We start from the raw sequence: 72,089 nt of genomic DNA, 5'->3' as shown, positions 1-72,089 counted from the left end.
GAAAAAGAGCATAGCCAGAGCTTCTCTCGCTATTGTAATGGCCCTCTGAGGCCACTGGCAGTGGTGTAAATTAGAGCACCTTTGGACTGGCCTGACTCACAGCTGGACCAGGATGAGGGAAGCATAAAGGTGACAAGATTACCTTTGTATCCCCCTACTGCCCGCCTCACCAATCTGCTGCAGTTAAGGTCCCATCTACTTAAATGAGGGAACCTACCAGTCAAGACAAAACTAAGTGGTGGATTTGTAGTACACTAATGCAGTAAGGTGGAAGAACTAGTCAAATAATATTCAGTAAAACACTGAATAATCTTACAGATGGAGAACTGCTACAATTTATTGTATCTGATTTCACTGAGTTTTAATGAAACAATATTAAAGTGATAGATTGCTAGTCACTATTGTTCATAATACATTCAAAAAATCCCTTTTGTTAATCATGAAGAGTGAGAATCTAAGCACAGAAAAATAAAGAAAAGCATAAATAAAATGCTACTCTTGAAGTGACACTGTAAGAAGATGCTACTTTTAAATAACAGACCACCACCCAGTGTGTATTTAGAGTCAGATCTTCTTTTAAAAAAATGTATATATTTTTACTGCTTTCTACTCCTGTTAGTCCTGCAGAGCGATCACGACTATGGTGAGTTAGAATTCCTTTCTTCCTGAGCATCAACAAAACTCTTTGTGCAAACCTCCAAGTACTGCAGTATAAGACACAGTTTGTAAATGTAAATGACAGGGAATAGCCAATTGTACAAATCAATGAAGATATATTTCAGTTCAGGTCTTACAGAAATAAAAATGCAGTGCACTAAACTACCTGATCTTTGCATTCAAAAGTGCCTTCAGAAATCCTATCTTGAGCTGCCAGTTCTTTCAGGTATATTCATGTACATTGGTGTGACATCCTGTGGCAGGTTAGGTTAATCTCAAGTGCTTGCTTTTACCTATAATTATCCCAGGAAATGCTACAATTGACTGTTTTAATTATAAGAAAATTTGTCTCCCCCGAGAATTTGGACTAGGTTTTACCTATGTATGCACAGAAAAGCACTACATATTATAGTACTAATCCACACACCTCATAATTTACACAGAAATGAACAGCACTCTCCCATTTCCCAGCCAGAATTTATACTGAGATTTCCTATTGCTAAAACTTTATTAATTTCACACAATATGTTACAAAACATTACACACCTATACATGTAGGTATTTATTTACTATACTCTATACTGAGATACTTTTACACATACATACGGAATGTATAAACACATGCACCTATAGATGAGAGCAAACATTTATGGATACATTATATTTTAATGTACATAAAATTATTCTGGTGCCATCAACCATCTTTTGCTGTGTAGTTTAATTTCAAGATATTCTGTTGTACAGCTGATTGTTTACATCACATTATCTCAGTGGATTTAAAATTTAAATTCTTTTGAACACATCCCTAGAATCTCTTATGCATCCCACACTCCCTGGGAGATACACTGACTTGTCTATTTTCCTATCTGTCCCTTCAACTCTCCATCCACAAAGGTATTCTGTCTTTAGATTTATCCTATAATTCATCTAAAAAATTTCACATCTGTCTCCAGGTTCACTTAGTTGTCATAAAAAGAGGTTTACTTTTAAATTGGGAAGCAGTGACTCTGAAAAACATTTGAGGGGTTATGATACATAATCAGCTGAACATGAACTCCCAGTGTGATGCCTTGGCCAGAAAGGCTAATGTGCTTCTTGGCAGGAACAGAGAGGTTATTTTACCTCTGTACTTGGCACCGGTATGACTGCAGGTGGAATACTGTGCCCAGTTTTGGCCCTCAAAATTCAAGAAGGATGTTTAAAAATTGGAGAAGGTTCAGAGAAGAGCCAAACATTAAGGATTAGAAAACATGCCTTACAGTGATAGATTCAAAGAGTGCTATCTATTTAGTTTAACAAAGAGAAGATTAAGGGGTGATTTGATTACAGTCTGTAAGTACCTAGTTGGAACAAATATTTAATAATGGGCTCTTCAATCTATCAGAAAAAGGTTTAACACTCTCCAATGTCCGGAAGTTGAAGCGAGACAACTTCAGACTAGAAATAAGGTGTACATTTTTAACAGTGACAGTAATTAACTATTGGAACAATTTACAAAATGTTGTGGTGGATTCTCCATCACTGACCATTTTTAAATCCAAATTGGATGTTTTTTCTAAAAGCTCTGTCTAGGAATTATCGTGGGGAAGTTCTATGCCCCGTATTATACAGGAGCTCAGGTTAGATGATCACAGGGGTCCCTTGTGGCCTTAGAATCTATAAAATAAGAAAAAAATAGTATTTGAGGAATTCTTTGAGTCTGTCTGAGGCTTGTGATGGCTTAATAGGTGAAAACACACACACTTCAGATCAACAGAGTCATGAAGGGATCTGGTAAGTTTCCATTTCATGATGCAATAGTTGTGCTTTTAAGTACCCCACTGGCAATATCCCTGAGGCATACCTGCAGGGGCGGCTCCAGGCACCAGTAAGCCAAGCGCGTGCCTGGGGCCTCAAGCCATGGTGGGGGCACTCTGCTGATCACCACGAGGGCAGCAGGCAGGTTGCCTTTGGCGGCTTGCCTGCAGAGGGTCCACTGGTCCTGAGGCTTCGACGGACCTCCCACAGGTTGCTGCTGAATTCGCGGGACCGAGAACCTCCAGCAGGCAAGGCACCGAAGGCAGCCTGCCTGCCTTGCTTGGGGCTGCAAAACACCTAAAGCTGCCCCTGCATACATGCATAGGAAAAGAAAAATCTATTGGTTGTTAAACCTTTCCCCAAGATCACATTAGCCTCAGGAATCTCAGTGATCTTATTTGGTAGTTTCTGACTTTCAGGTTTTCTAACTACTCTCTAGTCTTTCATTCCTCCTCCCCTGGGAATGTTGTTTCTTTCATGGGTTCATGCATGTGTGGGGGCAGGGGGGGGCTTATAGCGAGCTGGCCAAAGGAGGACATGGAAGCTGCCGATGTGAAGACCCGGAAGCTCCTCACAATGCATGGAGGTTTCCACCCCAAGTCCAACACCCAGAGACTATATACCAGCCGGAAAGAAGGCGGGCGGGGCTTGGTGAGCATCAAAGCCAGTGTCCTGGATGAAACCCAGAACATCCAGGAAGTACATCAGTAAGATGGCCCCCAAAGATGAGCTGCTGGAGAATGCTCTGAGGCAGCACAGACATGGGAGGAAGACAAGCAGAAGAAGTGCCATGCAAGACATACCCTGCATGGGATGTACCATCGACAGATAGCTGAGGTGGCTGACACTGGGAAATCCTACCAGTGGCTGGAACGAGCTTGGACTAAAGAACAGCACTGAGGCACTGATCATAGCGGCACAGGAACAGGCACTGAGCACCAGATCCATTGAAGCAGGGGTCTACCACGCTAGAGAGGACCCAAGATGCAAGACTGGTGCAAGAGGCCTCAGAGACAGTCCAACACATAGTGGCAGGATGTAAGATGCAGGCAGACAGCATACACTGAATCGGCACAACCAAGTGGCTGGCATTGTGGTACAGAACATCTGCACAGCAATAGGCTAGACCCTCCAAGACCAGATTGGGAGCATTCCACAGAACAGGTTGTGGAGATAGCAGGGCTAAGATTCGTGTGGTGACTTCCAGTCCAGTCTTGGAACAGGCAGGGTGGGTACTGGCCCATCAACCAGACATCCCGTGGAGTAATAGACAAGAGGCGTAAACCAGAAGACAGCAGTGGGGTGATAGAGAAGCCAGGCCACTCACAGTGACAGCACTCAGAGAAGGAATATTGAGAAGGCTGGAGAGTTACCAGGGCCTGAAAGAGGAAACTGAGAGGATGTGAAGACTAGGGAAGGCCAAAGTGGTGTCTTATTTTAATTTTTTGTTTTTATAATATTTTAATATAATTATAATATTAATATATTATATATATATAAAATCCTCTCTCACCCTCATGGTGGTATGTGTTCTTCCTCAACCTCGGTCCTCTACATGAGGCCTGGGAGTCTTGAGAGTTCTGCGCAGTATCTTAGTGTTCCTATGTAGAACTGATAAATGAAATGTTTTTTTATTGTTCACTTATTAATGTAAGTTCTGTTCACCATTCACTACACTTGCCTGCATGTAATTCTGTTCACTGTTTGATTTGTATTTCATATGACTTGGCATTGTGCCTCTCTCATACAACTTTGTATTAGAAAATTGGTAGAAACTTTGTATCAAATGTTATAGCCCTAAGGATGTATAGTTAAAGTGAAAGAAACATGCCTTTGCTAAAAAGATAGAATAAAATCTCCCCCCCACACACCTCTGTAATCAATTGCCCCATTGACTGAATGAGGTGTGAATAGATGAGGCTGGAGACACCCCTCCAGACAGCTACAACAGTTGAAGAGGATGGGAGCCAAGCCAACAGGACAATACAACTTTCAATGGGCCCAATAAGAAAGGCAGACATATTGCGACCTCAGGTGGATTAGAAGCAAGCACCTTCTTTAGAAACGCCCTCTTGAGCAGCATTGGACAACACCCAAAAAAAGCCAGCACAAAGACCAACGGACACAGACCCAGATTTTTGAATCTGGTCTGGATTTGCATAAGAGGGAAGCTGCTATAAAACAAGGTGTCTGCAGAAGGACCCTGGGTCCTCGTCTTGTCACCATCGGCAGCATCGATCCGGATCGCAGACGCCCAGTCCACCCCTCCCCCACCTACTCACCTGGCCAGTGCAGTTAAGGGAGCAACTAGTTGGTAAAACAGCAAGACGGAGTGTGTTTGTGTGTGTGTGTGTGTGTGGTGTGTGTTGAACGCATGACTGTAATATATCATATGCATACAATTAGAGTATTAATTAATACCTGTATTACTAATAAATGTTGCATTTTGCCTTAATCCCCCTGAAAAGATCCGTATAGTACTTTGAGTACAACACCTAGCACTGCACTTTCTGGACAGAGCTCTGATGTTGTTCCTGGGATCTGTTGGAGCCACTCACCCAGCTTAGGAGTCACAGCCCCGAGTGCTCCTACCACCACTGGGACCACTTTGGCCTTCACTTTCCACATCCTCTCTAGTTTCCTCTTTCAGGCCCTGGTACTTCTCCAGCTTCTCATATTCCTTCTTCCTGATGTTGCTGTCACTTGGCACTGCTATATCTTCACCACCGCTCTTTCTGGTCCTGTCTGATTACCACGATGTCTGGTTGATTGGCCAGTACCTGCCTGTCCATCTGGATCTGGAAGTCCCACAGAATCTTAGCCCTGCTAATCTCCACAAACCTTCTGTGGAATCTCCCATCTGGTCTTGGGAGGGTCTAGCCCATATGCTGTGCAGATGTTCCTGTACACAATGCCAGCCACTTGGTTGTGCCGTCAGTGTTGCTGTTCCTGCCTGCATCTTACATCCTGCCCATATGTGTGGACTGTCTCTGAGGCCTCTCTGCACAGTCTGCACCTTGGGTCCTCTCTAGTGTGGTAGACCCCTGCTTCAATGATCTGGTGCTCAGTGCCTGTTCTGTGCTGCTATGATCAGTCCGTCTTTTAGTCCAGCCCTTTCCAGCCACTGGTAGGATTTCCCAATGTCAGCCACCTCAGCTATCTGTCGATGGTACATCCCATGCAGGGTCTTGTCTTGCCATGGCACTTCTTCTGCTTGGTCTTCCTCCCATGTCTGCTGCTGCCTCAGGCATTCTCTCAGCAGCTCATCTTTGGGGGCCATCTTACATTATGTAAAACACATACACACACACACACACACACACACACCCCTCAACCTCGTTATAGCTCTGTCCTTGGGAGCCGATCTTACCGCATTATAGGTGAAACCGTGTTATAGTGAACTTGCTTTGATCCACCAGAGTGTGCAGCCCTGCCCCCCCCCCGCCCCCGGAGCACTGCTTTACCACGTTATATCCAAATTTGTGTTATATCTGGTGATGTTATACCAAGGTAGCAGTGTGATATACACACACACACACACACACACATATATATCAACATATTTTCAGGACCTAATGTTAACTTCCCATAAGTACAAAGTTACTGAGAGTTGGGCAATGCACCCCAAAAACACTACCATGTAATGGAACAGTTGTTTCATGCGAGAGTCTGATATTGTTCCCCTCAAAAAGACTTTTTAAAATAGCAATTACTGTGGCTACCTGTAATTCCAACCATTCAACACACAACTGAAAAACCAGAAAAGAGTAGTGGTGGATTATTAAAACGCACTCAGCATTGGCTTAACTTGAAGTCAATGAGAATTTTATCATTGACTGCAGTGTGGCAGCACAGTTAGGCCCAGACTGAGTGCTTTTGAAAAATCCTCCCCATACAACTATGGAAATGAATGAAATAGCTAAGGTTAGACTTACAGAGCACAGTCCCAAAGGGAGACAACAGTAGGGCTTGGGAAGAGAGGGGGTAGTCGGAGGACTACAGTGAGAGTAGGTAAAGCTGTGGTTAGGGTAACAATGGCCTAGGGTGAGGTTAGGCACGTTGGGAAGAAAAGTAGTGTGGGATTTCAGTGATGGGGAGGGGAGGCAAGGCAGCAGGGTCTGAGGCAGAAAGTTGGCAGTAGAATAGAGGGATTTAGGAGGAACTAGTGATCCACTTGGGTTTAGCGGAAGCAGGGCCTACAGGAGATTTGAGGGCAGCCAAGGGGAGTTGAGTAAAGTAGGGACTAAGGGAAGCAAAGTATTAGTAGGAGCTAGCAAAGGCCAAGAGCGTATATGGCTCAGTGAGTGAAGTTCCACTTCTCAGCTCCTATGTGCCTCATGGAGCAGAGCTGTGGAGGAGACTGGTTGCTTGACCCAGGAACCAGTAAGAGCAGAGCATCGACTTTTCTAGTGCAGGGCCATTACAAGCTAACTCTTTACTCGGTCAGGATCCTCATAGAGAATCACAGATAGCTGCTTTTTTGGACGGCGAGGATCAAGTGTCTATTTCAAAATCACTGTGCTAGCCCTGTCCTTGAAAACAGCCTCTTGTAGGATCCAGCATCCCCGTTCACTTATGTTTACGGTGGTTTTGGTGATAGATAATTTGGCTGCACTGAGAGGAAACATTTCCAGAGCATGTCTAAAAGGGGTATTTAAGCTTTCGAAGCTCAATAGGCACAGATTCCAGTTTCCTTTGTTTTTCAGAACACAGGCTAATTGCCAATGAGCCTTAACCTTAAACACCTGAAAGCTTGACACAATTTAGTTTTTTGACTAGCAAGTATGGGTCAGAATCCACCTTATAATTACAATTAGGGCCCCATTATGTCTCTGGAGAAGTTATCACCCGTCCATTATTTTTTATACTCACGTCCTCTGCCATAAGCATCATCCTGGAAGTGAGTGTCTACATACTGACACTGCTCCAGTTCCAAGGGCTCGGTTATCACTGCTAACAGCAGTTGGTCACTGAAATATTGCTATGGTGGCCCCCCTCAGGGCTTGAAACTTGTTCAGGTTGTCCACCCTCACTTTAGAGTAGCAATTTCTTATGATAAGTTTTGTCAGGTCCTGTATAGGCCCACAATTTCCACTGAATACTTACTATTTTCCCATACACTATATACATGCTTTCACATGCAATATAATTGTGTCACTGGAAAAGAGATTACTACAGCATTTTCTATAAGCCAGCAGTGGCACTAAGTTGCTACCAGAAACAAGTGTCCTGATCGGGAATTGTCCTCTCACAGAATGGAGGTAAAAAGTTCACCAGGATGTTAGCATTACATGGGCTTCTGCCCTATCTCTACTAGAATAAAGAACATAAACTTACTTTTGTAGGCAGGCTTGGGAAGGTTGCCACTTCCAGGATCTTCAGTCTGAAATTCATAGCTGCTGTGGAGCCATAAAGCATCTGGGAAGGAGAGAAAGAGAAAACTAGAATGAGGTCAGTGGGTAAAATTCTTGAAAGAAGGATGTTGGGCCAGAGCCACAAAGGGACTTACCCATACAAAGTCCAGCTTTAGGAACCCTGCAATCCACAAAACATCTGCTCAGCTGCTGCCTAAGGCTATAGGCGCATATACCCACATTGCGCCAAAATGGTTGCTGTAAAAGTCCCCTATGTGCCCAACTTTCTGCCTCTAGATAAATGCACTGTTGCCTCAGGCAGGTGTCTGGATGCCTATCTCATGCCTAAGCCCCAGTGATCCTCACACCACGAGAAGATAGGTGTTCCTCTGCCTATCTTTCTCATCGAGCAGGATCCAGTAGGTGTGCACTAAGCATCTTCACACCTCACAAAATGGGTATGAGTGTGGGAAAGAATAAGGCCTCTCTTATCATCTTTAGTCCAACTGGTAGAGCAGTCAGCTGGGATGTGGGAGACTCAGGTTCAATTCTCCCATGTGTCTGAGGAGAAGACATTTGAAAAGGATTCTTTCACCTCTCAGCTACATGCCCTAACCCCTGGGCTATAAAGTCATTCTTGCTCTGTCTTTGGCTTAATTAATATGTAATTATTATTTAATTTAAGCAGAATGGCTCCAATAAGAGATTAAGAGATACTCACATCAGAATAGCCCATCATCTGGTGGTTAGGGTGTGTTCTTGAGAGCTGCACAATCCCTTTTCCTTATCAGACCAAGGGGGGAATTAAAGCAAGATCTCTCCCATCCCAAGTGAGTACTCTCCCAGTGGGCTAAAGGTTATGCCACCTCTTTCTTTTGACTCCCTACTATTTTGTATGGTGTTAGGCCTAAATATTCTCACAAGAAATGGCTAAGGCACCTAAGCTACCTGACTCCAGAAGTGGGGTTTCTGGTTGTGGATCACAAGCAGAGATAGGCACCAAAATCCCTGAGATGGGAAGGGCTTAGTGCACACCCCCTCTCATCAGTGTCTCCCCTTGGCTAGTTTAGGGCCATTTAGTGTGCTATAATTCTCAGGTGCCCCTCTTTCTTTCCATTCATTATATAGGAAGCCTAGGCAACCAACTCAGGCTTTGTAGAAGCCAGTAATTTTCAAGGGGTTGAACTGCGTAACTCCCTTTGTGGATCCAGGCTATTGTGTTTTTGATCTTAGGTTCAGTGTGTTGTTCTTGTGGCCCAATTGGGCCCATTTTCATAGAATCATAGAACTGGAAGGGACCTCAAGAGGTCATCTAGTCCAGTCCCCTGAACTCAAGGCAGGGTTAAATATTATCTAGACCATACCTGACAGGTGTTTGTCCAACCTGCTCTTAAAAATCCTCAATGATGGAGATTCCACAACCTCCCTAGGCAATTTATTCCAGTGCTTAACCACTCTGACAGTTAGGAAATTTTTTCTAATGTCCAGGCTAAACCATCCTTGCTGCCATTTAAGCCCATTGCTTCTTGTCCTATCCTCAGAGGCTAAGAACAACAATTTTTCTCCCTCGTCCTTATAACAACCTTTTATATACTTGAAAACTGTTATGTTCCCTCTCAGTCTTCTCTTCTCCAGACTAAACAAACCCATTTTTTTTCAATCTTCCCTCTCAGGTCATGTTTTCTAGACCTCTAATCATTTTTGTTGTTCTTCTCCGGACTTTCTCCAGTTTGTCTATATCTTTCTGAAAAGTGGTGCCAGGAACTGGACATATACTCCAGCTGAGCTAATCAACGCAGAGTAGAGTGTAGAATTACTTCTCGTGTCTTGCTTACAATACTCCTGCTAAACATCCCAGAATGATGTTTGCTTTTTTGCAACAGTGTTATACTGCTGACTCATATTTAGCTTGTGATCCACTATGACCCCCAGTTCCCTTTCTGCAGTACTCCTTCCAAGGCAGTCATTCCCATTTTGTATGTGTGCAACTGATTGTCCTTCCTAAGTGGAGTACTTTGCATTTGTCGGTAGTTAATTTCATCCTATTTACTTCAGACCATTTCTCCAGTTTGTCCAGAATTATAATCCTATCCTCCAAAGCACTTGTAACCCCTCCAGCTTGGTATTGTCCGCAGACTTTATAAGTGTACTCTCTATGCATTATCTAAATCATTGATGAAGATATGAACAGAACCAGACCCAGAACCGATCTCTGTGGGACCCTACTCATTATGCCCTTTCAGCATGCATGTGAACCACTGATAACTACCTCTGGAACAATTTTCCAACCAGTTTGCACTCACCTTATAGTAGCTCCATCTAGGCTGTATTTCCCTAGTTTATTTATGAGAAGGTCATGCGAGACAGTACCAAAAGCTCTACTACATCAAGATATACCACATCTACCGCTTCCTCCCTATCCACAAGACTTGTTACCTGTCAAAGAAAGTTATCAGGGTTGTTTGACACAATTTGTTCTTGATAAATCCATGCTGACTGTTACTTATCACTTCATTATCTTCTCGGTGTTTGGATGCAGATGATCATCCCTGGCAAATGCAATTCCTCTCCGATAGAGGTGCTGTATTCTAGGGTTGAATGGAGAAAGCCTGGTTTGTGAAGCAACAAGTAGTTGTAGTCTGGAAAAGTTCTGAGGGGTATGGCTTTGCTGCCTCTTGGGTAAAAGAGCAGGAGCTCTTTACTTCCCTCACAACTGTATGACATAGGGTTCACAGGGGGTCTCCAAAGTGAACATTCTCCGCTGTGTGAGAACAGTGAGTAAGATCTGCATCTCTAAGACAGATTGGTTTTTAATGTGGGAACCAATCTGGCTGGGCCACAAAGCAGGACCAGACACAGGCAAGTATCTATTAGACGGAGAGATTCTAGCATAAGTTACATCAGGGGCCAAATTGCCTTTTTTTTTTTTATAGCTTTATAGTGACTTCTAGATAAAGATGCTTACAGGGCATAATCAGCTTTCACAGCTTGGTCTGGCTCAAGCCAATAGATAAGGTTTTTCAAAGTCAACTAGTGATTTTGAAAGCCCAATTTGAGGCACTTTCAGAGGGTGGGTGCTTAGCACTTTCTGAAATTGGGCTCCTTTAAGGGATGTAAGACAGAGATACCCAACTCACTAGTCATTTTTGTACATCTTGGACAATGTGCTTATGTGAAATATCTGTAAGACAGCCAAAGTACTAGCTGTGGAGAACAGTACTAATTCTAACAGTTGCTGCCAGGTTTAATTAATTCTAGCTGTACTATAAATCACACTACATTTTTATAAGTTTTATTTGTGATATTTAATCTTATTACAACTAATTCAATAAAACTTGATTTGATGGTGACCTGGTAGTTTATGACAAACCATCAGACACTGGCTCCTTAGTTTTATTTGTAAAAGCAGCAGAGAATCCTGTGGCAGCTTATAGCCATTCCTAATATCTGATTTGTGTCCCTTTATCCTTTTCCGTAGAGACTGTCCATTTGCCGATGTACATAGCAGAGGGCATTGCTGGCACCATAGTAACTCTAGCTCAGGAACCAATCCATGCAACAGACCTCGATGCCAACTCTGCCCACATATCTGCACCAGCGACCCATCACAGGACCTAAACAGATCAGCCACACATCACAGGTTCATTCACCTGCAGGTCCGCCAATGTAATATACGCCATCATATGCCAGCAATGCCCTTGCTATGTACATTGGCCAAATTGGACAGTCTCTACGGAAAGGATAAATGGACACAAATCAGATATTAGGAATGGCAATATACAAAACCTGTAGGAGAGCACTTCAACCTCCCTGGCCACACTATAGCAGACCTTAAGGTGGCATCCTGCAGCAAAAAAACTTCAGGACTAGACTTCAAAGAGAAACTGCTGAGCTTCAGTTCATCTGCAAATTTGACATCATCAGCTCAGGTTGAACAAAGACTGTGAATGGCTTGCCAACTACAGAACCAGTTTCTCCTCTTTGGTTTTCACACCTCAACTGCTAGACATGCCTCCTCCCCCTGTTGAACTAACCTCGTTATCTCTAGCTTGCTTGCTAGAATGTATATACACCTGCCCCTGGAAATTGTCCATACAGGCATCTGACGAAGTGGGTATTCACCCACGAAAGCTCATGCTCCAAAATGTCTGTTAGTCTATAAGATGCCACAGGATTCTCTGCTGCTTTTACAGATCCAGACTAACACAGCTACCCCTCTGATACTTAGTTTTATTTGACATCTGGTATTTTATTAATATTAGTTCATGTTTAATTTTATTCAAAGTTCATGTCATGTTTGAATGTTTATCATGAACGGATGGATGTCAATACATACACAATACTGCTAAGCACTACCAGCTTGTAATGCTGACAGGCTGACAAACATGAATAAGACAGGAATTGCAGATCCATGTAAATAACTAAATCCCTCCTTGTCATATAGCTAGTGATGTATATGGGTGGATGAACATAAACCCCACTGTCCCTAATTTTTATCTATTGAAATTAGTCCTGGAAGTGGGCACGGCAGAAGCAGAAAGAAGAGATGACCCTGATGAGCTCAATTCCACTTTAGCATTGGGAAGAGTCTTGAGAAGTACAATAAAGAATGAGAGAGATAATGCTGGTGAGATACTAAAACTACTACTACACTATTATTTTAATCACTAACATTTTTCTTCCAAATAGGATTGACTGGAAAAGTCAAACTAAGAGGTGCTCACCTCTGTTGCAAAGTGTCCTTTGCATGCTGGACATAACTGGAAGAACTGAGCTATAACACAGCTGTTCTAAGAAACTTAGGGAACACAGAACCCTCAGTGCAAATACAGATCAGGAACCAGATAAGGGCCTCCTAATTCTTTGGACTATTTGGGTTTTAAATAAGGGTTGTCTAAAAAGTTACTATGGGGATATCAGATTACAATGGTCAAGCATCTATGGAGACAGTTGGTTTTTGTTAACCTTCAGTGTTGGCTCTTCCTGTTATTGTGAAACAAGATTTCACCAAGATGAGGCTTCTTTTTCTCCCCACTTCCTTCACTGTAAGTAACAATGGTATTAGCACATTGTTTTATGCAGTAGGAATTATTAGAGGTCTTAGGAACAAAAACCACCTCAGCCTATGCTTCAAGTTTCAATGACTAAGAAGCTTGACTTACTGATATGGAGCCAGGTATGGCGTGATATTGCCTAGAGACCCACTGCTTGTGACACTTGTTCCACTCAAAGTATCTTCCCTCACAGCCCTTTCCTCACAGATTTTAAACCACTATAAAACACTATGCAACTCTGAACAGAACAGGAATTTCTATTATATAAGGCAGTGCCAATGCCCACTGAAGTCAATGGAAAGACTTCCATAGAATTTGATTGGCATTGGATCAAATTTGTTTGTTTCTTTAACACTATTAAATAATTTATACAATAAATGGCCACAGAGAGACTGTAATCGAGCTGACGAAGCTTTTTCTCCAGTTTGACAGTGGCACTAAATTATTCTTAAAAGACAAAATGATAGCTCAGTCTCCATACCCATTCAATTCTGCTCCCTGATAGACTAGCAACAACTGAGTCATTGAATTAGAACTATGGAGCTTAATCAGTGGGAGTTAAGGTGTGAACGATCTAGTTGAAGGTAGTTTTTCCTTAAGTAGAAATTGTAAGATCAAGTCCATGGCAGTGTTTTATTGATATTGAAATCTAGCCCCAAAGAACTAAGGCACAAACTCATTTCACACAGGCCACTGAACAACTGTCAGATGTCACCAACATTTGGACACTGCTTATCTGGACTTGATTTGAACCAGTGACCTATGCAAGAGAGCTAGATTTATCATATTACCTTTTCACAGAGCCATCTAGTCACCAGAAGCCTCAGCGTTAATTTGCAATCTTGATAACCATATTAGTGCTTAAATAGAAATAACTAAAAGATTGTGTTGCCCATTAAAAAGAAGAGGTCACAAGAACATCTTGCTTCAGGAATTAACTTCAGGTCAAAGTGGCTTGGAGGCAAGGAACTAGATTTACGTCTTTTCGTCAGAGAAGTTAATGGAAATTTTCAATGAATAACTTCAAATACCTATGTTGGTACCAGGATTTTTATGTAGTAAATATATGAAATCTGGGTACAATTTATTAAGTGTATTAATAAAATAATTATACTGCATTATATGGTCCCTCTTTCTTACCTGGAATCAAGGACATTCACTTTAAAGAATTATTGGATGAGCTTGAAATAAAATTGGCCAACCAGCAAGCTGAGTAGCTAATGTCCTATTTAACAATATAAGTTATGAGCCACATTATTCAAAAATGGCCACAAATTTTGGGTGCCTCTGTTTTGGGGGTTTGTATAGAGACAAATTCATTTTGAACCGACTCATTTTTTTTCGGTTTGAGAGCCAGACTGGAATTTGAACATCTTTGGATTCACAGTCCACAGAGGGTAGCCTACTCGAGGAAAGTTAGACTTGTGGTTAAAGAGCCAGCCTAGGACTCAAAACATCTACCTCTACCACCAACTTTATCTGTGATCTGGAGCAAGTCAGGTAGGCTGTACTCACTTATGAACATGCTTAACTTTACAATGTATCTTCTAACTTTTATCATTACGTGATAACTACAATTTATTTGACAGATCTGGTCAGGCTTTTGGGCTGACTAGCTGGTATCCCCCCCAGGCACTCATTAATTCTGAGCCCGCATTGCTTATGGAAGGAAGGGTGATTTGTTGCCTGTTTCTATGTTATACATTTTAATAAGACTCCTTAACTAAAATAAAAGGAAGAAAATATGTCACTAAAGTTAAGCTATTAATAATATTAAATTAATTTAATAATAAAACAGTCTGACAATCAAATCAACTCTCAAGTTAGTCTCAATATTGGATTAGAGTTAATTCATCAAATTAATATAAATGTAATTAATCCTGATATAAATTCTAAGAAGGTGACCCTCCATTTCACTATAAATCTTTACTAAAATCAATCACATTTATAATTTGAATTTGGTTAAGTAACTTAATACTGAAACCAAAATTATCTAATGTCTGAACCACAATTTTATAAATCTCACTTCTTAGATTTCAATTCTTATCTAGTGGATAACCCATTTCCCCCCCTCCAACAGAGCTATTATAATACAAACGTTAAACAGAACTCTTAATAAGCAGAAGTTTAGTAATTTTTATTCACCAGAGATTTCTCTAGTGTCTCAAGAATTTTAAAGACTTTGAGTGTCATTAGGAGACACTCCTAAAACCTCTTGCTCAAACCTCAAGATTTTTTTTCTTTCTGGTGATTTCCCCATGTGGAGTTTATGAATGCTCTCCAACAGGTGCACACCATAGGTGGTGGGTGGCTTGGGCTCAGTGTAGCTCAATCCTCCTTCCTCCCAATCTGTCTGCATTTTCTGAGCTTTTCTGCTGGCCACAACCATGCCCTACTCAGCAGATGAAGCTCAGTAACCAGTGGCATCAAGGCCAAGGAAGGGGTTGGGTGTCACTGGGGGAGGGTTGTGCCTGCATGCAGTTGCACATATCATGTAATGCTGTTGTGGGCTTCTCTGAATTCATGAGTGGCAAGAGCCAGGTCCAGCCCCACGTGACAGGAACTGCCTCTGCAGGGTGACATGGGGGCAGGCTTACTCTCTGTCTCCTCCTCCAACCCCTGGACCTCCTCTCCACACTGAGCCAGGATAACGACAATCAAGATGCAAGACAGGAACTGCAACCAGAGGGTGAGTGCTGGGTGGGTTCGTCCTCTAGCCTCAGTCAGTTATCCTTTAAAGTGAGTAGTGACTGTGCTTGAGTCCATAGCCCAGCCCTTAGAATTATTTAGCATAATTAATAACTGATGTAAGTGTACCAATAAAATACCTTAGTTGTGTCTAGTTTTCATATTTTTACTACATTCTAATCCTGATGACAGAGGGGCTGGGAATTTCAATAAGAGTTCCTGTGGTAGTAAAATTAAGCATGCATGCAAGTGTTCCAGTTCCCCTTCTGTAAAGCAGGGCTAATCCTTTTTTTTTTCCCCCTACCCCTTGTCTGCCAGGTGTATTTAGATTAATAACTCTTCAGGCCGATAATTTTCTCTTATTGTGTGTTTGTACAGTTCCTAGCACAACAGGACCCCTGTCTCAGTGGAGTCTCCAGGTACTACTGTCATCAATTAATAATAATTTAGGAATAAAAGAGAAAAGCGAACAATCCAATTCAAAAATATGGTGAAAAATGGAGCAGAGAGCCAGGCAGGATGGAAATACAATACAGATAGGAGAATAGAAAAAAAAGTCTTGGAAATATCGGGTATGTGCTGTCTACTCCCACTGCTTTGCTTTCCCAGTAACTCTCTCCTCAGTTCCCTGTAATCTGATTTCTGCCACAATCCATGACCACACTTTTACTGAACAGGATTATACGGCCTCCTTTGTTGAGTTGTTTTCTGTCAAGAATTGAGGGATGCAAGTATTATAAAACCAGTTCTACAGTCTCATTTTACACTAAGCACTGTGCAAACAAAGTTCTTTCCCCGAGACAGGTAACTCCTTGCATTCCTGTGACCTAGCTTCATTCAGCTGTCCTTTTGCCACTACAATCTTAAAGCCAATTTGAATATATTCTAGTGTAGAACTGATCCAGGAATGATGAGTTTTTGTTATAAGTTATCACAAACACATATACAAGTCCATTAAATTTTGATCAGCTTCATTTTAAATGTTCCCTTTAAAAAAGAAGGATTAGATGGGAGGTTATTTTTAAATCAAATTTAGCCAGGTGACAGTGCTATATGAATGCTACTAGCTTTCCAATGAGAGCAAGAATGAGATAGATGAATGAAAATTCAATGACTGCTGTTCATTTGAAAGTAGTAATTCATTCATGTGTTTTTCTCATACATATATAAATGACTTCTTTCAAATCAACAATAGTCACTGAACCTTTGTTCATTCATCTCATATATACCATAAATATTCCAATGCATGCAGACTGGTGCACAGAGAGTCAAATTCAGCCTTTGCATATAAGACATCACTTCCACTGACTGCCAGGGGAATTACATCAGTTTATGCCAAGGCTAAATTAGTTCCAGAAAAGAAGAAAGGCAAGTACCCATCCATCAAAGACTGAGTAGTATAATCAGTAATTTGTTCTCTGATTGCTTCTTCCAGGTCAGGACATAAGGAGATCCTGTTTGGCGACTCTACGTATTATAGGCTGTTTTAGTTAGCCTGGGAACAAGAGAGCCAAAAAAAAAAAAAAAAAAAAAATACAGGGTCTGTCTGTCAACAAGGACCATACTAGATCCTGGATACTAGTCTTGATTCCCTGACTGCACAGGGTAGCACATAAAGTGTTAATAATCTCTTCCAGGTCTTTTTCTCCTCTCAAAGTGGAGAAGAAGATCAGAGACAATTCACCATTTTTCTATCAAATAAAGAACGTGTGTCTGAGTTGTAAGGATACTAAAAAACCCTTATAGCAAACTTTGCTTGCTCTCCACATATGAAAAGCTTCCCTAGGCTTGGTTTCATCACAGCTATGGACCAGTTTTCTGTTTGTAATATAACTCCAGCTAATTTTCAGAAACGATATTGCAGATCTGCGCCAGGACTTACAGTATGTGCCCGTTCACCACACACATTCCAACCTTCACTGACCTCCTCCTCCTCCCTTTCATAACATTCTTCACTATACTTTCCTTTTAAGCATCAGGCTTCCTTTCATTAAGCCACTCATCACCATCTCTGGCAAATGCCTTGACCATCTTTCTGCTGTGCTTTGATATCCGACTTACCCCAAATAAGTCCTTTAATTTATATGCAACAAAGGCAGCAGGATCACAGAGTCCTGTTCTTGTGAAGTTAAAAGGAAACTAACTTATCCTGAAAAAGATGTGATTTCTAAGTGTTGTAAACTATAAAAGGCATGAGGTACTCTGGGCTTCAGACAAGTGTTTGTTAGCAGAACAAATAGTCTCTCTTAGCAAGTTCTGGAACAACGGTATATTTCTGGAATGTTGTTCTTAGTACGGTTATGGCTTAATGGGCTTGCTCAGTTAAAAGATGAGCCAACCCAAACTTAATAAAATAATAATGGGCCAGATCATGGCATCAGTTTTGGAGCCAACATCCCCATTCCTCTAGCCCAGTGATAACACTCAACAATTAATGCACTTTGATGTATGCAAACATTCATTTGTTTGCACATTATATCCAACAAGGTCCATGGTCCAAGTGCATTGCAAACATGCATTAGCTTGCAGATATCATTATTGTTTGTGTATTCTGCTAGCACAATCAGCGTTAGGTGCTGTTCACACCCATTGCAGTAAGATGCAGTCCCTGTCCCAAAGAGTTGACAGTATAAGTAGTACAATAAGAGCATTTTCTCCTTATATTGTGCCTCCCATGCGAGGATCCCAGCACACTTTACCAGCATTAATATATTCAGCATACTGAGCCCTTGGGCAGTGGAGAGCTTCCTATCCTGATTTTACAGATGGGGAAATTGAGGCAAAGGCCTCAGTTGTGAGCCTGTGAAGGGAAGCCTAGAGGCACAAGAAGCCCCCTCCCCCCCCTTACACAGGCTTTCTGCAATGCCAGGCCCTGCATGAGGGCAGCAGCCACTGCAGGACTGCCACTCTTCCTCCTGTGTCGATAGGCAGAGCTTTGGATCTGCTCCCACAATACACTGGCCAGCAAAATGGAGCAGGCACAAAGCGGGAACTAGTCTGCACCAGGAAAAGGGCTGGAGCAGTTTACTTCCCCAGGGGAGGGAGTATGTACCTGTGCTGCCACAGAGAAGTGCTCTGAGAATCATTGTTTTGTCCCAGCCCTGCTCCTGGGACCATGCAGCTATGCACTGTTTACCTGGGCTAGATTGCAAGGTTTCAATCCAACTCTAAATGACTTGCCCAAAGACACCTTAGGATCAACTCATAAAGGTGGGATTAGGATTTAGAAATCCTTTTTCTCAGACCTGCCATTAACTCATTAGACTGCATTGCCTGTCAAGCCTTCTCTGAAGTCTAGAAGCAAATCTCAACTGAATGTTTGTGATGTTTGGAAATGTTTCCATTATTCTTTCAGTTTAGATGCCTCTTCAGGCCATGGGCTCAGCAGGGATCAGAAAAATAAGCGCTGATATAGAGAGCAAGAGATTGTATTAATAGGATACAGCATTTTGTTAGAAGTTCTCCCTAGAAAGTTGGTTCTATCTAGACTTCCATCTCAGCTCTGCAGACTCAAGAGAGTCAGTAAGTACTTTGGATAAACTTCAGAGTGCTTATCTAAGTCAATCCTTTGGAAGGCCCTTCATCCAAAAAATAAATACATCAGGGTATTGTCAATAAACAGAACCTAATCTAGTGTTATAATCTTTGGGTCTGATTTTGAGAACATCTCAGCCTAGATTCCCTTTGTGCTCCGAAATTTTAATGGCACAAATATACATGGCCACAAGCGATATTTATGACACATGTAACAGTCAGAGTTTCAGGTGGAATGAGGTCACTAGACATCTGCATTTAATCACTTGTACCCACACAATTAAAGACTACTTCTAAAATTAGACACTTATAAAAAATAAATAAATAAAAAAAATTCTATCTTCTCTGCACTTCCACACAGTGATGTTAGTATGAGACCACCCTGGGTTGGAGCCTGTTTTCCTGTATAAAATTTCTGAAGGGAATGAATTTACCGATTCACTTGAGGAGCATCAGCCACCCTCCAGTTCACAGGGGCTCTGTTTTATTAGTGACAATGAATTCTTTTCATAACTCTCAGCACTACATTAAATTATTCATGTATCCCCCAAATACAAAAAAGACTCCTGCTCTTGAATATTTGATGTGGCTGATAGTCGTACCTCTAACATGTTTAATGTACGACTTCTTGTTCCTTGGGAATCCCAGCAGGGACACTTTGATTCCTCCGTTACTTGCCAGTACCAAAAGGTGTTACCACATGCCTTCCCTGTGCCATCAATAGATTAAACAGGGATGCCAGATGCACTCCAGCTCTGTGCTTGTCACATGACGGGGGGCAGGATGCCACACAGCTCTTCTAAATTCAACACAAAGAGATGGGCAAATAACTCATCTTTCAGTTCACTGGCAGTTCAGAGGCGAGGACGTTTGACCTCCTGGTGTGCCTTGCTATATTGCTCGTGGTATTTCTCCTTTAGCATCTGGGATTTTGAGTCTAAAACTTTTTTCTTCAGGGCTCGTCTGGTTTCTATGGTGTTCCATGTGCTGGGTGTAATTCACTTCTTTCTTCTCTTCTGCCTGTAGCCTACACAGGCTTCACTGCTCTCTTTATAAATTGCTGTTACTTTGTCCCACTTCTTGTTCTCCTCATCTGCATTCCCCTCCTCATCATCCAGGTCTGCAGGTGCTTGAAACCTGTTCTTTACCTGCAGAATGAAGGCTTTCTGTATTTCAGGGGACATTAGCTTGTCAATATCATGACAGCTGTGTCCCTTGTTTGGTGGACCCACACTTTTCAATTTTAGCTTGATGGAAGCTGTCACAAGGTGGTGGTTGTTGCCAACGTCTCCATCCCTTCTCACTTTCACATCTGTCAGTGAGTGTCACCATTTGCCATTGATCATATCGTCAATCTAGTTCTTATCTACGCTATTTGGAGAACACTATGACAGCTAGTGAATTTCACGATGTTCAAATAGGGTTCCGCCGATGACTGGGTCATTCACATAACAGAAGTCAACAGGCCTCTCTGTTTTCTTTCATAGTCCCACACCCATGTCTTCCCATTGCTCTGTCATTGTTTGTGTTGTTCTTACTGACCTTGGCATTCAAGTCTCCCATGACGATAGTTAGGTCATGGCATAATACTCTCTCTAACTCTGCCTGTAGTGTAAGATATAATTTGTCCTTTACTTCTTCATCACTGTCATTTGTCAGAGCATAACACTGAATCAGGGTGATGATAGTGTGTTTCCCTTTCAGTCTGGCTCCTATAAGTTTGCTGCTGATGGATTTCCATTCAACAGGGAATGCTCCACCTTTTTCTTCACAAGGATGGCAATACCCTCATGGTGGTGTCCACATCCCATTCAGAAAACAGCAGTTTCTCCTGAGGCTGTTATCTTCCTGATCCCATCCCTCTGCTCTTGCTGACACCCAGGATGTGTAAGCTGTAGTGTCTCATTTCTGCTGTGACCTGAGCTAGCTTCCCTGCTTTGTACGTTGTCCTACAGTCCAAAAAACAAGTTTGGTTTTTGTCTTGGTGATGAGCAGGTCAGTGTTCATGCCAGTGGCTTCATTTTAGCTTTCGCCTCTGGCAGTCATAGGGGTCATTGACTCCTGAAGGCCATCACACACAGGAATGGTCAATTTCTCCGTCACTGTTTGAGTAACACATTTCGTTTTTTATGGGGCAGGGTTGTTAGCCCTGTGCCTAACCTCAACCTGGAGAACCAGGGTGTCTGTTTTGTCTGGCCCTGCCCTAACAGGCCAATCTGGCATGGTTGAACCTACCAGGAACAAAAAGCCTCTGCCAACACAGACTCTGGGGATCGTTAGAGCATGCAAACTGTCCTGTCACGACAAGGCACGGATGCCAGAGGACAGTGCTCCCCTCATATCTGAAAGCTTGACAGTTAGGGCCCTCACCTAAGATGTGGGAGATGCAGGTTCAAGCCCCTGCTTTGGGCAAGGATTTGAAGCCAGGTCTCCCTTCCCCAGTGAGGGCCCTAACCACCAGGTTTTAGGGTATTCTGGAGCACAACTCTCCCCAGCTCTCCTGTTGAAACTGTTCCACTTTGCATACAATAATTCAACAGTCATGGGAGGAGGTACTCAAACTGGGGTCTTCCACAGCCCAGGAGAGTGACCTAGCCACCAGGTTATAGAATCAATTTTGCACACAGGTGCATGCACAGAGACTATTCAAGCAGCCCAAAACTGCAATTGGAGAGAAAATCAGCTCAGGTCCAGGCTAGAATAGGCCCAGTGCTGACAGACTTTTTGGGGAATGTAGCTGCTAAAATCTAAGTCTCTACTGAGCATGTGAGAATTAGTATTTCAGAGTCTTATAATTTGGCCAAAATTTGGATGGATTATCACAAGGATGGCAAGGATATCCCTGACACAAAGGCCACACTCTGCCAAATTTCAAGTCTTTCCTCCAAAACACAGAGGGCACCAGAATTTTTTTTTTTTTTTTTTTTAAATGGAGCATAACAATAGATTTTACCCTAGCCTTGTTCTCAGAAATGGTTGAACCATCTAGACTGAAATTTTTCAGAACAATTCAGCCTCAGACACACCTGGCATGGAAAATTTCAGACCAAAAATAGTTACAATTAGGCAAAGTTATAAGCAACTGAAAATAGGGAAATAGGCAGCCTTAATAGTAGGCAGCACCACCAGCCCCACCTATAGTAATGAAACCCTCTTCAGTTTCCTCACTTTAGCTCAAAGAGCTAGTACCCTTTGCTGGGAGGCTGACCACTCCCCCTTTTGGCTGCATGGAGTCTTTGGTGGCTTCAGACCCTGTCCATCTCCTGGCTTCTGCTCAGGGAAGGCCTACCAGGCACAGCTAGCTTTCAGTGCTCATGAGTGCAGCATATTATTAGGGCTTGGTCTCTCCATGGTGGAGTAGGGTGACCAGATGTCCCAATTTTATAGGGACAATCCTGATATTTGGGGCTCTCTTATATAGGTTCCTATTTCACACACACACACTCACTGTCTGGTCAGCCTGTGGTGGTGCTTGGTCATTCTCAGGCCTTCTGACAGGAAGAGACAAATTTACTGTGTCTCCTACTGCTGCAGAAAACAACCTTTCAGGTTGCTTTTCCTCTGGCTTCTCTAACCTGACTGCCTGCAGCCAGCTTTCTCCATGTCCCCACAGTCCCTGCCAGGCTCAGCACATGTGGCCCAGCCACATACTAGCTCTTGAGAGCCTGGCGTGTGTCACCCAGGTACACCAGTCAAGTTCCTCATCCAGACCCCACAGGCTGTCTCTCTTGTTCAAGCACAGGTTTGCAGGCAGTCTCAGTTGCAGTTCTAGTTTGTATTGCTCTCCATGGGAGTGGCTTCTTTGAAGTCCACAAACTGGCAAGAGAGCTACACTACTATCATTTTTCAGCAAGATGGCCACTTCTGGCACTAGGCTTAGAAATGCTAATGGCCATTAAACACTAGTTGCACAAGGCCTTTTAGTATCTTACCTCGATATAGCACCTTTCTTGCCAAAGTATATATAGTAGGGCTGTCAATTAATCACTGTTAACTCATTAACTGATTAACTCACTTTCAGGTAACATTGTAAACAAGACGGGGGCAGCATTATCTCTTGCAAATGTAAAAAAACCTTGTTTGTCTGAGCAAGAAGTAGGGCTGAGTAGAGTTGTAAGCTCTAAAAAAAATTAGATTGTTTTATTTTTGAATGCAGTATTTTTGTACTCAATTCTATATTTGTAAGTTCAACTTTCATGATAAAGAGATTATATTATGGTACTTGTATTAGGTGAATTTAAAAATACTGTTTCTTTTGTCTTTTTACAGTGCAAACACTTGTAATAAAAAATAAATATAAACTATACACTTTGTATTTGTGTTGTAATTGAAATCAGTACATTTGAAAATGTAGAACACACCCAAAAATATTTAAATAAATGGTATTCTATTATTGTTTAACACTGCAATTAATTATTTTAATCACTCGACAGCCCCAATATATAGGAAGCAATTCAACCACCTCTGGAGTAGAACACAGCAGCTGTTTAACAACGCATACCAAACACACTCACTGTGTAAGATAGGAGGTGAAGGAGAATACTATATCCAATTGAAATAGCAAGAGGAATTTTAAGTAGGTAGAATGCAATCAATCTGTGTCTGTGTGCTGTATGCCTAGAGTTCTGCTGAACATTTTCAGCAGCCTTGAAGTGGCATACGAGTGGCTAAGAAGAGGAAAATGCTTACAAATATTCACTTCTCAGTTTGATGAGGTTCCAGAGGTCCCTTAACCTGATTTTCCCATACTAGACCTTTTCAGTGCTACATTGCAGTAATGATTCCTGGATTTCCTTGTATAAAATTTGTGATTTTCATCTTAGTAACATTAAGACAAAGGTGGTAAGAAAAGGAAACTGATATTTTATTCCAATGATTTATGTGATTGAGGATCTGGTAGATATGGTAGTCATAGCCAGCCCTGTGAAAGGGCATTCAGCTCAGGATGGGGTACTTCTGTATGTTTGCAGGGGCAGAGGGTTAAGTCTTTTTATGTTAAACAAAGTGGCTCTTTTCAAATGGGGGTGGTGGTAAGCCAGGAAAGGGAGGAACCCTAGCTGGGGCAAAGGACTGATAAATTAGGCCCAGAGCACACAAAACTGCTGGGGCTGGCTGAGGGTGCAAGCTGTTTAGCCGTGCTGTGGCTTTTGCTGTCTGACCCTTCTGTATTCGAGGTGAACAGGAGCTGTGTACATAATATGAAGAAAATAGATAAGGAAAAAATATTCCAAGTCCTCAAGAAGAATTAACTCACTCCAGGCCAGTCAATGGATTTTATTTGTATCCAAATTCTTATTTAGCTATTCAGAAGCCAGGATAGTGGTATCTATTCTTTTCCTTCCAGAGTTATCCTTATATTTGATTAACTATCCTCTTTCAACATTATATATCCACTGGGAATTGATAATAGCACTATATGGACTTAGGCACATCATTTGGGCTCTGTGCCTCAGTTTCCCCATCTTTAGAGGGCTAATATTTCCTACTTTTTTAATTGCTTCAAAACCTTTGTGCAAAAAGCCCTAACCACTAAAGGATTCTTAAAACATTGGGTAATGTTTTCAAAAAGGGCCTGACTTAGACAATGAAGTCCTATTGATTAAGGTTAGGTGATGTGATGCTGAGCATCACAAGGCCTAACTTTTAGGTGCCTAGAAAAAAAAAAAAAAAATCACTGATTCACAAAGCCCAAGTTAGGAGACTGAGCCCTTATACAATGAATGGGGAGAGGAGCTTTAGAGTGACTCTCAAAAAACAGCACGCTAGAGGAAAAAGCTGCCTAGGCTAGCCAATGGGAGTTACTGACCAGAGGTTGTGCATGGCCCTAAGGCTTGGGGATTCACAGCTGCAAAACCTTCTTTTGGCATTAGGCACCTGCACCCTTCTAACAAAAGCTCAGGAGGAGGGCTGCCACTAGTGGCAGCAGACTTCTCTCATTAAATTTTCTCCCTGTAATTAGGGCACTCACCTAGGATGTGGGAGACCCCCAATTTGAGTTCCCCATCTTCCTGAGGGGTAGAAGGGATTTGAACAGATATCTACCATCTCTGAGGCAAGTTCCCTACCCACCCCAGAAGAGAGTCATTCCCATTCTTGTGGCATGGGCTTGCTGTCTTTCAGCCAGTCCCCTGCTTCGATAACTAATTATTTATTCAGAGTACAACAGGAGAGACTATGGGATATTCTCAGGCAGGGCTCTCTCACTCTAAATGTTGGAGTGGTCACCTAAAAGGTGGCAGATCCCTGTTCAAATCCCTTCTTCCCCTCAGGTGTGTGTCTGTGCGGGGGGGTTCCTCTTCGGTAAGTATCCTGACCTTGGGGCTAAAAGTTATGTGGGGATCTTGCCCCCGCTGGTCTGTGTGAACTTGCATGGAGGATCCTGAAGTGGTAGGTGCCCTCTGAGCATCCCTACCAGATCAGGTCCCACATGTGACTTAGGCAGCCCAACACTTATCTTCCTCTGAATCACACTCCTTAGGCAGGAGACAGGTGTTCAGGGGCCTAGAGTGAGGCTGCAGTGCACATGCTTAGAAGCAGAAACTTGGGCACATAAAGAACTTTTATTGCAAAAGAAAACCTTAAGTGCCAAGTGAGTTTAGGTGCCCACAGAGTTCAGCAGGAGTTTTGTGGAACACAGTGGTCCCCAAACAGGAACTTAGGCACCTCATCCCTTTTGTGCATCCAGGCCTTAGGTTCCTAAGTCACTGTGGGGGTACGGGTTGAGACTGTCACATGTTAACTGTATTAATTCCCTTCCTAGAAGCTGTTACTTCACAAAAATATTGTACAGGTCCCCCTTCTTCCCCCCCTCCCCACATCCCAGGGGCACCTCAAGCTAACAAAAATAATCATTTCTCAGAATTCGCCCCTCTAACATTTTGCATAGTTTCACAAAACAGCACTGAGGGACTCAGTCTAGTTCCTAGTGGACAGGTGTCCACATTGTCACAACCTGACTAGCCAAGGCTGAATGATTAGAAAGACTGAATAACTCACTCACCCCTAGAGGTGAGGCAGTGTGACAGCCAGCTAGCCTTCCCACAGCCACTATTATGCCCGTTCTGTGACACCGTGCCAAAGAGCACACAGTGCTGTTGCTCGCTGATGCAGTGTAAAGATAACCAGAATTATGCACTCTGCTGCACTGATGTATTTTTTATGAAGGGACACAAACCTCTCTGGGTTCTCTGTTGGCTCAGCCATATAAAGCCAGCTCAGTGGAGCGGAAATCCCTTTGGGCCTACGATAGGAGCTTGCCTTTTCCAAATACGTCCAAAACACAACCCCAAGGCTGAATGCAGGATTGCTGAGATCAGGGCTATTCTGGTGCAGACAAGTTATGTACTGCTGATAGGGAAGGATTAATGAGCCAGGCTGCTCGTCCATTGCAATTAGAAACAACAAACTATTTTGGTGCTATTTCTGTGCAGAGAACTTGAACTGCTTATCAGACCCTACCCACTTGTAGATCTCTGTGTAATGAAGGCTATGTTAAATATAGGATGACAAATAAGTGGCAACATCATATGTGCTGTGCCTGTTTTAGGGCTAAAGATGAAAAGGACTACTCGGTAACATTCGTACAGCAGTGAAAAAGGGATTAGCAAGAGGTACTAACAGGATTTTATTGTCGCTTAATTGAAGCTAAGATTGCTCTGGTATTTTAGCTGCATAGAGGGCAACAGGATGCAATTCAGGTCTTAATTCACCATGGCCATCAAGATGATGGGTCTCATGTTATGGGTCTTTATTAGCCCATCAATATATTAGTCAGTAACCAGCTGCAGGAAAAAGCTGGAGGTATAATGTAATGTTTAAAGAACTGAGAGTGAGGACTGCTAGGTTCTTTTCCTCGTTCTGCCACTGATTTATGGTGTGACTGATTAAGTCACTCTGTTTACTGCTCTGTAAAATGGGGAGAATACAACTTGCTTACCTCATGTCCTCTTGGTAAGGTTTTATTTATAAAGTACTTAAAGATACCCAGATGAAAGTTGTCATATACTCTTAAAGAAACCTAGCTCTATCTTAAAGCAAATCTAGTCAGTTTTATAAAGGTGCCTACGTAAGACAGCGTGGTCTATTAAGTACTACTTAGTCTGGATTCCTGGGCCTGTATATTCATAAAATGAAATCTAAGTTAACCCGCAACATGCGACTAAAGCAGAAACAAAACTACAGGGCCCTGCCATTTCAACCTTTCAGGTGATGTGCCGTGTTTGGTATTCCACTTGAATCTTTGACCTTAATTGACTGCTGTAGGATACCTAGCGTGTGTCATTTCCCATGTCAAAATGGGAAGTGGTGAGGAAAGAGACTAAATCAAAAAAAAAAAAAAAAAAAAAAAAAAAAAGTGAAGCCCAAAAGGGGTTTATGGGCCATACTCTCACAGGCTTATCAATTCAATTTGAGTCAGAGCAGCACAATTCCATGGGCTGCTCTGGCCATTGTGACTGGAGCTCCAGGTAGCAAAAGAATTCCACTGCTTAAAAGACAGAAGAGCTGGGATGACTGGGAACAAAAACTGGGAAATCCAGTCATACTATTCAACCACACCTCATCATCAGAAATTAAAAGGCTAGAAAAATAAGAGGGTAAATGATTTGATCCCCAAGAGTGGAAGATTTCCCAATTGGGAGAGAAATGAATTGAGACAGACACAGGATACAATAACCTATTCCTATTCTTGAACAGAGATATTAGGTGACTAAGTGCAACTTCAGTCTTTCAGAACTACATTGGAGAACACCAAACAGCTGTCTGGTTGAGGACTTAGCACAATCTCTTTTCATTCAAGCATTTTTTCCAACTACTGTACACTTACTGTATTTTAAACTTCTCCCCAAATACATTTGCAACCCAAAAAGATCCCTATTCAAAAGTTCCTGTATTTTAAGGAAACTGCTGCCTGTCCTAGAAACAGTTGTTACTGTAAACTCCTACAAAAGAGACGTTTATTTAAAATTCACTAATTGTGTTTTGCATTAGTTTAACTCCACATTGAATTCCTGAGTGGCAGATAGTCTTTTTGGCTAGGAGTATTTCATCCATTGCAAATAGGACTTAAGAAATTCGTGATCTCTTAATCTCTTCCTCACATCAGAATCTTACATTCTATATAGAAACTTTAGTCCCTAAACATGAAACACATTTAAACTGGATTAATTTCTCCCAGCAATGAAATGCATCCAATGCTGGGGCATAATAAAAGCAACTATTTAATCAAACACTAAATAATTTAGGACAATGAAAAATATCACTTAAAGTTAAGTCTGCTGGGGGGAGGAGTTGGCAAAGCAGAATGCAATTAACCAAATTAGAATTTAGCCATAACTTGGAGAGAACACTCCAGCTCTTGCTGAAAAATCCATGGCATCTTTAAAGACCAAAAGCAGTCAGAAGCCCAGTTTATTACTCATGCAAACTACTGTATCTCAAGCAGCTCTGTGCAATCTAACAGGCAGGGGAATTGGTTCCACAAAGACTGAGAGGTCAACGTCCACTGGTGAGTCACCAATGTGACTTCTGACAGCACCTTGCATTTTCCTTGGAGGTCTCTCATTCAAGCACTGACTACTTTTCTGACATCTCATAAGCATCCCCTCCCTAGATAGCATGATACTAGAAAGACATTTGAGCTAGCCCATCGATTGCTTTGAATACACTGGGAGGGTAAGACTAATGTTCCCTGCTTCTGTTATAACTAAAAGACAGCACCAAGCCTGTCAGAGAATCTGGCTCTGCCCTCTCTGGACATTCACCAGTGACTGTGCTTCCAATGCTGAACACCACTCTCCTACCTGTACTTGAATAACGTGTGTGACTTGCTAAGAATTTCCCTGCAGAACACAAAGGGGAAAAAACACAATTTTTTTTAAAATCAAGTTCAATACATTTGGTTTCTTCCAGTTTAGGGACGGATGGGACAAGACAGGGAGAGGGAAAAAAGAGTGGCTGATGTAGCTGAAAAAACAAAAACAAAACAAATTGCACCCAGTGGGGACAAATATTATGCGTCAACGTGAGCATCAGACCACCATTAGAGGCAGCCCACACAGCTCAGTGAAAAGCCATTTCCCATCAGTGCCAGCACTGCACTGCAAAGCATGTTCAGCAGTAAAGGAAAAGTGCTCTGATTATTACCTGCTGGGATCATGCTGTGCACACATCACTTGAAACTTGTTTATTAGTGACTTCCCCCTGGATGCCTAAAGTAGTAGAAACCACACCATCAGAAGCAACTCCACCACAGACAGACAGACAGACAGACAGACAGACAGACAGACATCACAGGAAGAAAGTTACCTGTTAAACAGCTAATGGCTACTTCGTGCTCTTTCCTGGATTCCTGCCTTAGCTCAAAAAATCAAGAAAAGGGAGGTATTTACTTCTCAGGAGTCTAGAGTCCTTTTCTTGGTTTACCAGGAATATTTCCTTATATTTGTAGCAGATCACACAAAAGGTGATAGGACTTACTCCAAAGCATTTACAGGGTGTTTCTTTGATACCCACCCTCCCTCTCCCCACAAATGTCTTAGCTTAATCAGGTTAAGCTAGAGTATTTTTGACAGTCCCCTCCTATGTCTATCTGGTTGTCGGCACAACAACCTTTGAGTGATGCACTACGGATCTTCTCCATCACACTTCCTGCAGTTGTTCCATGCTAAAAATATTTCTAGTCCATATCTGTCACATTAATATAAAGGAAACCTTTAACCATAATTTCTCTTCTTTTTTTTAAAAAAATCATGTCAGCATTCACTGCCTTGTCAGAGACCAACTGAAAACCATCTACTATATTTACGGAAGATTCAGCTCTATTTCTGGTGTGACCAAAAAAGGTGACGTGTGGGCTAATTAGTGCTATAGGATAACACATCTGTCTTTCACCTTGGAAAGTCCAAGTTCATATATGAGATAGATCACTACTGAAATGAGTTACTTCATCGCGACATGAGCAGATATTTATGTCTAGTTCTTTAAATTATTCTACAGTTATTCAGCATATTTGTCATTCACTAATTAAAACTAATAGTCTGCATTTACATAGATCTCATGGGACTTCATCTTTTAAAAGAAAAAAAGTTCGCAATTTGAAGTGGCATTTAGTGCTAAAAACTTGATATGTCTAAAGAAGACAAAGTTTGAAGGTCCCATTTCCAATATACAGGTCCTGAGATGACTGCTCTCGGGAACACGAAACACTAGAGGTCTAACTGACGCCTCAAGCAGAAAGAGAAAATAGAAACAAGTTAGACATTTGCTTAGGAGTTCAAGTAGCAGAGCTGATGAGAACCATTTTGCCAGCTGCTAATTAGTTTAGCACACCTTGAATACAAATATGAAACTAATAGGACAAGGGAGGGGATTTTTTGGTTCCACTTGAGTCATTCAACACACACAAAAATGCTAACTGAATGGCTGTTACACGGCTGAAAAGTAAGTTTTCTGGGGATGTGCACCATAGACTATTACATGTGCTGCTTTCTTTTAACTACAGCTAGGGGCAGGAAAAGAAGGATGGTCAGTCTTATGGTTCAGACACTGGACTAGAACTCAGGTGATCAGCATTTAATTCCCAGCTCTGCTGTGATCTTCCTGTATGACCTGAAACAAGTCTCTTAAGGCCAGATTTTCACAGATATTTAGACACCTAAAATTCAGATAGGCGCCCAGTGGGATTTTCAGAAGCATCTGAAGTAACTTTGAAAATCTGGGCCCTAATCTCCCCTGATCTCACTTCCTTCTTACCAATTAAGATTGCAAACTCATCAGGTCAGGAACTCTTACTAGCTGTAGGTACAGCACCTAGGACAGTGGCATGTAGTATGTGTGTTGGGGGGAAGGGAGGCTAGCTGGGGACCCCAGACACTACAGCAATGCAAATAGATAAAGAATCCAAGACCGACCTTCTTGTTCTACCAGTCAGACAGTTGCACGGCAGATGCTCTCAAGTGTCAAAAGATTCCAACCAAGTGAACTAGTGTTGGTCCTTCAAGATTCCACCCACTGCAGGGCTCAAGTTGTCATTTCCCCACTGTATTTACTCCTAATACTCTCCTCTCCGAATTTCCCCCCCTCCAAGCCTCATCTGGGCATGTAGTAACACATGCTAATCACTGTAGACAAGCTGCTACACAGAGAAAGAACATACTGGGAAAGAATACTTTGATTTGGACGACATCACCTACCCAGGTCCAAGCTGAGACCACCAAACTCAGTTCACTTGTGACCAAGTGCAGTTCCTATCTTATGTCTCCAAGTGGAGATGGTAGTGAAAGCCAGGCAAGTTTTAACCTTCTAGTCATTACTGGGCTTTCTACCACCATAAACTGCAGTGCTGAAAGCATTTAAAGTTCCTTTCTTCAACAGTCACTATGAGCATACAGAGAAACAAGCCAGTCCCGAACTAAACATATCTGGGTGCAACAATGGCAGGGGAAATCAATCAGCTAGCCCCAGAAAACTCTGAAATACACAGAGTAAATGCATCATTTTACAATATCAACAATATTCTGGACTGCAGAGGGAGGTTTTTTTTTTAAAAAAAAACAAAAAAAACAATTGGCTTTTTGAAAAGCACAGACACGATATAAACTTGAATCTTGTCTAAAACAGCAGAGATTGGTTAGCATTAAACTTGATAGAAGATTGGAGAAAGTTATACCAAACTAGCAGACCCTTGTCTTACCAGTAGAGATTTGAATTAAGTTATTCAGAATTCAGAGCCAGAAATCTACAGTAGAAGTAAATAGCAATTTTGAATCTTACCCATATAATTAGGGAAGGATGAGTAACTATAATAGCCATAACACATATAGACCACCATGTATAGTATGTTCACATGCTGGATGTGTTAATCTATTTGGGTTTTCACTCACCTGTTACATGGGCTGATTTTGAGCTGGCTTTCAACTCTGCTGTTACTTTGCAAGATGTCTCAAATTTCTGGCTCATGGCGAACTGCAGGCACAAGCAGATTTTTACACCAACTGATTTGTGCCTGCAAATATGTAGCATGACAGCAGCTGTTTGCACCTGAGCTCAAAAATGCATCCATTAAAAAAAAAAAAAAAAAAAAAAAAAAAAAAAAAAAAAAAAAAAAAAAAAAAAAAAAAAAAAACAAAAAAAAAACCCACACACAAAACATCACCACTGAAAGTCAGGCCCAAGTACAATAAACTTGTGCAAGAGATGTTCCTTATTAAGGAAACTCCTTTCCTCAATAGCACCCAAACGCAAATACATTGTTTCACTTTCAGTAGAGTGCTCTTTGTTAAACAACTACATTTTGTTAGTCCGAGTGGTCACTGCTGATGGGTTTCACTGCACATGCAACATTCATTAAGAAGGATGAAGTGGAAAGACTAATGATGTTTATCGAAAGGAAAAAAAATCAGTTATAGTAGAAAAATAATTTAATAAAGGGATAAGTTTCAAGAAAATATTTGTATAGTAACAACATTTTTTAAGCAAAAAGTCCACAAAAATATACATGTGTAATGTGTTTATACATAAGTTTTGCTGACATGCCCTGTTTTAATTTAGTTCAGTCCATGTAGATTTTGATTTGTGAGGCACCATCACTGCTATCAGACTTCCTGGGATATTTCAATTTTCACCAAAAAAAAAAAAAAGTCAGTTTTTCTAATCATTTCAGGTTAATACAAATACACTTTGGATTGGCAACACTCCACAAGGAGACCAGGTTACACTGGGGGCACAGGGAGGGACACAACAAACCACGACTTTTTAAAAAGGGGTAACCATCTACTGAAAGAAGTCAGCGCTAAACACTGAACCTGCAATACACCCCACTCTTTTACACTGTGACATGGCCAGGAAGTGAGAGGGTCAGTGGGGGTGGGGTGGGGTAATAAATGCAGCGAAATGGGAAGTAAACCCAATATAGATTTTTAAATTGTGAAATTAGATCCCACTCTGTCTTAACAGAGGACAATACACTGTTCAGAAGAGCATAATATAGAAGATAATAAAACTGAGCATGGAAGGAGGGGGGGAGGGAAGAAATGAGTGGGAAGAGTTGACCCTGCAGTTTCCCAAATGAGTGCTTTGCTACCAAACTGCAGAGACAACAGCTCCTCCACAAAAAGCCCTCACTGATTGTTCTAGTTCATCTCCCCCACCCAGCAACTGGATGAATTCTAAAAAGGGGGGTGGGGGGAGGGGAATGAAAGGGGAAGTCTAGGGATACCTTTTCATCAAATGCAGTTCTATACTGAAAAAAACCCAGCCCCTAGAAAGCAAATGAAAAACGTAATTACTAAAGAAATAAGACACACACTTTCCAAAAGAATTTCTCATTTTTATAAATCAAATTTTTTTTACATAGACAGAAACACACCAATATTTTGTGCTAAAAATATCTTAAATAAACTTTGCTTGTTCTTGATTTTTTACATTCTGATATACATATGTTACAAGGTTTATGGCACTTAACCAGAATCAAAGGAAACGAATAAAAAGGAAAAATATAATTGCTTTTGTTTATTCCTTCTCAACCAAGCCAGCTGCTGTCACACTTTAAAAATTATTTTTTTTTTTATAATTATTGGGCAGTCAGCTGTAATCAGTTTGCACACTCAAAATAAACCCCAAATTATTATTGCACAAGAAGCCAGTGAAGGCATATGGCATAGAATGGTCAAAGTCCCTTGCTGTTAAAACCTCTTTACACCCCAAAATAGAAAAATAGAACCAGAACATGAAACACACCAAATAAATGTGTTTTTTTTTCCTTTAGTTTCTATCAGGAGTGTGAAAAGTGCCTTGCAGACATTCTAAGCTGCTCTGATTTCTTTTGCACCGGTGAGCATTTTGCTTTATCTTTAGCAAAGTCTTTGCAGAATCAAGGCCTATACGCTTCCGAAAGAATCTTTTCTGCTTTGTTTTGGCTGTTTGCATGTTGTTTTAAACATCGTTTTCTTCCGTCTATGAACCTGCACAGACTACTTAGCCATAAACTCTACAAGTGGCTAAAAAAATAATAAAAAACAAAGAAGCACAGGGTTTTTTTTCCTCCTGTTGTGTTGCTTTTAAAAATTACTCATTTTGTTTGGAAGCCTTCCTGCTTTGTCAGTTTCTAGGAAGGGAATCTCAGTGGCATTCTATCAAACGTAGTGAAGTTCTTGGATTTGTTTTAAAAACATTTCCTTACCAAAAAAGGGGGAGGGTTTGTCACCGAGTTTGCGAGGAAAAAAAAAAATAAAATAAAAGCACAACCCTTCCCCTCCCCCCATATCAAGTGAAGAATATAATAAACCCTTCATTATATGCCACCTCTTAGCTTCACTATCACACTACAGTCTCCACCCCTATCAGCTTTGGTGTGAGAATTCGTGGTGTAATGCCATTATTTAGATCTTCTTCAAACTCCAGTAACTGCCCCATAAAGTTAAGATTAGGCGAAATGATTGGTCGTTTGCCTTTGACAAATTTATAGGCATCCGTCATGGTCATCCGCGTGTGCTTCATTAAGTAAGCGATGACGATGGTGGCAGAGCGCGACACACCTGCCTGGCAGTGAATAAGGAGGCCTTTTCCACACTGGTGAGCTTCCTCTGGAAACAGAAACAAAAGACAGAGGTAACACTTGTTGGTGGAAAGAAGTGTGGGGGTGGATTTTGTTTTTAAAGTAAAATCAGATAATCTCAATGCAATTTACAATTAATTGGAAGGAAAATGTCAGTGAAAACCCCCTCAGGCTACACACACAGCAAGATAATTTAAAAAAAAATAATGAAAAATCAATTGGACTGTTAAAAAAAAAATTATATATCCTTTACCTGAGCCAAAATGCAGCAGAAAGAGTTTCAGATTTAGTTAAGTCCATTTCTTAACTCAATTGCTCTTACATGGGCACAATATTGCAATGGTTGTGTTGCAGGCACTGAAGGGGAATACTTTAGTAAGTAGCATGATCTTTAGCCAAGGCACAGGACTAGCAAGCAGGAGAGTTGAGTTCTACTCCCTTTCAAGCATAAATGTTCTATAACAACTTTGGGCATGTTACTTATCCCCATTTAAATGAGGAGGAAATGCAGCCCAGAGGTTAATACCACCTCCCATAAGGGTGTTATAAAGCTCACAGTCACAACTCATTGTAAGATACTTGGAAACATTCTATTCTTGGAAAGATTTCTACTGATCCATACTTTGGATGAACTTCAGCCTGACATTCTTTCACAATGTCTTTGCAAAAAGCAGCAAGTATAATATCCATATTGCAAAAGAGTAAGCTGGAAAAGAAGTTAAATAATTTGCCCAGGGCACTCAGCAAGTCTGGCAGAGTTGGGAAAAAGAACCCAGAAAGTCTGACTCCCAGTTCTTTCCTGTATATGAAAAGAGGAAAGTGTGGTATGCTCCAACTTCCCCTCTGCTCCCAGCCCAGTTTTAATCACCTTTAGCAGTGTGAAGAAAGGTGGTTATGACAAATCCTATACCCAATCTGAGCACAATTAACCATTAACTTGTGTCCTTTGATGTAAGCACAGCAACAGTGTGGGCAGGGTTGGGGGAAAAGAGTATCTCCAGGAATTGTACCTCAGCAGTATTTTGGGGGGGGGGGGGGGGTAAACACCCCCCCCCAAAAAAAAAAAAACAACCCAAAACACACCACCCACCACACTTTTTTTTTTTCTTTGGAATGACAAATCCCTAAAGCCAAAGCGCAACGGGACCTTTTAGGGATGCTTCTAACTTAGGCCAAGTTGATTTTTGCCAAACATCACAAACACACCGTCCTTTTCACATGGTATTAGAGCAAAGGAAACAAACAGCAAAAGTTGGATTAAAGAACACTATACATCAAAACAGGACTATCTGACGTATAAATTTAGGCTAATAAAAATTCCCCAGGATATTTTTGGCCAGTTAGCTTTGGAGAGAGAAGCAAAAACTGGAGTATTTATAACACATGCTTTTTGTGCTCTTTCCAGGCAAGTGATTCTGCTTCGCCTTCAAAACCCCAGATTTGATTTGAAAAAAGCAGATCGGAAACATCTTTAAACTGATTTTAAAATAGCTCAATTTTAATTTCCTCCAGGTAGGAGAGCGGGAAAAAAAAAAAAATAATTATAAATACAAACTTTGACTTGGTATTAAAAGCAATTGTAGCCAACTGATAATATAGTTGTTTATTAAATACAACAGGCAGGCCCTCAAATGCTTGCATTATTAAAAAAGGAAAGTTAAAATGGATTTAGAAACACATGTGTTTTAGCGTGGTGACAGCGTTTCAGAGTGAGTGTAGCTGTGTTAGTCTGTATCAGCAAAAAGAACGAGGAGAGTTTCCTTGCTTTGGTGGCACCTCAGAGACCAACAATATATTTGGGGTAACAAGCTTTTTGTGGCTGCTAAAACCCACTTCATCAGATGCATGGAGTGGAAAATACAGTAGGATTTATATATTTATATATATACACACACACACACACACACACACACCGAACATGAGAAGATGGGGGTTGCCATACCGACTCTAATTGCCACTTGTAGGTCTGTAATTGAGTGGCCAGGGAGATTGAAGTGTTCTCCGACTGGTTTTCGAATGTTATAATTCTTGATGTCTGATTTGTGTCCATTTATTCTTTTGCATAGAGACTGTTGGGTTTGACCAATGTATATGGCAGAGGAGCACTGCTGGCACATAATGGCATATATCACATTGGTAGATGTGTAGCTGAACGAGCCCGATGGTGTAGCTGATGTGATTAGGTCCTACGATGGTGTCCCTTGAATAGATATGTGGACAGAGTTGGCAACGGGGTTTGTTGTAGGGTTTGGTTCCTGGGTTAGGGTTTTTGTTGTGTGGTGTGTAGTTGCTGGTGAGTATTTGCTTCAGGTTGGGGGGCTGTCTGTAAGCAACACTTCAACCTCCCTGGACACTCCATAACAGACCTAAAAGTGGCAATTCTTGAACAAAAAATCTTCAAAAACAGACTCCAATAAGAAACTGCAGAACTGAAATTAATTTGCAAACAGGACACCATCAAGTTAGGCCTGAACAAAGACTGGAAGTAGATGGGTTATTACACAAACTAAAAACTATTTCCCCATGCTACTTTTTCCCCCTACCGTTACTCACACCCTCTTGTCAACTGTTTGAAATGGGCCATCCTGATTACAAACTACAAAAGTTTTTTTCCCCCTCCTGCTGATAATAGCCCACTTTAACGGATTTGTCTCATTAGAGTTGGTATGGCAACCCCCATCTTTTCATGTTCTCTGTAATATATATATCTTCCTACTGTATTTTCCACTCCATGCATCTGATAAAGTGGGTTTTAGCCCACAAAAGCTTATGCTCAAATAAATTTGTTAGTCTCCAAGGTGCCACAAGTACTCTGTTCTTTTTACACTTTCTAGCTTGGCCTCTGAGAGGACTTCTTGTAGTTTTCTCTGCACGTGGATCAGGTAATAGACCATGCATTGTTTATGAATGGTTTCAATGGGATCTACTCCTGCAGTTGTTATGAATGCTGAATATAGAACCTTTTCTTCTCAAGAATGATTGTGAAATTTAGTAATGTCTTAACATAAGCCAGGCTTGACTGCATCTTCCTGTTCATGAATTAGAAATTTAGGGTTTGCCTGATTTCATGACCCAGCTTCTCTTTTTTACTCAATATCAAACAAGACTTCCTCCCTTCCTTGTGTTCACCTCCTCACCTTCTCCAGAGAGGCCATTTTAGCTTTTCCACTTCTGCTGTAATCCAGGTTTAGTTAAGATAATTTAGTACAAACTAGAGCATAAAAGAGCATAGTTGCTTACATATGACCAATTACAGATTATTGCTGTGCAGGCAAGTACGCAAGGAGACAGCTACACTTCAATATCCTCAATCTCTACAGTATTGCTACCCCTGGTGGGGTTGAGTGTAAGACAGCAACTGTAGGAAGCATTTGGCAAATAAACCAGCGAAATGTGGTAGAACAGCATCCTGAGTACTTTTAGTGAGAGATCTCATGAAACTTTCAATAAGAGCCAAGATGTTAACCTTAGCGTCTCCCAGCAGAGTTATAATTACCTTCTGTCTACTTATTTATATTAATAGTCACAATGATGCAACCATTACTTTAACCTCTGAGGATAGGACAAGAAGCAATGGGCTTAAATTGCAGCAAGGGTGGTTTAGATTGGACATTAGGAAAAACTTCCTAGCTGTCAGGGTGGTTAAGCACTGGAATAAGTTGCCTAGAGAGGTTGTGGAACCTCCATCATTGGAAATTTTTAAGAGCAGGTTAGACAAACACCTGTCAGGGATGGTCTAGATAATACTTAGTCTGGCCTTGAGTGCAGGTGACTGGACTAGATGACCTTTCAAGGTCCCTTCCAGTTCTATGAGACTCTGGTGCATTGACATAATTAAATTAAAAAAAATACAGCTGGACTAGGCAGAGTCTAAGACACTCTCCACACACTCTCCAAGCTGAGACTACCCTTAGCACTGCCACGAAGGAAACCAACATTAGGTAATTTCAGTAGAATGAGCTATTCGAAGGGCTTGTCTACATGGCCTTGCAGCAGACACTTCAGAGTACGAGTTGCAGCATGCACTACAGTGTTGCATTGTAATGGTCCCGTGTAGGCACTGCTTGCGAGAACTAAAAGGTACCTAGTTTGTGTTAACATAGTCTTGTTTCAAACAATACGTTGACTCAAACTAGGTACCTTTTAGTTCGCACAAGCAGGGCCTACACAGGCTGTTAAATGCAACACACATGCCCATAGTCCACACTGCAAGACCGTGCAGACAAACCCTTAGTTTCCTGCATTAGACCCCACTCCTGCAATTGGATCCAATAGTTCCAACCCTGGCACAGTCCTAATGGAGCCTACAGGGACCTGGATGTCAGAGGTGCTGAGCACCCAACTACAATTCAAGTCAATAGAAGCTATGAATATTCAGCCCTTCTGAAACTCGCAAGCACAGGAGGATGGAGCTAGCAGATCCAACTGTGGGACTGGGAACATCAACTAGAACACAATGCTGCTGCATGCTCCTAAAGGATAGGTCTTCATTCACTGCATATTGAGCCCAGGTGATGGACATGTGGATTAGCCTAGCCTGGGTGCAAGCATCCACACTGAAAAGCCCTACCGCAGTCACTGTATGCTCACTGGTGCTACACTTCCTCCCATGTCACACCTGAGCTTCTGGAGGCATATCCCATGGCTCTTTGTGCTGCAGTGAGCAGAGTCATTCTAGGATTCTTTACTAGTGAACAGCAGGTGAACATGTCTGTCCTGGGCACATGTGAAGGAATTGTGAGAAGGGACTGGAAGAGTATCAGTGTGGAAGGGATTGAGCCTGTGTCCTGACTGCAAAATGGATGGGCCTTTGGGTACACTCACTTGCCTTAGGGTGCATGCTTCTCAGCTCCATTAGATGGACATGACCTGGGCTCTAACCCCTACCCACAGCCTACAAGAATGCTGTGAAGCTGCATGAGCACTTTGAGCAAGTCTACGAAGATATGAAGGTTGAGGACAGTGACTTTAAGGGGAAATGGGAAAGGAAAAAGACATTTTATCACAGACGCAAGAGACCATGAGCAAGATGTTTAAAGGGACAGACCAGAGAAGTGGTAAATTTGCCTTTAACACAAAAAATATGGGCTGTTCATCTTAAATGAGTGCACCTAGCAAGCATGCTTTGAATAAGACTGCATAAGAGTATTAAGTTTTCAAGGTTTAGGCAGCAATAATAGAAGAAAAACCTTAATTACTTTGAACATGCGACTTCAAGATTGTACATATGGTTAGGTTAAAGTAAATTAACTGCAAAAAAAAGTATCATTCATTCCTACTGCGTATGGGCCTCAAACTAACAAAACTTACCATGGTAGGGCTCCAAAACAAAGTGTAGTATTTTCAATAATTAAGTGGAGGGGGCAGGGCACTAAGTAGAGAGAAAATGGAACTGCTCTGTCTACCCTCCAGGTCAGCACTGAGTCAGGTTGGCATGACAGTGTATTTGGAGAGCTTACACCAGCACTGCAATGTTGCCACCTCTTAAGACTGTATCATCACAACTCTTGATATGCTTAATGCCTCTGCTCCTGGAGTTACATGATTTGAAAAGACTCTCAGATTTTTAAAAGGAGGTAAGTTTTTAGCCCTCTTGGTTATTGAGAAAAGCTGGAAAATGTGATCATGCTAAAGACCCAGAAATCAGAAGGCAAATACTTCATTTTAAAAAAGTCTCATGAGTTTTGGAGGCACAACTCATTAATTTTGAACACTTGGGGTTTGGCAATATTGCCACTGTGTATGGAGAAATAGGACTTGAAGTCTGACTTTAATAAGGGGTGCCACAATTCTGAAGTCAATGGGCTCTGCATTTCTCACAACAGATCCGGTCTTAAGCTTTCTGGGCTGCCAGCGTAGCACAAAGTTCATTCAAGGTTTTCAAACAGGTATTAAGGATTATAACAAGAGTAATTGCCAGGCAAAGATAGTTACCAATGAATTCAAAAGCCTCTTCGAAGTACTGCCTGAGATTCTGCTTGTTGCTGTCAGTGGCAGGGAGCCGCTTGTAGTTGAACAAGCCTTTCTCGTAATGGTAGAGGGGGAGGTGGGTGGTCACGTTGATTACGTATCCGATGTTCATCCTCTGCATCTTCTCCAAGTCCTGAGCATCATGCTCATTTCCAAGGAAAAGAAATGGCAAGATGGGGGTCAGCTCAGCATTCTCTATGTCTGGAGTGGTGGGAATGGACTGAGGTAGCGTGGCTGGCACTGCAGATGCACCTCCTCCACTTTCTGGGCACTCCTGAAGTTGGAGGGAGTTATCACAGAGGTTTTCATGGTTCTGTTTAAAACTGCTGAGTCCACCTGAGAGAGAGCAAAAGAGAGAGAGTGAAGGCAGAGATTTCTGAGGAATATACTGCTCACGTGAAGAAATGTATATATGTGAGTAGTTCTCTCAACTCTGCACTATGCCTGAGGGTTTGCCTCCTCAGAGCAGATTTTCAGAACACAGTGGTAAAAGTGCCTGATCTCCCTACCAATACTAGCACTTACATTTTTGCTACCATGAGGGTAACTGTACCATTGGTAACAGCTGCTGCAATACATCCCAAATATGATTTTTTTTCGTATAGGCAAGATATACTAGGGAATAAGTTAATAGTCAAACATGTATCCATGCAACACGTCAGTATACAGTTGTACCCCATATAGCTGGAACTTCTGATTTTGTGGGGTGAGAAAGAGTAGTTATCTGAACAAAGCTGTACAACAACATTTTTAATCACTTTGCTTTAAATTGCAGGGTGGGAGGGTTAAACATTTGAACTGTAATATACAAAAAAGTCTTAACTTCATCTGTTCAAGACCTTCACTGATCTGTTCAGAAGAGCGATAGCCCAGCACCACATTCATTTTCAAAATGCAAACAAATAGACGGGGACAAAATCCATTAATATTTCATACCAGGTAAGAGAGTAGTGACATTTTGTTTAAGAGTAGCAAAAAGGATACCCACTTTGTCAGACGTATTCACCCACAAAATCTTATGCTCCAATACATCTGTTAGTCTTTAAGGTGCCACAGAACTCTGTTGCTTTTTACAGATCAAGACTAACACGGCTACCCCTCTGATTTTTTAAGAGTGTATTCCTTATAAAATTATCGCAGTCGAGGAGCTCACTTAACATGTGGCAAACAGCAGCCCCACTTTTTCTGCCTAGACTAGCTGCAAATATGCAACATCTATTATTTTTAGGACATTAATAAGGGTGAGGAAGTGGATTGGGGGGAAAACCAGTTTTGATTGCACTTCTGTGTATCCTATTATAATGTGGGATTTTAAAGCATAGTTTTGTTTTCAAGTGGGTGGCACCACAAAACATTAGACGAAAAGCAGAATAGTTTTAAAATTCTTTCTACACCTCATTCCACAATGACATCAGCTCCAGGCTCCCCACCTGCCTGGTTTCCATAGCAATTACACAAAGGCATACAATGACATCAGCTGGCATAACATCAGCTCTTTGAGTGCAAATAATACTAGAAGAACTACTTTGTTTAAGACCTTTGTTACAACGGTTCTTGTGAATCAATGATGTAATGGTAACAGGTGGCTTGGGACCGCCTTTGCCTAACTGGAGGTGGGGGGTGGAGTGGGGAAAGACAAAGAAAAGATATGTATACAGAAGGGATATCTTTGTAAGATTATGTATTTAATGGTTTACTGAGGCCATATGGAGTACAATGCAGCCAATATTTTGAAACGATCAAAATGTTTGGATTCAAATGCACTTAATTAAATTTAAGCAAAAAAAGAAAAAAAATTGAGAGAAAGATAAAAAGGTTACCAAAAAGAGCTGCACTGACCCAAAGAAATGCTTAAGTCATCATATTGCTAATTTTATTATGCTTAAAATTCAGAAAGTATTTGTCTGTTTAATACACCTAAAATACTTTGGTAATTCACCGCTAGGGGAAGATTTTAAAAAAAGGAAACCTAAACATGCTATCACATTGACAGGCTTTGTTCTTCATTTGCTGATAAGTTACTTATTTTGTTTAGGACCCCCAACAGTGTTAGCAAACTGTAAGACATGTCTCCTACCCTTAAACTCCTGCCCCAAATCACACATTATCTGCAGTGGTATTAAACACTTCTAACAGTTCCAGGACAAAAATATGTGCAAAGCAAACCTCACCTATAAGATCTCTGCTCAGGAGATTGAGAGGGGAAGTGGATGAAGGAAAGGGTGGGACGAAGGGGGGAGAGAGAGATACAAACCTCGTTTAAATTGTGAAAGAAAGAAAGAAAGAAAGAAAGAAAGAAAGAACGAGCACGCTGTAAGGAGCTGTGGCTCAAAACACATTTTTTGCTGTTCTCATAAAGGAACATGGATTTTTAAAAGCAAAAGGTAAAGATGGACCAGATACCAGAAATATTCTCTAAATGACGTTTAATTTCAGAAGAGATTGGGAGCGAGGGTTAAGCAAGAAGGTTAAGTGTTTGAATCCAAATACCTGGATCCAAACTCATCCCTAAGGTTTTGTTTAAGACCTTTGTTACAACTAATAAGATCCAAAATCCTCAGTCCACACAAGAGACCAGCTCTTTTTGGCTCAAGATGGTAGTGTCTTATGAGTAGGACCCTATCAAATTCATTCCATTTTGGTTAATTTCAGCCATAGGATTTTAAGTAGTCAATTTCATGTTTTCAGATGTTTACATCTGAAATTTCACAATACTGAAATTGTGGGGATCCTGACCCAAAGAGAGGGTTGTGGGGGTGTCACAGGATTGTCACCCTCACTTCTGTGCTACAGAGCTTCCTGCAGCCAAGGGAGGTTCCCAGAGATGGGTCCAAGCTCCCCCGACAAGAGCAGCTGTGCAGGGGAAGAGGAAGTCCCATCCCTCCCCAGCCCATCTGGAACTAACAACTTGAGAGAAGTGCATGATAGAAGCCCCCTACTGGTGCACCCTCAGCCTTGCCCCTGTCCCTGCCCCTTCCCTCCCTCACAAATAAGCTAGATTTTTCAGGGAAGATCCAATTTCACAGTCCATGATGCGTTTTTCATGGCCATGAATTTGGTAGGGCCATACTCCTGTGATAGCTCTCAAGATGTCACCTCCATCAAACTGTAACTCCACCCTGACACAGTCTTTAATGTAGCCTAAACCCAGTTGTGAATTCTGTCTCCTCAGGTCCTCTGCACAGTATGGACAAGTGAGTGATTACATTCTAAATATTGTTTTACATTGCAGTAGCAACCAAAATGTGCTAGATACTGTCCAAACACTGCCCCGGCCCCAAAGGACAAGCATTCTCAACAATGCTGCCAGACGCTCCACACCTTTGCATGTGACATTCCCTATCCCCAACCACCACTTAATTGCAATGGAAGTGGGGTGGGAATAAGCAGCTGTAGGCTGAGCCTAGCCTCTTCATCTCTTAGAAGCAGGGGTGTTTGTGGGGGTGGAGGAGGTTAGGGTAATAGCAGAGCAGGCAGGTGAGACCTGGGTGAGGGCTGAGAAAAAAAAAAAAAAAAAAAAAGTTATCCAAGCACAATAGCTATCCAAAGCTATCCAATTTTCAGAGTGCACATTCCCCCAAGCATACACAGCATGGAATGCAGTGTGCACAACAGAAGTTTTTAAAATATGCACACTTGGAGACAGGAACAAAGAGGCAGTAGACAATAATGCAAATACTTAGGAACCATGCAATGAGGTGAACTGGGGAGTGGAAAGAGGAGGAGGAAATATTATGAATTATGAGATTAGTTAGGCTCTCTTTACTGGAGACATTAGCTTTGCAGTTCTCACATCAGATAAAGGAAAAGCACCCTAACAAGCATTTCAGGGAGAAGCCTTCAGAAAATAAAGGTAACAATAGATTTTTCTATAAAATGAATTTACAATCTCTTAGCATGTTTTTTTACAACACTTAACACAATGGGGCCTTTATCCCAGTGGGTTGTTCGGCACTACATGTAATTTAAAACATGTGCAATTTATTCCACTCGTTTGGTGGAATAATAAAATATATATCAAAAATGAATTTCCTGATGTCCAAAGTCAAGATGAGGTCCCCATCTGCATGTGAGTGTAAGTATAACCACTAGAGCTTTCAGTGGATTAGTATTCCTTCAGAGAATGGCTCTTATCCCAGAATTTAAAGTCTATGCTCTGCGTGAAAAAAACATCACAACACCAAGAAAAGAAAAGGTCAATACTGACCTACAGCAGGTCTGTCTAGAGTGGATGTTCCAAACTTTGTGGTGATAAGGACTTCATCATGTCACTCCTATCAGGGAAAGAGCCTCAGGAAAACCGGATGGTGGGAGGGAGAGACATTCCAAAGGCTCAGTTTTTTTAGCTGTAGGAGGATCTATGGGCGACACTAATGTATTCTGTTACACTGTACCTCCAAAGCCTCCCAGGTCATAGCGCAAGAATTAGAAGTGCCCTGAAGAGGGACGTGAAGGTTGACAAGAATCACAAAAAGAAATGCATCATTATACAAAAAGTAAGCAGGACATTAAAAGAAGTTAAAAAACAGCCAATAGCAGCATTATACAACATACACAAGTCCAGATGAGCAATCCTCAAGTCTAAGAAGGAAAAGCGGGGGGGGAGTTTGTTGGCACAGGAGTCCATTTCTGAGGCATCATTGAAGAGATGCCTATGAAAATCTAGAGACGGTAGCCTTACTCACACTGAACAGTACCTTGTTCCATGAGACGTCCAATTAATGTCCATGAAATATTCTGGTAGAAAACACATATACAGCTATAATAGCAACTATGGCCCATTTTGATAAGAATGTAGACCTCCTAGGCTGAGTATTATGTAGCTGCAAACACCACGTTGCAGATTGTATCCACTTATCTGCCTGTGATGAAAAGTATAACCTCACCCTGTTACGGTCAGATGCAGCCGCTTCATCACAAGCGTTTATGCAGAGATTGTACAAAACTGCTTGTACACTTTTCACCCTAAGTATCAGAGGGGTAGCCGTGTTAGTCTGAATCTGTAAAAGCAGCAGAGAATCCTGTGGCACCTTATAGACTAACAGAGGTTTTGGAGCTTGAGCTTTCGTGGGTGAATACCCACTTCGTCAGACGCAGGTAGTGGAAATTTCCAGGGGCAGGTATATATATGCTAGCAAGCAAGCTAGAGATAACGAGTTGTTCATCGGAGGGTAGCCCTGTTTCTAAGCAGTAGAGTTGTGAAAACCAAGAGGAGAACACTGTTCTGTAAGGCAGCCATTATCACTCCTTGTTAGTCCAGAGCTTATGGTGTCAAAGTTGCCAAAGAACTAAGCACTCCAGCAGTTCTCTTTGCAGTCTGGTCCTAAGTTTTTTTTGACTGCAGCGTACCACCTAATGTCATGCTATTAGGGGTGTGCCAAGGCGAGTGAATCTCTCCTAAGTTTTTTAATATTGCCATCCTGATATCTGATTGTGTCCATTTATCCTTTCGTAGAACTCATCTTGGCGATGTACATGCAGAGGGCAGTCGGCATATGATAGGCAATACATTGGTAACAACCCATCCGGACAATGATCCCACCTTTCACAGTCTGGGTGCAGGCCAGTCCTCGCCAAGACAACCTTGGAACCTGAAACTCTTCTACCAGCAATGCACACCGCACCATAGAAACTCCCAGCTCAGGACCTATCCATGCAACAAACCTCGATGGCCCTCTCCCACATATCTCACCAGCGACACATCATAGAACCTAACCAGATCAGCCACACCCTTCACTGGTTCATTCACCTGCACGTCATCCACCAATGTAATATCCCATCATATGCCACACATTGCCCTCTGCTAGTACACGGCAACTGGACATTCACTACGAAACATAATGGACACAAATCATTCAGGAATGCAAATACATAAAACCTAAGACACTTAACCTCCCTGTCCACCATAGCATCCCTAGCTCCCTGCCAGCACAAAAACTTCAGACCCATGCAACGAACTGAGCTTCAGAAAAATTTCATTTGCAACATACGACCCATCACTCTGGACTAACAAGACTGTGATGGTTATGCCCAATACCAGAACCAATTCTCCTCCCTGCTTTTCACACCCTACTGCTGAACGGCCTCACCTTCCTGACGACAACTCTTCTCTTTAGCTTGCTCTGCATATCTATACTGCCTTGGCAATTCCAGCTACGGCTGACGAAGTGGGTATTCACCCACGAAAGCTCACGCTCCAAAACCTCTGTTAGTCTATAAGGTGCCACAGGATTCTTTTCACCCTAAAGTAGTCAATGAGCAGATCTTCAAGGGTCTGAGCACACCCAAATCTAACTGAACTCAATAGGTTCTGTGGGTGCACAGGACATCATGAAAGAAATACCTGGGTTTTCCAGAAGACTGGAATCAAGAAAGCAATACTCTTAACAGACAGGCAAGCTGGCCTGTCATCTGTAAAGCAAGATAATTCAGAAGCCAGAGTATTCTTGTAGTCACTGATGCAAGCAGCCAGAGATTTGTGCCATTATGACCACATCTGAAATACTCCCCTCACTGTATGACAAGTTCCACTGTCCTGCTTTGTCAGACTGTCACTATTTACTAGCCAGAACTCAGACCATGTCCTGAGAGGTCAAAACTTATGGTATGACTTGTGCTGTTCAGCTTCATACCCTTCAGCTACCACTGACAATTTGTTCCATTCTGAATATGGAAGATCTGTTCATAAGTGTCTAGCTTACTTTATTCTAATCATAACAAAGCTCTCGTTGCTACATTGTAATCTCTGGAGAACAGCTGCATACCAGTTCCAACTTATCGAAACCATTGAGGATCACATGGTTGGCAGAAAAAACAGGTACATATAGATCAATGAAGACTTGAGTCACAGCAGTTTTTAGACAAGAAAAAAGTAGACTAGCTTGAGTTGTAACTATGTTACAGACATTCCTTGGGTCTATTCTGTAATCACCCTGGGGTGATTATTATATTGTATGCAGCAGATGCACAAAATGGTCTCATATCAGAGATATGAGAATCAGCTTTTAGCAGGAGCTATGAAACTTTCATTGGCAAAATCATCCGCAAGATCAAGAATTAAGAGTAAGTTCATTCTATGAAAAATCACTAAACAGTCTATCTTAAAGAGCAAGCATATGCAGCTACCACCATGCAGCACCTGTACTCTCTACAGAAAAACTAAAGAATATTTGTTGCTAACCTACTGTTGATGCATATCTTTAAGTTCTAATTTTAACAGGCACTGTATGTTCCTGTTGTGTCAAAAATATGTTCCTGTTTTGCAACGCATCACACAGACCGTAAATGTGATGTCCATATTTAGACAGAAGATGTGACCCTCTAGAGACAAACAGACCTTTTACATATCTTTCAAAGTTACCCTAGATTATAACGAGACAACAAAACTTCATTAGATAAAAGCAAAGGCTACAGGAAAATATTGGCTAAGACCATATTCTCTCTATATTTTCGTTTCCCAGATTTGCTCCAGCCTAAGTATTCCACTCTAAATGAAAGATTACAGGAGAGCAGAATAAAGTAATTCACTAAAGACTTTTTTTAAAACTCATTAAAGGCCGCCCACTTAAGCACACACACCAAATCTGGACTATAACCCCAAATTCTGTAAAATCTAAAATTAAATAAGAGTGTTCAGCAGGTAACATTTTGGGCATGCCAGCAGCAATAATGTGGCTGTATTGCAACATGCACAAAAAGCGTTAAGAGGACACTTTGGATTTGTACAAGTACAGCCTGCTCCTTTAAACCTGTGACCTCATTTATTTGCATTACTGCAGAAAAGCCAGAAGCAACAGCTGATGACAGTCTCATGTATTTTTCCACTAAGATGACCATTAAACTGCTTCTGTGTTATTATTAATGAACGGATGATTTTATGTCAAGATGATTCAAAGTACAAGATGATTCAAAGGAAAGTCAATCTGACACTCCGCCCTCCCCCCCAGAGATATGTATTGCAGTTTAATTTTAGTCTGTCCACACTATAACTAAAACTACACAAGCATTAACAACGTCCCAGACCTATTGGAAAAGTCTTTACCTTCTTCCATCCCAAGAACTACACTAGCAAAATCATGCTCCCAGGTCATCTCCAATGGTTCTAGGACTGGTTTCAGAGTAGCAGCCATGTTAGTCTGTATACAAATGTTTTTTCCCCTCCCTCCTGCTGCTAATAGCTCATCTTAATTAGCCTCTTAGAGTTCAGATGGCTACTTCCACCTTTTCATGTTCTGTATCATATATACATCTCCTTACTATATGTTCCATTGTATGCATCTGAATAAGTAGGCTATAGCCCACGAAAGCTTATGCTCAAAATAAATTTGTTAGTCTCTAAGGTGCCACAAGTATTCCAGTTCTAGGACTGTTATGATAATTATCTGTATGCCTGGGGAATCAGTCATTCTGTGGGGAAGGCTGAATTCTGGTTTTAATTATGGTCTGGGACACAAGTTTAGGACTGGATTCACAAAGGATTGGCCCCAGTGCCACTGAGATTTGCATATCAAACAATAATAATAAATAGGGAATTAAAAGTTAGACAAGTGCCCTGTTGTGTCACAGAGCATCACCCAATGGAAAAAAAAAAAAATGCTCATCTTATGACCACTGCTATCCCTGACCTTTGTTCCTCTTCCTTCCCATCTTGATTTCTTTCTCTTTGGCATAGTCCACATGCAGGAAATGCTTTGATTTAACTAAATTGGCTCATCTCCATTGTGTGGGCATCCTCAACATTGGTTTAAGAATAGCTAAAATTGATTCAGCTTAACTGGGTCAGAAACCAAAATAAGTTCAATTGATTTTAGCCACTTAAACCGATTTAAGGATATCTACTCAAGGGAGTAGAATCAATTTCTTCCTGCATGTAGACCAGTCTTTTTTTTCTCTCATCCATTCATCTTTCTGCATTTCCCTTCCCTGTAACAATTCTCAGTTCTCTTCCTCGCCTCTCCACCCCCCAAATCTGGACCTTTCCTCCCAATCCCTCCAGCAATTAAGTAGTTAAATATTGACATTTAAAATAAAATGAATGGAGGCTGGGGGAGTTTAAGCCTCTCCAAGCCTTTTTTCCAGAATGTTTGCAGACAGACAAAAACACTGCTGCAGATAACCCTCCGCACATGAATCAAGTGTATTCTTTATAGGCCCAGCGGCAGAAATTGGAAGGGAATTTTTTTTTTTAATTGAAACCTTAGATTCTACAGAATCTGATGTGTCCATATCTTGCGTGATAGAGTCAGACAGGCCAGATCCATCCCACAAGGCTAGAGTTTGACACCACTGCCAGGGAAGCGGTTACAAACACGCTAGCAACACCTGAACTGCAATGCAGCCCCTTTCCACTGGGCTGCTGGTACAAAAGCAGACGCAACACCAGCATCAGCAACCATTAGACAATGGCCTCAGCCTAGGGCATTCTACAGTGGCACATAGCTAGAGAGCAGTCCCTATCTCTGTTGCTGGTAAGGGGGATGGGATGAGGGTTTATTTATACCCTAGTGATCCTTAAGTCCTCCTGCTTCTGGCAGTGGCATTATTTACTCGCCCCCCAACTGCACTTGGCAATCCTTGATCTCAGTTGAGGATCTGGTCATCATGTTTAATATTGTTTACCACAGTTTCAGTCATAGTGGGAACATAACTCTACTGTCATGGACACCCACCCTTTTCAGTCAGAGGGTCAAACACTTGACAGTGGGGCCACAATAAATACTTTGGGGCTTATTCTCTGTCCTGTTCCACTCCCTTCACAGCCCTCCAGGTGGTGCAAAGAGAGTGGATACTGCCCTCAATTCCTCCATCAGGCACATAGCTAGCAGTCAGCCTCTCCGCCTCCACCACAGCCCCTTGTGCAAGGAGTATGTTGAGAACAGTGAAGGAGAGCCCTGGGGCAGAGAATCAGACACATGTAACTGGTTGTTCTCTTCTTCTCCCCCTGGCTGTCCTAGGGAGTGATGCTGGGAAGGCAACCATCCTTTGTCAGTTGCTCCACTAGGTTCCAGCAAAGCCAAGCAAACACCTATCCTGCTGTGTCTGAGGCTCTCGCAGCCATGCAAGTAAACAGGTGATGGACCAGGGGGAGCTACTCTCTCCACCCTCCGGAGTAATACAGCAGCCACCCACCCTGGGAGGTGCTGAGCAGCTGTAGCAAGGATGGGATAGCAGCTCCTGAAAGTGATTCTGGCTTACATCAAAGCTGCTCCGGAGGTTTCAGGGGAAGCAGTAGGTAGCTGTCTCCCACAGTTATCCCATACTGACAAGGCTGAGTTAAAACACTTCAGATTATGCCATCAATACAAGTTTTTTGTTTTACCACAAGCTTCCTTGAGGGTCACAGTTCAGGTCATGGCTTGGACACCACTGCCCCAGGAAGTCAGTCTCCAAAAGCAGTACTGCTATTAATATAACTATCTGGTGCTGTGGGGAGCAAGCAATAAGAGAAGAAAAAGGAGCAATTCTCCTCAGCTAAAGAAAGAGGGAGCAGTTCTGATCTCATTTACACAGATCACTCCTTTGCTTTCCATGGAGTTACACCAGGTTTTGCCCAAGAAAGATAAACTGGGCCCAACAGACAGTGTGTATGGGTGGGGGGGAACCCACCACATTGCAAGTTGATAGGAACACAGATACAACAAGACTTCTGCTAATTTTAAGCATTACTGTTTACCCCATTAAAGAGAGGGGAAGAAAATCCACTGCCATAGCAAGTGCTCTTAAAGAGTGAAATGATTTACTTCAGTTTCATAATACATGTAGACTTTGCTGTATCATATTTTCCTCTGAAATCTATTCAGTCTTTGAAGCAGAATTTTAAAAAAATGCACAAGTGACTTACACCTTTCTACTTATGTTGGTTACTAACAGATTAGATGAGTCTTACTCTCTAGTGCTGCAAGCACTTCTCACCTGCCAGGTCTTCCTGCAGCACCTTTCAACAGTTGACAGCAGGTTTTTTGCCCCCTCCACACATGCGGGACTAAGTGTCAGCCTTGCCATAAGAGATTAAGCTTAAAAAAATAAATGTAAAACTAAACAGGCTACATAAACTTCCACTTTGATACACCCAATCTAATAGAGTCTCTCCTTCTCATCAAGCTACCAAGGCGAAAGCTTCACAACACTCAAAAAAAAGAAATACCAAATCAAACAAAAAACAAGAAGTCTTACAAAACCAAAAAGCTCTGCACATTCCAGAGAACCCGTAAGGTGAGGTTTTTCCCCATATGTGAACTACCTAGAGAAGATGGATTATAAACAAACCCTGGCCCTAAAGGAGGTTAAATGTTTGCAAGCATATCCTTGACAAGGTTGCTTTGAGACCTTTTTGGTTTCTAAAGCAAGACTGAGGGTAAAATTCTCACACCTGTATTAACACACAGCTTAGATTATTTCTAACACTTCTAACTCCTGCCAACTCCTCACTGCCAGACCTCCAGTTCGCAGGACATTCTCTCTGACCTACTGTAATCTTCTCTTTGATGCTGTCTATACTTAGGATGACCAGATAGCAAGTGTGAAAAATCGGGAAGGGGGAGGGGGTAAAATAGGAGTCCATATATTTAAAAAAAAACCCAAATATTGGGAATGTCTGTATAAAATCAGGACATCTGGTCACCCTATCTCCACTAGATAGATTTTGTACTCTTTTGCCAGCAATGGTGCAGCTAGTAGACAAAGCCCCATAGCCTTCCTTCTTCAACCACCCAACATTCAGCTGCTAAAACAAGTTTCACTTCCCATCTCTCGTCATGGCATCACTCACATCTCGAGTCCTTTTCTCTGGCACCATGCCTTGACACAGAGGTCAGGCTTTTCATTCTTACTTCTCTTTCTCTGCCTGTATTTTATTGCCCTCCACTTCAATCCCTTTTCTTCAAGCACTCTGTCTCGTCTCCTCATTCGTGACTTTTCCTATACTGCTCCCTACACCTGAAACTACATCCCTCTGCCCACCAATCTTCCTTCAGATCCCGTTTCTTCCCACCATTAACTTCCACTCTTGTACCATCTATTCCTTTTGCTCTCCCTGGATAGGTAGTATCAGACCATGCAAGTCACTCCTTAGGGAATAAGGGTTCATGCTACTTTGTTTTAACCTGCAGAGCTGGTGGGTAGATTTACCAGCCAGGAGAGCCCAAATGTTTGAGTTAGTTCTACATTCCTTTCCTCAGGACAGGCATACTGATGAAACCAAAGATGCAAAAGAGACTCAAAATACTTTGCAAACTGGGACCTTTCCCACTTTTGACAGTGGTAAAGGGTAAGGACATATCCTCTCCCATATAGTATCTTCCAGGATACCATGCCCCCACACTAGGGCTTCCCTCTTAGGTCTCCTATCTGCTGGTCCTGACTAAGAATCAGGAAGCCTTGTATCTAGTGTCCTGTGACTAGGAGCAAACTTGTGTCCTACATGCCCTGCAATAAAGCAACTAGTTTTGAAGGCCCGCCTGGACCCCAGAGCTGTAAATGGGCACAACAGGATGCATGCATAAGCTCCAAAATCCAGTGACATCTTACACTTTCGTACCCCACCCCTTATCTAATTTTCACTAGAAAGCCTTCAGGAAATCTGTCTTCTTTTTGATGCTCTATAAAATATTCAGTGTCTGATTTATGACTTTACTTTTCCCCCAACCCTAAGTTTTGGGTGTGAACTACCTGCCAGCATGCGTTTACATTTGTCTTCTTGAGCATCTAACAATCTGAACTTAAAAAGGCTGATTAAGGTGCTCATCCTATTCCAAAACAGCATGGCCAAAGAGAATATTTGGGTATGTTGCAAGAGACATAAAAACCAACAACTTTGTATTGGCACCCTATACCCTCACCCCCTGCCTCCAACAATACTAGTAGAGACTATCACACTCTTGGCACATCTGCCAATTCCAAGAAGATTAAACTGGCTTTAAAACTGGAAAATCTCAACGTGTTGCTGGAGAGTGGAGTTTGCTTACATGAGAATGTCCTAAAAATTATTCCCAAGAACAGATACAACTTTAGATAAATTACATGGCACTTTCTTCTAAATTTGTTCGTTTTATGTTGCTCTTAAGGAAGAGAAGACAGTGTTCTTTATTTCTAAATGTAATAACAAAACAAACTGCCCCCCCCCAAGCCACAGTATTGTGATGCTTCTAGAAAGAAATGTAAGTGAAGACTACCTTAGAACACCATCCTTGGATTTTGGGCATTTACAGCAAAAACTCAAAATTAGGCCCATCACAACTTCTCGGAGCAAAAGTACACTTTCCATGGGAATTTAAACTTACATTAAGTCCAATTAAATAGTTACTGGAAATGTCAGAGTAAATCCTAAAGGAAATACTCCCACTGGAAATTGCATTAACACAAAGGTAATCTAGAAACATTTTTCTCCCTCTTTAGCACATAGTTTAACACCCAAACATAAATAAAATAAAGAGACCAAAAACTTTATCTAAGCTAGTGACTCTGTATCAGCCTTGAAAGGAGATTGGATGAAAAAAGGACTGAGGGGGAAAAGTTGTATGACAAAAAACTCCCCCCATTTGGAGTTTTATTGCTGATTTTCTCCTATATCTAGCCATCACCATATTTGCCCTTCAATGCAGCCTTCACATTGACATAATCAGCAGCTGGTGCGATCATGTGATGGATTATGTGCACATTAAAACAATGCAAAAGGGTACTGGCTCAGCATATATGAAGAGGGAAGAGGTGAAGTTGAAAAAAAAGTAGATCACCATTGTTATTCTGGAAGGGTTAGATTAAATATTTCTGCTTAAACAGTGGGTTTAGAGAAAGCCACTGTTTCCACAACTCATCTATCCACTTATTGTCCTTAAGAAAATGTTTCCCTTAAAAGCATACCTTGTCATAAGCTCTATAGGAGATACTGCAACTTGTTTCTTCAGAGAACAAGGGTAACCACCTCTCATCCAAAATGCTGTTGCAAAGGGAGCTACAATTCCATCAGCCCCACATACAGCTAGCATGAGATTGAGTCACTACACGTTGATAATCCATACCAGCACTTCCCTAGTAACCCATTCATTACCGAAGAACTTAAAAACAAAACAAATCAAAACACACACCCTAAGCGAAGTGAAAAAAAAATTCTGGTAGTAAAGAAAATCTTAATGCTGCAGTAAATCACATTATGATCTTACAGAGTCAGCAGTCATCCCGGAGCAATGGTTCAGAGGCATGAGCTGTCCCCCTCAAAGTTTTGTTAATGCTGGACCCTGATGATGGCTGTTTACATCTCAACAAAAACTAAACTATATTAGTTTATAGGACACAGGTATGCAGAGAACTTAATGAAGGAAAGTGAAGTCAAAGGGAAGAGTCTTGTACAGAATTCTCAGAGCAGGTAGTTCAGCAGTTGCTTCTCTCTTATGAGAGAGACGTCCCTAGCCTAGGTCCAGCTCCTGCAGAGAGTTCTGCCTGCAGCACTCACAAGCTTCCTTGTACTGACCCCTCAGTTTCATTGTGCCAGTGGATATAAATGTTGTGGGAGCTCAGGGAGGCAAGATCCCTCAGGCAGCCCATGCCAATCCTACCCTGGAGGGTACTGAACAATCACACCACAAAATTTGCATTTGATAGAAAGTCACAGCAGAGAGACTGGAGCATCACAGTGACAGGCTTCATGCTGGCCTGTTACTAAGCAGATGGGTTAGTTTTTTGTACCAGTTAGGGAAGGGGGCTCCCTGTTGCTGTTAGGGCAATAACAAGCCATTGTTGTTCAGAGGACAATTGCCATGGTGCAAGGCAGTGCATAAGTCAGCCTGCAGCACTCTCAAGAAGACACCCAATCCCCTGGGGTAGGGCTACAGCTCTGGGTTGCCCATAGGCAAGCCAGACAAGACAACACTTAGAGTAGCTCCCTGAACTGCCTAACTTATGCCAATAGCCACACTGGCTTTAACCAGCCCAGAACTGAAACATGAAAAAGGTGTTAGCCCACATTGTCACACCTTTCCTCCCCTCATCCCCTGGATGTGAGTTTTCCAACCAGAACTTTTTCAGGGCATGTGGTATGTATCATCCCTATACATCAAAAAATAGCAGTAATCCACCGTGGAGCTCATAAATGCCTCAATCACCATGGCCAGGTCTGTGGCTGACAGGATGGGGGTGCTCTCTTTTGACCAGCTCCAGACAGAAAGTAGGAATGCTTTGCCACTACAGCTATTAGTGATCTAGGGTGGCCTGAGCAACTTAAAAGGACCAAGGTTGTGGACCAACTTCATCTGAGTTCTGTATTCATTCCCACATCCCCCACTGCGTCTCCTAGAGTAATCAAAAAGGAACAAGGAAAATAATTCTAACAGACCCTAGATCTCCACATGCATTGGGGAACATTAGCTCCATGTATAAAGTTGTAAATGAGTCCCTCTAACAGAATTTGTACACAGAGTGTCTCTTTAAGATAATTCCTTCTAATAGTTAAGGAGTCTAAAAAACCCTTAGCTAAAGAAGGATTGAACACTGGGCAAAGCCTTCTCTTCCCCAAAACTTGACATCCAAGAGCCATTAGATAGCAATAACAAATGAGTAGCACCATGCTCCTGTATGGAGAGGTTTTCCACACAATTCTGGTGGAAACTTCAAGTGGATTGCAATGATACAGTTCAACTGATTAGTCATGACTGCTGCTGAAGGAAGAGCTTTTCTGCGGAAAGGTGATGCTACTCTTCCTGTGAAGCTGGTTCCCTAGGCCTTAATCATAAAGGTGATATACACATAAGAGAGAGAGAGAGAGAGAGAGGGGAGAAAGATGGGAAAGAGAAATGCAAAGTAATAGGAGCAAGATAACAGTGAGAGAAGGCACGATCCCTCAGACCGCTTTAAATACATCCACTGTCATGGACTTGCAGTAGAAACAGAACCCTGAACGCAAGCTTTGGTAAGTAAGTGCGGAAGGAAATGAATCTACATTATCCAGTGATTAGAGCATGAGACTGGGAACAAGGAAACCCAGAATTCCAATGTCTACCACTGACTCACTGAGTGGTCTTGGTCAAGTCACTTCAATTCAGCCTAGCTCTTAATTTCTCTGTTTGTAACTAGATCATAATGCCTCACAAGTGTATTGTGAGGAATAATGCTTGCAGAGATGCAATACTCTACATAGCTCATTTTATTTTAAAATTGCCATTTGGAATTTAAATGTGTATGTATATATTCTGCTAGTGATGTCATTATGAAAAACTGAAAATTAAATAAATCAAATATGTTTAGTCTTAAAAGTGCCAGTGAATGCTAACAGCTTTAGAGCACAGGAAACACTTGCCATATATTTGCAGAGACCGAGACCAAGAGTACCCTATTATTTCAGAGGAGATAGAAGCTGCCGTGGTCTCAGAACAGGTCAATTGCTTAACAATAGCTTTTATTTTATAACATTATTGGCCAGTCACTTATATAAGAGCCAATTTCAGGCTTTCACACAGTAAACTGACAAAACCATCGCATTCAACTAATGTGACAGACGTTTGCAGGTTACACCCAGTCCTCTGGTTTTCTGAATTTCCCAAGGCATTTTTACAAATAATACTTCATATGCATAATTCTTGCAAGGGATGACATATTTCCTTTTATAACAGACATCTTTTAGAGTCATTTCTTCTCCCTTTCAGTGAATAAGAAGGGGGCTAACTCAAACATTCTAAAGATTTTCAAAAGCTTTACTGTAGTAATACAGATTTGAAAAAAACGTGTTGAGATCACTCAAAATTTTATTTCCTTCTTGGATCCCAACCAGTCTATTATTAGCACTAACAAAGTGTTTTACATTTTCAAAGTGCTCACTAATAGTAACTGGGACAGAGGTTGCCATTTACCCACAGTTACTGAACAGTGGTAGCTCAGAGGTAGTTTTGCCAACTCGTAATTAAATCATAAGTTTCACTTGATTTCCTGTTTTTCTTTAAGGCCCGGTTCCTAAAGACAGACAACTATATGGAAAACTCAGCTTTTACGCTTTTAAAATAAAGTTTCTACCCTTCGCTATTGCAGAAAGAAAAAATGGTGTGGGAAGAAATCACAGTACATAAGAACCCAACATTTATCACTTATTTATAATGTTATGATTTGGGAGGGAGGCAGAGAGGAGGCTGACTCGTGATTTTTCAAAGCTTGGGATTGGCAAGGCTGCAGATGACATAGTACGAAAGCATAGGAAAATTATTGTTGATAATTCTGGGTCAATTACATAGAATGGTAACCACGATAGGCAAAGTATTAGCTCTGTTTTATAAAATCAGGAGTTGGAGAGATTAAAAAGAAAACTCAGACAGACTAAAATGACTTGCCCAAGGCCTCCCAGCAAGTCCATTATGTAGGTTTAATCACACAGGGGTAGTGATCATCACAGTGACTTGACAGTTATCAGGGGTGGCTCTAGCTTTTTTGCCGCCCCAAGCACAGCAGGCAGGCTGCCTTTGGTGGCTTGCCTGCGGGAGGTCCCTGGTCCTGCGGATTCAGCGGTGCACCTGCGGGAGGTCTGCGGGTCCCACGGCTTCAGCATACCTGCCGCCAAATTGCTGCGGGACTGGCAGAGCTCCCGCAGGCACGGCGTCGAAGGCTGCCTGACTGCTGCCCTCGCAGAGACCAGCAGGCCGCTCCCCGCGGCTTGCCGCCCCAGACACACACTTGGGAGTGCTGGTGCCTCGCACCACCGCTGACAGTTATAGCCATTGTCCCAGATAGTACACCCATATTCTATGTACATATACACCCTACACGTGCAGCTCTCCTGTCTTTTCCACAGAAGAGGATGCCACCTCCACTATGCTATCCCTCCCACACCCCAAATCCCACAGAGGACATTCTACAGGCCCAGGATCTGCAACAGGGTAGAAAGATTTGTTCTCCCTAGAGCACAATAGAGCTTAGGGGCGGGGTGGTCGAAATCAATGCTGAAACTTTCCCTCCCAGACAGATTTTTCCAGGTTTGGTGTTGCTTTGAAGGTGAATTTTAATTTGAGCAAAAATAATTCCCAGTACAAAAATTTAAAAACAAAACAAAAAACAGCTCTAATGATGAAGCATCTTGCGGAGAAAGTTTTAATGTGGCAGAGAAGTGCCCCTCACTGACTGTTCTGGAATTTTCCATGGGCACAAGTGGCCAAGCTGCAAGGCTTTGAAAGTTAGCATTGTACACATGCACATTATTTTTAAGTGCCAACAGTGTCATAAGCAGAGGCGGGGTACAACTGCATAATGCATGGCCAATCTAGTTGTCTACCTGTATTTATTTATTTTACAGGGAGGATTTAGGGTGAGGATGAGGGGGCGGGGAAGGGTAGGAGCAGAGGGCCTGGTAACCTGGCCTGATCCCATGGACAACTGTGTCTACAATAATATTGGGACTTGTGGGGCTAGTCACATGAGTAAAGCTATTGCATGCACGTTCATAGGATCAGGACTTTAGTGTGCAGCGAGTGACACAGGTCTGCAAGAGATATATGAGTTGCATTAAGCCAAACAGAAATTCAGGGATATGGAAGGAACTATTCTCTCTTCTTCAGTATTCCCTCCAGCAGTGTTGCCAACTCTTGCAATTTTAATCGTGAGATTTGCAATATTTGGCATTTTTCTTAGAGTCCAGATGCTGGCACCCTGGGACTAACTGAGAAGCTCAGCTTTCATTTAAAAAAGGGTTTTCTAGCCCTTATGGTTGCAGACAAAAGCTTGAAAACATCACTGAGTGCACCCTAAAGGCTCGGAAACAAGGCAGCAAATAAAAATAATTCCAAGTGTTGTTTGTTTTTTTTAATCTTATGGTATTTAAGCCAAAAACTCATGATTTTTTGGAGCCTGCAAATACATTCTAGAAGATTCTATGTGGGGGATCAGTAACAAAGTTAAGAGAATGGTATAGTTGCACAGTTCAAGCTGCATGCTTAATCTTAGCTCTGCCCTCTTGTGCATATATACCTAAAAGATTGTTGTAAAGAGGACAATGATCAATTGTTCTCCATGCCCACAGAGGGTAGGACAAGAAGTAATGGGCTTAGTTTGTAGCAAGGGAGATTTAGATATTGTGGAGTGGGGTGGGGGGTGTTGGGAAATCTAATTGCAAGAGTAATTAAGCACTGGAACAAGTTACCTATGACGATTGCGGAATCTTGATGGATTTTAAGATCAGGTTACATAGAACACTTGTCAGATAATCTGGGTATATCACTACTACTACCAGTACTACTGTCTCAGCTTGGGAATGATGAACTAGATGACCTACTGAGGTCCCTTACAGCCCTACATTTCTAGGATTCTATATGCATTATCACAATTTTTATATTGTATGGATTGCATATTTCCTTAAATACAAGGCCATGCATTTTTTTCCCCCTGCACCTGGTAAACTGCAACTGAAATAACTTTCCTGGGGTTGTCTGCATAAACAAAGTGGCAGCAGGAAGTGCTACATTTCTGTATCTAAAAATTGTGACAAAGTTGAATGCTTCACTCTATTACTGAGAAAGAGCGTGTGATCATGAGAATAAAAACCACATAGGGTGTACACACACCCACACAGTTAAGGTTGCATGTGTGGTCCTACTTTGGGCGTTTCTTGGCTTTTGAGTCCTAAAATATGCAACCTTAACATTCTGTTACTTATTCCATCAAACAAACATGTTAAGAAGTCACAGCCTGAAGCCCAGCAGGTGATCCCTCACAGCACATTTCAGATTTATTATAAACCCACAGTAATCTTAAGAATCTTCGAGTATTAAGCACAGTAACAACGTCAGCTGCTACTTTGAAGGAAAAAACCCACCTGTGTGTGCAAACTTAAAAGGCATTATGCCGACATATTTGCATTAAGCAGTGTCCAGGTTACCACTCAAGCCTAGAACATAAATGCGGTTTTGGTATTGTTTGTACAGTAGGTTCGCTTTGTACATCCACATGACAACTAACAGGAACACTCAGGCTGGAAGTCTCAGTGGTGACCAATGAACCAACAGGTGGAGACTGATCTGCCTTACAGCCTTAAGGAAGGTTTCTCCAAGCAAGGGTTGAGGTCCATTTTGGGTCAGTGTGTCAAAGCTACAAGCAGCAACAGTGCAAGGTGACTCATGTTCACTGCTTAAAAAGAGACTTGTTTTTTTCCTCCACCTCAGGGTAACTAACACACATGAACTATCCCCCAGGTAAAAAACCATGAGGACAAGGCCCTGGAATAGGGCTGCTTATCTCATGGTAAACCTGAACAGCCCTATACTCCTTGCACGGGCTGACCTTGACAAATTTACCTGAAGTAAAATTGAAGTGCTTTAAACTACATTGTGGTTTTACCTCAGAACAGTTCATGCAGGTTAGTTACCCCAAGTTAAGAAAACACACACCTTTTTCAGCAGTGAAGACAAGCCCAGTGCTGTACGTGGCTCTGTAGTTAAGCAGGGACTGCTGCCAGGGCTGTCAATCCAGTATCTATCAACAGCATTAAACTTACACTGAAGGGGGATTTTAAATATACAATATTACCAAGAACAATGGAACTTTAGTAGCAAGTACTGAATGTCCTGTAACAAACAGGGTAAAGAGAACGAAAGGCAGTATTAGTAAATTTAGCCACTCAAAATCTAACTCTGTCATCTTTTGCAGATCTATGCACTGCTAATTCCCTTCACCCAAATGCCAGCTCTTATCTAGTGCTAAGCCTGCCATTCACATTGCAGGTGATGTCACACCAAGCATTACAGAGATAGAGCCAGCCTCCAAAAAGGGATGGTAAATCCAGATTGTTCCTCCCCAATGTGGCAGGGGTGGTTCTTTAAAATAGTTTGCTTTTAAATATTCTTATTGTGGATCCCCAGGGTATAAGAATATTGAAAACCTTTGAAAGAGAAAAATGCAACATTGAAAGAAAAACAGGACTTCTTACCCCTACACAGAGGTAGTCTCCTGCTTTCCTCAAGGCTGAGTGTGACATAACCAGCCCACTGCATGCTGGGACACCACACAATAGGTACTATTTATTTTGGAGACAAGGACAGCACTTCATGTAGCTGCAAAGAGAAAGAGTAGTTTTCAGTTTCTTATGCAGCAATGTCCATTTAATGTAGTATAAGGGATTGAGAATGCTAAGTTTTCCAAGAATACTTATGCCTCGGTTTACCTTGTATAAACCCATGTACAAAATTGGAGAGGAGAGAGAATGTAGACAAAGCCTTAGTCTTGTCAACCTGGGGGGAGAGAGGGTAGGAGAGAAAAAAAGCAGTAGTTTTAACATGTTAGCTAGAATATATGAAAATCTTAGGGTGAAATCCTGGCCCTAGTGAAGTTGACATTGATCTCAATGAAGCCAGAATTTCACAAGGCAAGAGTTATTTATTTTCACATATTAGTTAACATTTAAAAATACAACTTTTTCCTAGTGTAGTTATGGTCTTATTCAGTGGGGGTACACAGAAATCTTCCAGGGGGATACCTCAATTCATCTAGATATTTGCGTACTTTTAAAACAGGCTGCCTAAAAAGCACTAGTGAAGTCAGTGCAAACTAATATTTTTACTGTTCTATATAGTATACACTGAAATGCAAGTACAATATTTATAAAGAATCAATTGGAATACAGTTACATGGTAAAAATGAGAAAGTTTGCAATTTTTCAGTAATAGTGTATTTTGCCACTTTTGTATGTTTAGGTCTAATTTTGTAAGCAAGTAGTTTTTAAGTGAGGGGAAACTTGGGGGCATGGAAGAAAAATCAGACTCCTGAAAAAGGAACAATAGTCGGGAAAGGCTGAGAGCCACTGATCTAATTGACTTCAGTGCATTGAGATCCCTGGCAGAAATGCATGCTAAGTATTCATATATTCTATTGGCCAGTAGTTTTGGTCAGTCAGTCACTGAGAGCTGAATTTGATCCATAATTACACATCAGCATATTTAGAGCAACTCTGACAAAACATAACCATGTTTACTTCTGAAGAGAAAACTAACAACATCAGGTACAGAGAAGAAAGCAGATAACTATATCACAATGAGCTTAGTGTATGACATTAGATGGACGTTTATTTAAAGTTTACAAAGCTCTGTATTCTTTAGGAATTATGTTAACTTTCTTGATACCTGTTTAAATTAGGAGTCTGGAAATTATTCTTAGATTATGACAATAAGCAACAAGTGGCTTGGTGGCAGATTTTACACTCATCACTATAACAAGACCTAAAACACTTCATTTATTCCCGTTAGATGAACAGTCCAAAGGTAGAACAGAAATAAGCTCCTCACACCAAGAGGAAAACAAAAAGTTACAAGGGGCTCTAACTGAGCTTTAGCCACACTTCTCTGGGTTCATATAACCCAATTGTGCACAGTACTGTTAAAAGCAGCAAGACTTTCTTCAGAAACAAGCCCCCTTCAGCAGGATTGCCAGTCTCATGCATTCAAAATCTCAAATCAGCCTGCCTCCTCTTAAAAAAAAAAAAAAGAGGAAAGGAAAGGGAAAAAAAAGTGATTGGCTTGCAAAATCATGTTTTGGGGTTTTTTTGGGTTGTTTTAAATGGTCTCCCTCCACCCCACAATATATCTTCTGGTGTGCCTTAACAATTCATTTCCTGCCCCAGATTTTTTCCTGCAGTCTCAGAGGGGAAAAAAAACAACATTCTTCATAATTAAAGCGAAGATATTTATGTAGTTAACTGACTCCAAGAGCTGGGGATTTAAAGGGAAAAACAAAAACATAAAAAGGGAACACCAAGTACCACAAGACTTGTGATAAAACTGCAAGGGTTGGCAATATTGCTTCAACTGTGGATTAGTCACTAATAGAAGAATGCCCCCTATAAGGCATTAAGGTGCCTCCACACCCTTGGTTAAGTCCTGGAAGAGTTGCTGTTAACCTCAGTGGTGCCAGGATTTCACCCCATATCTCTCCCTCCCACATGGTTCCATGGGCCAATGAGGCGAAGGACCAAGCCATCATGGCTCCCAAGTCTACTTCCACTGAAAGCAGTGACTATTTTTCCCCCATCAGCTTCAAGGAGAGCAGAAGTAGGCCCAAATCACTGACTTTTTCCACCCACTGACTTCGGGGGAGATTGAAAAGAAATAAATACCTCCTACCCCGCTCCAGAACAATGAAAGGCAAAGCAAATTGTGTAAGTGCATCTAGTCATTTAGCGGAACTGGTGAAAGACACCACTGTGATCAGTTCTGTATGTGGGACACTAAGAGAAAAAGATGATGATGATATGCAAAGAAATCCAGCCACTAAAGAAAGTGCCTTTAGTTTCTGATAACTACTTGATACTAGCATCTACTGTAAAAGGGAGGAAAAAAGAAGTTGTTTGGAGGAGGGGGTAGGGGGACAAAGTTATTTGACATACTGTATGAAACCAAACCAAACCTTTGGATTTGGTCAGGATACAATAAAAAGCAGTTTAAGTTTATACACAATTTGACAATAATGCTAAAAATATAATCTGATATATACTTCTGTAGATATAGAAGTTCTTATATTTGTTATTCAAAAGGCATAGCAGCATTTCAAACTTGGCTTTTGAAGTGCTTAAATCAAATGCAAATCTTACCTTAAGTTTTAAAGAAAAAAAGTGTACCCCATAACTAATGGAAGTGGAAAAGAAATAATGCAGAGAAGGCAGGTGGGAGTGGGAGATAGGTGAGTGGGGGAAGAACACTAGAGAGATTAAAATCCCTATATAAAAACAAAGGCAAAGACCAATCACATTCAACACTGCCCAGCTGTGTCTTCTTGTTGCAACCTCAGTACAACATGTGGTCCTGTTAATATTAAAAATAAGTTATTAAGCAACCTGGCTTAACTTTAAATTTCTCCATTGGCATGTATACAATTTCAAAAGTGTATTTTATCAATAGATCAGTCTGGTCTTAGAAAAGCACACAATATTTCCTTCACTGCTTTAAAAAAAAAATTAAAAAAATAAAAACTCAGACATCTAGAATAAAATACATCTTGGACTGAGGTCACCAACCCGAAGAACTGTAAATAAAAGTAGTAATTTAATCCCCAAGGCCAAGGGCCCTGAGGTTCTCTGATCAGTTTCTCCTCAATGTGACACTGCAACACTAAAATGGCAACAAGGCTGCTTGGTTAACAGGCAGCACCATACATGGAGAACATGGCACCAGATCAGAGGGACATAAATTTGGACGGCAAAGTTAGCAACCACTGTTTACAAACATAAAACAGAGGATCAGATGGGCCAGCAATAAATTATGACTGAATTGCGGTGAGCAAGAGAAATCTAAAATAAAAAGCAGAGGCTTTATATCCTTGCTTCAATCCCTAAACACACACACACACACACACACACAATGGAAAAATCCTATCTGACAACTGGAACTAAACAAGCACTTCTACTGCCACTTTCCAGGCATGGAAGCCTAAGCAGAGCCTTATTAATTACTCCATAATAATCCCATCTCCAAAAGGCCCCTACTCAGACCTCGTTTCAAATTAGGTGATGGGGTGGGGGGGGGGGGTTTAAAAATGAATGGCACCTGTTTAAAATGGGAAAGCTCTTGGCCTTCCTCTACCTGATGTGCTTTCCCAAGGTAGTTCCATTCCCTTGTTAACACACAGGTTTTTCTTCCCTTGTCCTCTACCTCAGTTTCACCCCTGTTGGCAGAAATAGTTCAGAGGGAACATCTGATTGCAGGGGAAGGGGGAGGGAGAGGAGAGGAAGAGATCCAAACTCTATTAAGAGACTCTTCTGAGCCAACCACTAAATGCTTCTCACCAGTTTTAAAATGGTCTGCTTCAGAGCAGGACCAAAGTAGTGTGTGCCAGGTGATTTTGCAAGCATTCTATGAAATCTCAGCAGAGCACCCAGCAGGTAGCATTGGTAGAGGAGGGTATAAAAACCATGTTTCAAGCATGACACTCGTGTGAACTTGCTCGCTACTGTTACGATGTCTAACATTTCACAGCTACCACACATCTATGCAGATAAACCATCGCTACCACACTGCATCAGGATCCTGATATACAAAGTCATAGCTTTCTTACAAAGAAATACAAAGATTTTCTTTGCTGAAAAAGGTATGAGTGTCAAGACAAGGAGCGGGGAAGGAAAGCTTTGTTAAGACAGAACTATGGCCAATAGTAGCATTGAATTTAAAAGGAAGCTCCACTGCATAATGTGTGTCTCTGTTCCTTTTGCATACATAAGAATCATGATGGCCTAATGATTTCAGTGAAAGTCTATTGGGAACCAGTTACAATTGTCAAAATCAAATCAGTGTCACTGAGTTGCAGTTAATGCACAAAAAAGCCAAAACATGATTTTAAGGTTTAAACAAAATCACGAAGGCTGCCACAAAACCTTTAACACAGCTCCATTCTTTAACCCATCTACTTCCTCAGAGTCCTCTAGCAACTCTCAGAACAGCAAGTTTAGCTGCCATATTCTTTGGGATAGAATTGCAAGGCTAGAAGAAATGACTTCTGAGGAAGATTAAGGGAGTTCAATACGTACAGTTTGGCTAAAGAATGGCTAATGGGAGAGGTAAGGACCAGACAACTGTCAACCAAGTATCTGAAGGGCCGAAATACCAAGGCAGGGGAAAGCAATTTGGCTGGCAACAGAAATAACAGAATGAACTGAAGAAAAAGGTAAATATCTTTAGACAGTATTAGACTGTGGAAATCTTCCACCACTTTGAAAAGCTATCACTTGATACACTGACAATTAAACTGGACAAAGCATTAAAACAGGAGTTCTTCAAAAAAGATTTTTCCTGCTGACCACTTCAGAGCAAAGCAATTGCTTTATGCCCCCCCAACATTCCAGCCCTGCACAGAGTGAAATATTTTGAGATCCAAAAGATCAGCCACCAGAACAAGTAGTACACCATGGTAGTCCACAGACTGATCCGAGAACTCACACTAGTTAGGTTAATGCTCTTCCTCCTCTTTTACCCCACCCCCATTGCCCATCTCCAACTTCTATGAGCTAAGTTTTATGAAGACTAAAGTAACAGACAGCAAGACTACTAGAAATCCAAGGTCCCCAAAAATCAATTTGATCGAAAACAGTTGGGTAGAATATTGCATCTTCTTGAGTCTTTGCCCTTTACTGTAAGTATTTCTAGTCCAAACCTTTAAAGTTAGGAAAAATTAAAATTCTGCACAGAAATTAGGAATCTAGGAAGTCTGTTTCCTCCCTCTCTTCACCCCCAGATTTTTTTTAAAAAATACCTAAACACCAAGCTCTATCAGCTCCATGTTGTATATACAAGATACATGCTAAGATCTTCCTCTCCACTCTTAATCATAGACTCACAAATGGAGTGCTGGAGGGACTTTCGGAGGTCATCTAGTACAGCCTCCTGTGAGACCAAGTATACCTAGACCATCCCTGACAGATGTTTGTTTAACAACCTGTTTTTAAAAACCTCCAGTTACGGGGATGTCACAACCTTCCTTGGAAGCCTATTCCAGAGCTTAACTACTCTTACAGGTAGAATGTTTTTCCAAATATCTAACCTAAATCTCCCTTGCTGCAGATTGAGCCCCTTACTTCTTGCCCTACCAGTATTCAAATGTGTTCAGGTTCCCTGAGTCCTCTTATCTCAAGACTAAACATGCCCAGGTTTGTGTTTTTAAACCTTTCCTCATAGGTCAGGTTGTCTAAACCTTTTATCATTTTTGTTGCTCTCCTCTGGACTCTCTCCAGTTTGTCTACATCTTTCTGAAGTGTGGTGCCCAGAACTGGACACAGCACTCCAGCTGAGGCCTCACCAGTGCCACGTAGAGCAGGACAATTACCTCCCAGGCCTTACATATGACACTCATGTTAAAATACCCAGACTGATATTAGCCTTTTTAGGAGCTGCATCACATTGGTGCCTCATTTGGTTTCTAATCCATTGTATCCTTCAGATACTTTTCAGCAGTACTACTGCCTAGCCACTTACTCCCCACTTTTTGTAGTTGTGCGTTTGATTTTTCTTTCCTAAGTGTAGTACTTTGCACTTGTCTTTACTGAATTTCAGAATGTTGATTTCAGACAAGTTCTCCAATTTGTCAAGGTTGATTTGAATTCTAATCCTGTTCTCCAAACTGCTTGAAACCCCTCCCAGTTTGATGTCACCTGTAAATTTTAGAAGAATGCTCTCCAGATCCATTATCCAAGTCACTAATGAAAACGTTGACTAGTACCAGACCCAGGACAGACCTCTGCGGGATCCCACCAAACACATTCCCCTCTCCCCCATGAAGTTTGATAGTGAACCATTGAGAACTATTCTGAGGATGATCCTTCAACAGTTGTGCACCCACCTCACAGTAATTTTATTGGATATTCCTTTTGCTATTGATGACTCTCTCTCTCTCTCTCTCTCTCTATATATATATATCTATCGATCTATCTAGAGAGGATTCCCAAATAGATTTTAAGGGTACATCTTTCAACAAAACAAAAAAACAAAACACAGAACATTTATGGAAAAAAGACAAAAGAAATCAGAAGATTGTTTTGGGGATAGCGGGTAAAAGTACCTTTCAGAACTAGAGGTTCCTTGCCTTCTCGCTTGAGTGACTCCAACACTACATGGAGTGGCTGGGAAGGCATTACTCGGCTTGGCTCATTGGTATTCTCATCATAAACTATAATTTCTTTGGAAAAGATCCTCTTGAAGGAGTCCTTGCCTTCCCGGCAGGAGATCAAGTCCAAGACAGTGATCTTGCCCTGCTGGAGCCTTCTCCTGCTGATCTTGTCAGAACAGTTAATGTGAACAGCCCCTTGAATGTGACTCTTATTGTACTCCATGAATGGCCTGCAGTCAATGATGACAGGCCCTTGGTTCTGTTGGTGGCTCTTGTTGCATTTGGTCATCTTTTTAGCCAAGTCATTAGGGTAGATTATTTTTATGCTAGCTAGTTGCTTGGTTGTGCCTGAGGCCGGGCTCCCCACTCCACCCGATGGACTCAATGTGCCCATGTTCTCATTGTTGTTGACCATTTGGTTAGCAGGGCAGGTGGTAGAGGTTCCTACGTTGGTAGTGCTGCTGGTGCTTGCTTGAGTTTGGGCCTGATTGTCCTTGTCGTAAGTTGCCACAGTGCAGCAACTCGCGCTGCTGCATCCACAACTCAGGGAGCGTGCAGAGCCGTTGGATGAGGGCATATACGTGAGATTAGCAGCCTTTAGGGACACAACAGCTGTGCCAAGGAGACTTGTGTGATTCTCACTGTCAGAAGAAGCAGATTCAAGGTAGCTAGAGTCTAAACAAAGGCTGAGATCCTGAGGTCTTACTCGCCTTGAAAGTGCCACTACTACCCTGTCGTCTAAAGGAGATGGAGGCATGAGGAGGCTGAGAATTGGCAAGTCAAGAAGAACTCAAGATCTGTCTGCAAAGGGAAAAAGAAAAAGGATCACATGAAATATACAGGGCCAGAGATTTCTAAAAGCTGTTTCTGATACTCATCACTGACTAAGAGTGATCAGCTCAGTGCAGTTTATGAAGGAACCTCTCCCAATTCTGCAGCAAAAGCTTCAACTCTTAGCCTGTACGCAAACAGAATGCGGAATATGCAATTGGCCTACCATGCAACTAGTCGAGAGGAGACATTCATTTACATGCAGATGCTGAGTTACTCTGAAACGTTGAGGCTGCAAAGCATACAGCTGATAGAGATGATAAAAAAGCATTTCTCTCATTTCCTCTGCTCACAGCAAGGGACAGGATTACTGGCGTGGCTCGACAACTCATAGGAATGCACAGCAACTAAATATGTCAGAGGCAGATGTGCAATTTTTTCTAGCAAGACTGAATAAAACTAGCCTTGGAATAAACCCTTGAGAAAGCCATTTGAAAGCTTGAACCCATATAGAAACAAAAGGCATAACAAAAAAAAAGAAGGTATCGGGGATCATTATGTAACTGAAAGGCACAAGCCTGCATTCCATTTCCCCTTTTCAGAACCTAGTACAATTCTAATAAAAATATATCAGCCTGGAAACTCTAGCACGTCAAGCAATCTTAGAGGGAGAAGCACCCTCACCCCACAGAACAGTTTTAGAGACTCCAGGAATAAGGGTCCCTCTCAGCCCCGAGGTCATGATCTTTACAAGCTTTAGTGTCTCGTCTGTTGAGGGAGACCACATAAAGTTATTTTCACACACACACGCCAAAAAATATCTACCAACTTTCAGAGCATCTGGTACCCCCTCCTCAAAATATATTCCATCAACCAGCTAACAAATTAAATAAAATCTAACAAAATAAAAGCAACGGAGCATTCTAATATCGATTTCCTCCCCTTCCAGCATTATACTGTCCACGTCTACAATACCTATAATATCCCTTTTTTATATCAATGAGTTTTATTCTCTGGCCCACTTTGGGATAACAAGTCCCTTCAATTCCTTCTTTTCTCTAAAAATCTCTCTGCAGGATGAATTTGAAAACATCTTTACAATGGGGAAAATATTTAACATCTACAGATGAAAGCACTAACAAGATAGAAAATGAAATCTCAGGGTAGAGACTGATCATCAACCTTTAAAAAACGACCCTGGTAGATTGTCTAGCTTATCCCTTCTCTCTCTCCTCCCCTTATTTTTTTTTAAAGAGCCTGACAGCCAAATACAATGGAAAACTAAAAAGCGATCTCCTCCAGGTAGTAAAAGGGGTGGGGGAGCAGCATAATTAAAAATAAAAGGCAACTAATTTTATTTCAAAATATACATAAAAATCAGTAAGATTACAAAAACAATTCATAGGATTTGATCCTAGGTTCAGAGGATTGTTTTCCCAAGGATATATGCAGTTTCGGAAGATCTGCATCTCTGCAGCAGAGGGTCATATATTTCAGCAAATCCATGAAGTCAGAGAACAGAGCTAAGGCACCCTGTTTAGCACTACTAACCACCACCCGCTCTTCCCCGAGGACCATACAAAAATGAAGTGTGTGTCTGGAGTAGGGAGATAAAGCCAAGGGAGAAGATGCAAGGAGATCCCTCCGAGCACTCTAGTCTCTCAGTCACCCCCAACCCCTCCCCAAACACACTGCAGCAATCCCAAACAAGAAAAGCCTCTTCCCCATCCCAACAACACTCACTAGAAAGAGCAGAGGTCAGTAAACAGAAGCAGTACAAACCCAACACTGTTGGCCGAGCTTTCTACACCATCCCTCCAAAAGTAGCATTTCATACAGATAAAACTATGCCCTTCTCTCATACTATGTATATTATAGGTCCTGTACCTATGTGCAACTACATAAACGCTGCCCACCCCTGTCACTATCATGAGAGCCTTCCACTTACTTCATAAATAAGTATTCCCCTTCAGCATCCGACGCCCGTCTGTGCCTACGGAGTTACACACTAAACCCCCATTCACTCAGCTTCATTGATCTCCCGCTGCAACAGAGTTACTTTCTCTTTTGCTACACTGTAAATGTAAGGTTCGAAAGGGGCGGAGCGGGAGGGGACGGACGGCGCCCGAGCCTAATGGGGGCTCTCTCCTGCGAGTGGGCGGGCTCCCAGCACAGGGGTGCCAATGACTGGGGGGGAGTGGGAGGAGCCGGGGGCTGGGTTCCTCGCCGCTTGGGGATAGTTTATCCGACGTAGCTTTGAGGCCGCGGTGGTATAACACAGAAGGGGCCAGGGGGGTGATGTCATTGGCTGCCAATCAGAAGCTTGGATGAGCCGGCCCTAGCCGGAGAGGAGCAGCTGCTCTGTATTTACATGTCAACTGACCCAGCGGGCATGTGCTTAACCCGTTCCTAGGCTGGGTTGTCAATGGGGCGCTCGCTCGCGCCTTCCCTCCCGCTTTCCCCTCTCCCCCTTCTGTCTCCTGCCCTCACTCACTCCCCGGCTCTGGAGTCCTTCTCCCCGCCCCTCTCCACACCGACTCGCCTTCTGTGAATGAACCCCCCCCCCCCCGCAGCAGCTTTCTTCAACCAAACACCGCGCTCCGAGCCGCTCCGGCCTCACACAAGCAGCCCCGGGCGCCGCGAGATGGATTTGTCCATGTTAATCCCACCACCACCATCACCCCTCGCCGGCAACGGGTTGACAACGCAGGCGGCACTTGGCAAAAAGACTTGGGGGGAGCCCGATCCAGCAGCAGCTCGAGCTGCTCCCCCGGGGCTCCCCGGGGCGCAGGCTGGACGCTGCAGAAGGCAGGCGTAGAGCGGAGGCTGATAAGCCCCGAGCAGCGGAGAACGAACTCCAAGGTGCGGCAGAGTCACCATCCATGTTCGCAGGGGCTGCTCTGCCGGCTGCTTTCTGCCCTCCGCCGCTTCCCTGTCTGCAGCCTTGCCCAGGGTCACCCAGGCGCGCAGGGAGCCCCCGGGCCCGGGAAGGGCGAAGGCATCATTTCCCCCAGCACGCGCCTCCTGGGAATGCAAGAGGCATTTACAAAAAGAAAAAAAATCACACTCGATTTTTTTTTAAATCTCCCTCATTCTAATTGTCACAGCGCGAATCAGCCCTGCCCTTTAAGGCTGGAAGCTGCCTTTTAAAGAAAGCTCTTGGCTTCCGCT

At 42.0% G+C, this 72,089-nt stretch overlaps 1 protein-coding gene across 2 annotated transcripts; it reads right to left on the bottom strand.

Moving 5' to 3' along the window:
- Positions 1-31,637: 31,637 nt before the first annotated feature.
- On the bottom strand, positions 31,638-71,006 carry DUSP10 (dual specificity phosphatase 10). Of its 2 annotated transcripts, XM_032792706.2 has the most exons (4): positions 70,867-71,006; positions 68,100-68,948; positions 40,572-40,943; positions 31,638-34,665 (listed from the first exon to the last, which is right to left on the bottom strand). In XM_032792706.2, the coding sequence occupies exons 2-4, from the start codon at positions 68,902-68,904 to the stop codon at positions 34,400-34,402; spliced, it is 1,443 nt and encodes a 480-aa protein (XP_032648597.1). In that variant the 5' UTR covers positions 68,905-68,948; positions 70,867-71,006; the 3' UTR covers positions 31,638-34,399. The 2 variants fall into 2 exon arrangements, with proteins under 2 accessions (XP_032648597.1, XP_074920425.1); XM_075064324.1 differs by lacking the exons at positions 68,100-68,948; positions 70,867-71,006 and adding an exon at positions 48,649-48,775 and having other exon boundaries at positions 33,390-34,665.
- Positions 71,007-72,089: the final 1,083 nt, after the last annotated feature.

This window comes from Chelonoidis abingdonii, chromosome 3 (genome assembly GCF_003597395.2).
Source record: "Chelonoidis abingdonii isolate Lonesome George chromosome 3, CheloAbing_2.0, whole genome shotgun sequence".
Lineage (NCBI taxonomy): Eukaryota > Metazoa > Chordata > Testudines > Testudinidae > Chelonoidis > Chelonoidis abingdonii.
Note: the sequence above shows the minus strand (reverse complement) of the source record. Positions and strands in the feature narration are given on the sequence as shown.

Coding starts and splice junctions, on each gene's coding strand:
- DUSP10 (XM_032792706.2), bottom strand. CDS start 68,904: ATGCCTCCATCTCCTTTAGACGACAGGGTAGTAGTGGCACTTTCAAGG. Junction 40,944..68,099: donor GGAACCTCTAGTTCTGAAAG/GTACTTTTACCC, acceptor GCTCTCTCTCAG/GTGGACTCAGCAGTTTTAAA. Junction 34,666..40,571: donor AGAGGCTTTTGAATTCATTG/GTAACTATCTTT, acceptor TTCTGTTTCCAG/AGGAAGCTCACCAGTGTGGA.